This window comes from Lissotriton vulgaris, chromosome 3_1 (assembly GCF_964263255.1).
Source record: "Lissotriton vulgaris chromosome 3_1, aLisVul1.2, whole genome shotgun sequence".
Taxonomy (NCBI): Eukaryota; Metazoa; Chordata; class Amphibia; order Caudata; family Salamandridae; genus Lissotriton; species Lissotriton vulgaris.
Window position 1 is genome coordinate 1849339090 of NC_141689.1, and position 72089 is coordinate 1849411178.

A 72089-nucleotide genomic window follows, 5' to 3' on the forward strand; every position below is an offset into this window, starting at 1 on the left:
ATTTCCTGGAAGATTGCCCATAGTTTAGAACAGGGGACAAGATCAAATGCTGACTTTAAATCGACAAAGGCAGCACACAAGCTGCCTTTTGCCCAGGTCCACCGTCTTCCAATACAACAGAGTGAAGCTGAACACCTGGTAGATGGTGCTGGTGTATGCCCGAAAGCCTGCCTGCAGGGGGGTTAAAATGCTATTCTCAACAATCCACTCCTGGATCTCGTTAAGGATTAACCTGCCCATTATCTTTGGTATGGCGTCTATCAGGCTAATGGGCCTATAGTTACCTGGCTGAGTTTTTTCTCCCTTTCTATGAATGGGAATTATTTGTGCCCCTTTCCACGAATCTGATATAGGGGCACCTTTCGCAACAGAGTAGGCCAGCAACAGGATGTACCTGCTCCATCTTTTTTTTATCATATAGGAACATGTCTGCAGGAACTCCATCAGGACCAGGCGCCCTGCCTCCTACTACAGTTCCCAGTGCAGCATTGACATCGCTACTATTAAATGCCTCTTCCTGGTTTAGCACGTGGATGGGATCGTCCAGGTTTGGCTCGCTGTGGCAACGGGCATACTGTGGTTTGAAAAATTTGACCCAATCTTCATGTGCTACGTGGTTGTGTGGGTGTTCCGGCTGACCTCCTCTTCCCCACTTTACTACGTTCCAAAAAGTTTTACTATCGCTCCAGGAGCACGCCTCCTTAAGGTCTTCCCATCTTTTCTCGTACCAGGATTATTTGACCTTTCTCTGAATGTTCTTATAAGCCATTGATTTATTGTTCGTACTGTGTGCAGATTGAGTTTTGAATCTTATTCACTTATCTGTATCTACACTTCCCACTCGAGGAAGTCTTTGACTGCTCATCCACATCTAATATTGATAGTCAAGTGCAGAAGGTGTACTTGGCTTAATTGCTCGGGATCCATAGTAGGTCATCCCCAGGACATCAGGAGTAAAAGGTCACTAACGTTGGGCCCAGTAGCCCCTGCTTGCCCCGTGGCTCTCTGAAAGGGGTTCTGACAATTGGTGGTATGCAGTGGGGTGCCTAAAATTTAGGAGCCCAAGATACAGAGGTGGCATTGGCCATTTCCAATCTGCACCAGAATTGCAATAAGTCCACTATTTTTTCTTCTATGCACAAAGGTGATATGCATAGGCAATTGAGAACAGAAGTTTGGGAATTGACCTCAGCACCATGTCCATAAATCATAAGGAGTTATGTAGAGGCAGAGGATGGAGGATTCTCAGGAGTAGGGACAAAGAGGTCCCTGTTAATTTCATTAGGGACCCCTTTGAGATACTTGGTGAAAATGATGAGGCTGTAGTTCACTCCAGGGAGGGAGCCCTAGTAGGATCCCAGGAAGAGAGCGCTCTGGATTAAGGATCTAGGATCCCTTAGCACAGATATATTGCAGTGACACACTGAGTCTGTCCCTTAATGCATTTTTCCAGTATTTCACCAAAACACTCCACCTTTAGTTTCTAGAATATCTCAGGCGCGTACCCCCCCGAATATCTAGTTTAGCTGTTGATTTATTGTTCGTACTGACTCCAGATTGAGTTATGAGTCTTATTCACTTACTTGTATCCACACTTCCTACCCGAGGTAGTCTTTGACTGCTCATTCACAGCTTCCCCTGATAGTCAAGTGCAGAAGCGGCGATTTGCTAATTCCTCGGAATCCATAGTAGGTCAGGCCCCAGGACATCAGGAATAAAGGACCCCAATCACCACTGAAGGACTGGGTTCTTTAAGACCCAGCGGTGCCAGGGGACAACACCTGAAACCTTCGTGGGTAACCTGCTCCGGCGTACGAATGACAGAGACACGGGACACTTCCTTCGGCGTCAAAGATTCAAGGTTTATTTACTGCAGGGAAACACAGAAGTCACAGGAAGTACAACGAGTGTAGTTCGGGGAGACTGCTTCAAATTGGTTCTGTGGATCGCTCCTTTTATACACGATTCTCCCATAAGTTTACATGGTACACAAAGCTTTAGGACTTGGTTCCCACAATTATCCCCGAGAGGGGTCGCTTTGGTCACTTTGATACATTCAAGGTCCGGAATATAAGTGCGGAAACATTTGGCGGTTCCCAACTGTAAAAACCCGTCTTCCCACCATTAGTACATTCCAATCAGCAGTAAACCAGATCGAAGAAGGAACAAGAACAGGTGTGGAGGAAGATGGAAACAGTGGGGAGATTGGAAAGGGTGTAAAAGGGGAGGTATCGGGAAACACGAGCTACAGGCATCAAAGGGACGTGCCTAATGAGATGCACGGCTGAGACAATACACCGGCACGGCAAGATGAGCCTCGAGCGGGGCCATCTGCCTTACAGTATCATCCCCCTCATCATAAAGACACTTTCAAAGGACATGTGTCTTCCGCAGATATCTTGGGAATCCCAGGGTCGCGAAGCGGACAACGTCCGTTCGCTGGCTACTTGAGGGCAAGAGACAAAATGGATGCCGTATCTAAGATGGAACCCGTGGGTACAGATGAAAAACCCACGTAACAAACGAACGGTTTAAGTTAGCACAGCGAAACTGCACACACTTACTAAACTCGTCATTTGCGGTTCGTAGATACCAGACTCGACCATATTCGTGCGAGTCGAAAACACCACTTACAATTGCCACGGAACCTCAGACGCTCCTTTTGCCCTCATGTAGGCAAGCACTAGTCGGAATCATATTCGATATTCATCAGACCATCTAGATGTTGCTGTAACATAGCTCTGTCCAACCGAGTCCCCTTGGTAACAGGTGGCTGTCTCATACACGTTGTAGCACAGAGGCCACATAAGGCAGAACCACACTGCACACAAAGGCAGCACGTGAACAGGAACGCCACAACAACTCCGATGATCATCAGAATCTTCCAACCCCAAGTCGACATCAGGCCCCAAAACCACCCAAGTAGCGTCCAATCCCCTACATCCACGTGTATGGATTCAGAGATTTTATGCAACTTTGAGATGGCTTGATAGACAGTCGGAGCGTTATCCGGAATGAAAATACAGCAGCTCGAATGGATCACCTTACATACCCCACCTCGATCTGCTAAGATCACGTCTAAAACCATACGGTTTTGTAACGTCATAAGTCTATCCGCCTGAAGTTCTGTGGTGATATTACCAAGGGCACTGGCAGTAATATTAGCTGTCGATTCTACCACTCGAGTCAACTGTCTCAGGTTCCTACTATTAACCATAGGCCCCCAAAACGGGAGGAAACCCTTGAAAAAGTCTCCTGCCTCTTGACCGGCGGTATCCTCTTCGCTAATTACGCCTCTCACAACTCTTGTCTTGTGATAATCTGCATCTACAGTGAACGTCGGAGGCAACAAATTTGCGATAAAGCATGCGCCCGCAAAGTCGGAGGGCAACCATGCATACGCACGATCATGGCAGACAAAGTACGTACCCTTGGCAGCCAGAAAGACAGGGGACGAGACCATAGGCAGAATGTAATTCTCGGTGCAAGCACTCTCTCCAAGTCGGGCTTTCGATCTTCGGCCACGACCCATTAGACAAAAATTACCAATGTGGGGTACGACCCATATCGGAGGCGAGCTTTTAAGCTGTTTATCATTCGTGAGCGCACTGTACTCAACCTTACTCAAGACCCTATAGGTTTGTACCTCTTCCTCTGGGATGAGCGACGGCTCATAGATATCTCTAAATCTTCTATCGCTATGGACAAAGGCTTATAGTACGAGCCAGGGCCAAGGTAGGGAGAACGTGACTCTCGACTGGGGTGAGAATCTAGTGCGCTTCGAAACATTGTTTGGAATGCTCGAGCTGAACCCTGGGAACTATACGGTAAGACCAGATATGGAATTCCCTTATCCGTGGTATGCGGCATTAGTCCACACACCCAACAATTAGTAGTATTAACCACTAACTGGTGCTGGTGAAGGAGCTGAATAAAGGAATTATTACGGAATTCTGCACGTCTAGCCTGCTCGTGTTCGGGTAAGATATGAAAGGAATGAGAGGATGCAGTGGAGGTAAGTGTAGGATCAGAGGTAGGAGTAGGTATAGCAGAAGGTAAGAAGTAAGACATCGTGTAATACACCCCACCCGCCAATAGTGCAGAGACAATCAGGAGCAGTACGAATATTTGAAACATAAAACATTTGGTACGACTAAGTTGTTGTAACTTGAACCTTTGCGCCTGAGCTTCTTCCAAGTCCATCAGCTTCGAAAACGCCATCCCCTATGACCGTCCGCAACGTTTCTTGACGCACTTCGTTCTGTGTAGCAGTGGTCAATCCCTAGGAGTTCCCAGGAACCGACGGTCTTTAACCTAGCGTCAAGACCTGCTAACCAGAAGGAAGTACACGCGCGGCCGTACGGCCTTTATTCACAATGTATATGCAAAAAAATGTCTCTCAGCTGTGGAAGCAAAAACACATATGGAACGAAACTCAATATATATACAAAAATAATTACAATGATACGGGTGTTCGGACTGATCGTGGAAAACGGGATAATGTAATTGTCAAGGGGCAGAACGGGATTTTTTATTTGTCCTTAGTACTGGAACGCAAAAAGTATCGAGTTTTCCCAGGACGTGTATGTTCACCAAACAAAGAATCCGATGAGGGAACAGAGTCCTGTTGATCAGCCGAATGTTCTGGTCTCGAGTCTTTTGATAACAAATGTTCAACAGTGTCTTTCTGCTGCACTGAGGATTCTCCGACAGGTTGTGCGTCGCTGAAAGGTACAAACGCCGGCAATCCTTCGGATTCAGATGAAGCAATGCCCCTCCTCACCCACGAGTCTGCCGGCAAAGGAATAGGAACTTTCTTTGTATGGGTGGCATGCACCCAATTTTTCCGGCCCTCTAAACGAACGGCAGTTCTCGTGGCAAGGAGGACCTGGTAGGGTCCAGTAAACCGGGGTTCCAAGTTCTTCTTGCGTGAAAAATTCCTGGTGACCACCCAGTCTCCGGGCTGGAGCTGGTGGCCTGGACCCTCCGTCTGCGTCGGCAATGCTTCGTAAACCTGTTGGTGAATTAACCTCAGTTTAGCAGTCAGATCATGAAGATAGTCAATTAACATTGGGTATTCGAGACTGGAGAACACACCCGGTCTAGGGAACCCTCACACATTCGCAGGACGACCGAACACTATTTCATAGGGACTAAGCCCTACTCGGGAGTGTACGGTTGCCCTAGTTGATAACAAAGCTAAGGGTAAAGCATCAGGCCACGAAAGACCAGTCGTAGCCTGAATCTTCACTAGTTTCAATTTAAGGGTGCCATTGTACCCTTCAACCAAACCAGCTGACTGGGGGTGGTTGGCGCTATGGAATTTTTGATTAATTCCAAGGCCCTTACACACACTCTTCATCACACTCCCCACAAACTCACTTCCGTTATCCGACCATACAATCCGAGGCATTCCATACCGAGGAAAGTATTCCTTCAGTAGGATTTTCGCAGTAGACAAAGCAGTGTTGTCTTTGAGGGGATAGGCTTCAATCCATCGGGAGAACGCGCAAACCACAACTAAAACGTATTTCAGGTTATTGCATCGCTCCATATGGATGAAGTCTAATTGGATCACCTCAAAGGGACATGAAGGGGGAGCAAAACTACCAGGAGGAGTTGGGGTTCCCTTACCAGGATTGTACAACATACATACCATACAATTCTTAACCAATCGTTCAGCACATTTCGCGATACCATCATTCTTCCACACAGGGGACAGCAACTTACAAATACCTTTCACGCTAATATGTGCTAACCCATGCGCCATTGTCACAACAGCCAGCACATACGCATCCGGTAACATCCATCTCTTATGTTCCGACAAATCAACCCAACAACCATTCACATCCAACTTTCCCGTACTTTCTTTCCACTTCGTCTTTTCAGTCTCGGTGGCCTCATTCTGAATTGCTTTCACACTCTCGATAGTGTCCTCACACATACTCGATTCGGTAGGCCACCTAACCGAACTCATCACATACATTCTAGTGCTAAGATCCCGTGCAGTCTCCTTAGCAATCTCATCCGCAAAGGCATTACCACGACCAACATCATCCGTCACCTTACGATGCGCACTACATTTAACAATCGCTACTTGCTTAGGCAACGTAAGTGCATCCAAAAGATCATTCACAAGTTGTCCATGCTGAATCTTCATACCATGCAATGTCATAAAACCTCTCTCTCTCCACAACCGTCCAAAGCTATGGGCGACGCCAAAAGCATATTGGCTGTCGGTAAACACATTCACACGTTTCCCTTTCGCTAACACACACGCTCTAGTTAGAGCGATCAGCTCTGCAGCCTGGGCAGAGTTCTGATTCAATCTCGCAGTTTCCACAACAGTATTCAATGTTACAACAGCATATGCAGTAGTCACATCACCATTCGGCAATTTAAAACATGAACCATCCACATACAACGTTCCATCTGGATCTTCCAAAGGAGTGTTTTTAAGGTCCACTCGACCTTTTGTTTCCTCTTCCGTTCTCAAATAGCAGTCATGGGCTGCTATTTCATCTGACTCTGTGCTAATGGGTAACAAAGTCGCCGGGTTCAGGACATTACAACGTTTTATCTGAATGTGGCTTGCCAACAGCGTCAATTCGTACCCAGACAACCTCGCACTCGTCAAGTGCTGAGTTTTCGTACGATTCAAAAGAGTATCGACTGCATGCGGAACCATCACCGTAAGCATATTATCCATGACCAATCCTGCTGATTGTCGGATGGACACCGCAGCTGCCGCTGTTGCTCTCAAACAACTCGGCAATGCTCTAGCTACCGGGTCCAAGGTCGAGGAAAAATATGCACATGGACGTTGCTTACCACCAAAAGGTTGCGTTAAGACACTCAAAGCACAACCTTCCCTCTCGTGAACATATAGTGTAAATGGCTTGCTGTAGTCAGGAGTACCTAACACAGGAGCCGAGCACAATGAGTCACGTAATTCAGAAAAACGTTTCTGACATTCTTCCGTCCATGGTAAGGGAGTTGAAACATCCTTGCACGTGAGAGCTACCAATGGTTTCGCTAGCAATGAAAAATTTGGAATCCATTGCCTGCAATACGACGTGATACCTAGAAAGGCAAGCACATCTCTTTGGGTTGTTGGCACAGCCATTCGCGCAATTGCTGCAATTCTCTCTGGGGTCAACCGTCTTCCCTCCTTTGACAATAAGTGACCTAGATAGGTTACTTCTTGACAGCAATATTGGAGTTTAGAAGGTGACACCTTGTGATGTAAGTCACAGAGATGTTGCAGCAACGACACCGTAGCAATTTTGCAAATGTCCTGAGTATCTGCGGCTACCAATAAGTCATCGACATATTGGATTAAGGCCGCACCAGCCGGCAACGAAAACGCATCCAGTTGACCCTTCAAGGCTTGACTGTAAATCGATGGACTCTCACAGTAGCCCTGAGGAGCGCGTTTAAACCGGAAGCTGCGTCCACCAAGAGAGAAACCGAAAAGGTCTCTGCTCTCTTCTGCAATGGGAATGCTGAAGAACGCATTCTTCAAATCGATCACCGAAAACCACGATGCAGAAGCTGGAATCAGAGTCAGTAGCGCCGTGATGTCAGGCACAACAGGGAACTGAGGAATCACAATTTTATTTACCTCCCGTAAATCGATAACAAAACGATAAACAGGTGGTTTCGAAGGATCAGTACGTTTTAGAATGGGCAGTACAGGGCTGCTGCACACGTTTCCCCGTGTTTCTTCAATTACGTCTTTCTCGATCAAATCATAAATGATCGCTAACAATGCTCGTTCACCATCAAGAGAAATACGATACTGGGGAATACGTGGCAACCGCACATTAGATTTCAACTGAACAACATAAGGGGAGATGTCAAGCAGGCCCACATCATTGGGACCCGTTGCCCACAAAGATGCAGGAAGAGAACTCAATTCCGGTGGAAGCTTATCGAGAGACAAGTACATAGGAGAGACAACCCTCTCTCCTAAAGTAAGCTTTACACCCGCAGGAGAACAATACAGAGTTGCATACAAACGTTTTAGCAAATCCAGGCCCAAAAGATTTTCACCACAACCCGTAGTCAAAATCAACGGAGCTTCTAGCTCACGAGGCCCAATTGTAAGGGGCAAAGGGCGTGAAACTGGATTGCTAACGGGGGCGCCAGAGAATCCAACGGAAACATTTGTTAAGCCAGACAAAGGTGCGCCAGGGAGTTTTGAATGCATTATGGAACTTTTCGCTGCACCAGTGTCCAACAGAAAAGGCTCAACGACGCCCGATGTAGCAACTGCGACGTAAGGCCCTCTCTGATCAACCAGAACTGATACCACTCCCTCTCCTTGTCTATGGCTGTCCTAGTAATTGCTGTCGTCAGTTCCCTGATCGACATAATAATCATCTACATTGTACTGCGCAGATCGTCCTTGCGATGATCCACGTTGATCAAAACAATTATCGGAATTTGATGAGTTATCTGAACGATCATTTTGAACCCCACGACCTCTACCACGTGGTGCCTGCTGCGAACCACCACGACCTCCTCTACAGGAGTTACCACTGTTACGATCGTTTAAAACGGGACAGTTACATTTTAAATGACCCTCTTGTCTACAATAGGCACATTGATTGTACCCTAACGAAGATCTTTGGGAAGAGGAGTCATTTCGAGGTTGTGACCTATTTGATTGCGACTGCGGTCTATTTTGCTGCGAAGTATTCTGATTCGAGCGCGGAGGATACGCCTGCTGTAACAACACTTTAGTTTTGAGTTCTTTCGTCTTCTTATCGGCGCGGTCGTTCTCCTCTTTTTCTCTGTTCTCATAATACTGTGCCGTAGCCAATATTTGAGCCGAGGTAGAAACGGCCCACGCACTCTCAGAATTTTTCAATTTATTGCTCAAATCGGGCAATAAGTTAGAGACAAATTTGTCCACGAACAACCGTTGACCACCCTCAGTGCTCATATCCTGACCACTGTGATCGATGAATGCCTCCTCAAATCTCGTGAAGAAATCAGAGACACTCTCGTCCTTTTTCTGTTTGCAAGCTGACAATTTGTCCCAATTCACCCTCGTAGCTGGCATAAGAGTTTTCATTAGCGTAATTATTCTTTGAGGGAGAGCAGTGATGAGCTGTTCAGGCTTAGCCCCGCCAACTTGTCGCGTATTGGCCGCAGTAAGAGCAGCCCAATCGCCACCTAATTCATTCGCGTGATCTTCGTGCCGAATCTTAGCCCATACCGGTTGCGGTACGATATTACCGAACAACATATCGATATCGGCAAGATTCATTACCGTAGCGTCTACAAGCTGCGATAATTCTTTATAATACCCTGCAGGATTTTTGCGAGGGTCAGGTAAAGATTGCTTCACCTGTAATACTTCAGATCGTTTCCATGGGAGATGTATCCATACTCTCTGAAAGAACGGCAAGATCGGAGGTTGAGCTGCAGGATTACCTGGCATCCACACTGGTGGAACTTCCCGCATAGGAAACTGACCGGACGCATCTAACTGCCTCTCAACATCCTCAACAAACAAAGCTTGAGGTATAGGAGCGGGACGAAAAGATAACAACCGTTCAACAGCACGTCGAACGTTAGTATCCACTATCAGTCCATTCCAGAACTGAAGCTGTAGATCAGACAAAGCGGTCAACACCTCGTCAGGTGCATCGGCCGATATCTGATCACGCAGTACCTTGCACATTTCTTCAAACACGTATCTTTGTGTCGGTTCATTGAATTGGCAAAACGTATCAAGTACGACACGCGGAGGATTTCTAAGAGGGTGCGTCATCCAACCCATCGCCATATTATATAGCGAAGCACGCTCCCTGTTACCGGGAAGCTGACTACGTCTCTGAGGACCATCTGAACCAGCGGACCCAAAAACGGGCCCGAGAGAATGGAAAAAACTAGCCGCAACAGGAGAAGTACGACTACGGGTAGACGGAGAAGTATAGCACAAGGGACTAACAAGAGAAGAGGTAGAAACAGAAGAAGCAACAGGAGTAAGTAGAGCAGGAGCAGTAGCGGGAGCAGGAGTATGTGGAAGCGGAGGAGCAGTAGGAATAGCAATAGGCAAAGGAGCGGGAACAGTCGGAAGGACGGGTGCAGGTGGAGGAACAGGTACAGGGGGAGCCACAGGAACTGCGGTACCCTGTACATACGGAGGTGGTGACTTCATAAGATAAGACATTAAGGGATCCTCAACTGGCTCTTCCTTCTTATCCGACTCCGTAGGTAAAGCAGGATAGCACTTATCTATGGACATACGCTGTAGCCTGTCAAACACTTCCTTTTCCTTAACCTCCTTATCACGCTGAATCTGCTCTGCTTTCTTTACAATGGTAGCAACACCATCTCTCTGATTACGTTTAGTCTGTCTGATCTCTTTCTGTCGGGCTTCTTCACGCCACAACCGAAAGGCATCAAACATGGCCGGCCTTGACTTTCTCTCGAACAATTTAGCCTCAAGATTATCTAAAATCGTTGTCTCAAAACTACCATGAGGTGGCCAACTAAGGGCACCATCTTTCTTAGTGTAACGGATCCAGTAATCATTAAAAGTAATCGGGCCTAGCCCGTGTTTGGTGTACAGCTCATAAGTTGGAGTTCCAACCGGAGGTATCGGACACGAGTCCTCCAGTCGGGAATCCGTACCACAACGTCTGAAACAACTAAACAAATTACTGCGACCAGGCATCTTGCACACTAGCCGAGTTTCACAAACGTCAAGGGTTACGGGATTTACCAAGTCCCAGCAAAGAGCAAAAACCCTCGGTTTTTGGCGACTGCAGACGTCAAATATCACAACAAAGCACCAAGAACTACAAATGCAATGGAACCATGCAACAACTAAGCAACCACAACCAAGAACTCTGGGAGCGACCCACAAATACTTAACTCAAAGATCGATGGCGTCACCAGGAAGGCCCGTCAATCGTCTCGCTATACCAAGGTCTACGCCAGGCGCCAAAACAGGTCTACAGTCAGGGCAGCAGTCCGTCGCAGCCGTCAGGAGGCGGGAATCTTCGCGGGAAAAGTCTTCGGGCCACTTGTTTCGACAACAGGATCGATGAAGCGGAGTGCACCTTCCCTCGGAGATTTCACACGAAGTTCCTCACGATCGTCGGGCTTGGACCGGTACCACTGATGCAGCCCCACGTTGGGCGCCAACTGAAGGACTGGGTTCTTTAAGACCCAGCGGTGCCAGGGGACAACACCTGAAACCTTCGTGGGTAACCTGCTCCGGCGTACGAATGACAGAGACATGGGACACTTCCTTCGGCGTCAAAGATTCAAGGTTTATTTACTGCAGGGAAACACAGAAGTCACAGGAAGTACAACAAGTGTAGTTCGGGGAGACTGCTTCAAATTGGTTCTGTGGATCGCTCCTTTTATACACGATTCTCCCATAAGTTTACATGGTACACAAAGGTTTACGACTTGGTTCCCACAATTATCCCCGAGAGGGGTCGCTTTGGTCACTTTGATACATTCAAGGTCCGGAATATAAGTGCGGAAACATTTGGCGGTTCCCAACTGTAAAAACCCATCTTCCCACCATTAGTACATTCCAATCAGCAGTAAAACAGATCGAAGAAGGAACAAGAACAGGTGTGGAGGAAGATGGAAACAGTGGGGAGATTGGAAAGGGTGTAAAAGGGGAGGTATCGGGAAACACGAGCTACAGGCATCAAAGGGACGTGCCTAATGAGATGCACGGCTGAGACAATACACTGGCACGGCAAGATGAGCCTCGAGCGGGGCCATCTGCCTTACAGTATCATCCCCCTCGTCATAAAGACACTTTCAAAGGACATGTGTCTTCCGCAGATATCTTGGGAATCCCAGGGTCGCGAAGCGGACAACGTCCGTTCTCTGGCTACTTGAGGGCAAGAGACAAAATGGATGCCGTATCTAAGATGGAACCCGTGGGTACAGATGAAAAACCCACGTAACAAAAGAACGGTTTAAGTTAGCACAGCGAAACTGCACACACTTACTAAACTCGTCATTTGCGGTTCGTAGATACCAGACTCGACCATATTCGTGCGAGTCGAAAACACCACTTACAATTGCCACGGAACCTCACCACGGCTGGGCCCAAAAGCCTGTATAGCCTGTGGCACTCTGGAAGGGATTCTGACACACACATGCACACACAGTACATCCATTAAAAAGCCCTACGGTACTGTCTAGTTTTCAGTTTCACACTTCTCTGCCAATATAGTCAACCACTCAAACTCACCTCTTCACTTCTCCCTATTCTCTCCAACATCACTTCCAATTCGACTAACTGATACACTAGCTTTTTCTCTCAAGATTTTGATATCCAGGGTGAGAATAACTCTCAAAGAACAAGTCAATGCTTGTGTGTACTACCCATTTGTAAATATAATTTATATAATCTCAAAATATTTATATGACTATTGAAGAAAGAAATGTGTATTGTCTATGCAAATAAAATATGAAAGACCAGTAAAACATTGAAAACATTTCTGTAAAAAAAGCAACCTTCTAATAACACCAACAAGCATTGGGAAATGCAATAGGTCTAGTGTTGGCTGTCAGCCCTTAAGTTTTGTTCTTGGTTTTTTTTCATCATGGTTTTGGCAAAAAATGTATTGTTAGGGAAGCTGTCAGACCATAGTCAATCTAAAAAGAATTGGCTAAAAGGAAAAAAAGAATATTCTCAAAAAGAACATATTGCGATAGTAGTCCCTGGCATTGAAGCAACCTACTTTGTGTGTGGATGTGCTTCCCAAGAAAGGGCAGATGACATCACTCACAGTGAATTTAGCCAATGGCAGATGTGGGCTGATCCACTGCACCATGTTTAATGTTGTAGCGGGCAGAAGAAACCAAAAATGTAAATGCCACTAGAACAGTCCTATCGATCATAAGGTCATAAGGGCTGAAAGAAGCTCTCATTACTGAGCATGATATACATATATTTTTCTGGTAAAGTCAAAAGGACATGGCTTACGCCAGATCTACTAAAAGGGAGCAAGCACTGGCAAAGCCACAAGGTCCCGGCAATCCGAGCGCTATTGGTGTTGTCAATGTCTTTTAGCCATGTTGATTAGCAGCACGGCTGCTGTTCAGCATGGTAAAAGTCATGTAACATGTCGCACACTGACACACACAGTGATAGTTACCCTCAGTGGAACACACATGATAGAAGTGTAATGACAGGTACATGGGGACGCACACCTGTAGGCTTAAATACAAACACACACAGTGAACTGCACACAATAGGGACAGACAGTGACACTCAAGTTAATTTGTTGAGCACAATGTAAGATATGCACATGCAGACACTCACAGTGACAAGGGCCCCCTCCACAATCACAAAAACAACAGTTGATGGACAGAATGCAGAACAATGTCATACATTCACCCCAGTACAGAGATCTGAACTGAAATCCATTGTTTTTTTGCTCACCATGCCATTCTAGTTTGAACCCAGCCGTATGCAAATCAGTCTTGACCTTGTGCCCCATTAGAACAGTCCAGCCCGAACTGCCAAGTCTTGTCCTCCCTGGACTGAAAACAAGCATCCTCAGACCGGTTTCGGGCTTTCAGCCCTCATCAACCAGGATAGCTTGATTCCAGTGGCATGGAGAGCATGGGACTCACGTCTGAGCATACCCGTCCCACTCGGGTTGACAAATGCAAAAACAACAGTTGATGGACAGAATGCAGAACAATGTCAAGCATTCACCCCAGTACATAGATCCAGGCCTAAATCCATCGTTTTTTTGCTCACTATGCCATCCTAGTTTGAACCCAGCCATATGCAAATCAGTCTTGACCCTGTGCCCCATGGGAAAAGTCCAGTCCGAACTGCCAAGCCAGGTCCTCCCTGGACTGGAAACAAGCATCCTAGGACCGGTTTCGGGCTTTCTTGAATTTATCAACCCGAGTGGGACGGGTATGCTCAGACGTGAGTTCCGTGCTCTCCATGCCACTGGAATCAAGCTATCCTGCTGATGAGGGCTGAAAGCCCGAAACCAGTCCTACAATGCTTGTTTCCTGTCCAGGGCGGACCTGGCTTGGCAGTTTGGGCTGGACTGTTCCCATGGGGCTCAGGGTCAAGACTGATTTGCATATGGCTGGGTTCAAACTGGAATGGCATGGTGAGCAAAAAAACTATGGATTTAGACATTGTTCTGCATTCTGTCCATCAACTGTTGTTTTTGCACCCTCCAAAATCATGACAAAAGGTGTTTTCTTCAAACTCCCCGCCCGAGCCACATCGAGACTCGCACACTCAGACAGAAGCAGGCAGTGATAACACCCTCCAACAGATTAAGCATAGCACGGACACACACACACTGACACACAGAGACAATAGTCATAAACACACCCTAACAGTGATTGTGCCCACCACAAGCAATCACAGAGAAAGACGACCCTCCCCTTCCCCTTCTAAACGCACATTGAGAAAGAGGTAGGCACACTAATAGGCATCCAAACATACAAACTCGCAAAGCAGTCCTCACACACGCCCTAGGTCCACCTCGATGAGCTGCAGCGCTGCCCACACCAGAGCAATTGTGAGTCATGGGCCAGAGGAACTGAGTATGAGAAGAGCTCAGAAAAACAGAGGGAGGAGAGCAAGGAGACGAGCAGCCAGGCAGAGGAGCGCTGAAGTGCAGGAGGAGAGAGGTGGAAATAGAGTGTGGTGGCTTCCAAAAGCTAGGAAGGAATAGGAGCGAGTGGAGCCAGGTGGCATTGAGCAACGAGGTAGAAGAGCACTGGGAAGCCTGGGAGAGCCCTTCCAGGGGCCCTGTGAGACATGGAACGAGGGGGAAGAAGGCTGAAAAGCCTGGGAAAGCCCTTCTTAGAGAACTGAGTCATGAAGTCTGCAGTGAACTTGTAAGGAGTGCTCAAAGACAAAGAAAAAAGTAGCTCCTAAAATGGGAGCAATGGATGGAGACAAGTACTTAGTCCATACTCTGGGGGTGAGCCAAAAACATGAAGAGGCATAATGCTTTCATGCTCTGGACAAACAGGAATGAAGGATATGAGAGCAGCAACGGTGCCAACAAATGGTCAGCCTATGGGAGGGCTGAAGCCCACTAAATTATAAACAACATGTCTCTTCGAGACAGAGCATGTATTGTGTAGCGGAGACCTAGAAAGGCACTGCTTTTAACATTACCTTCTGCGTTTGAAAATACTAAAAATATTGTACCTGACTTGCAGATATATGCTGAAAAATGAATACCCGTTCAAACATTGATGTGCGTTTCTGTAATTTTTATGCCTCATCGTCAGTTTGGTCGCCCTCCTTTGTTATTTGAGTTGTTGCTGGGCTGACGCGTTTGAGACGGTGTCTTAGATGTGCAATAAATAAGACGAATTAGAGATTGGATATGAATAGACTAAGAAGATCCATAATGATTTTCTAACTGGTGGTGGATCTCTTGTAGTCCTTATACTGTGCTGGTTACAATATTCCCTTCATATGTGACATTTAAAGAAGTGTGGACATTGATGCACTTTAATCATTGCTGTAGCAATGGCTTTTTTAAAATAAGGTGACAAACCTCCATGCAGTACGTAGCTGGGACTCCAAGCAACATCTCTCTGTGTTGTGATGTCTCTGGTGACTCCTCTCAAATATCTGTCTGTTGATTTCAGTCATTGGTTCAATGGAAACCGAACCAAAGAGAGGTAAAGCACCAGTTTTATTAATCTACTACGGGGTATGTGCGATGGAGCAAAATCTTAGTTGCCCTTTCAAAATATTTATTAACTGAAAATATGTTAAAAAAAACTCCGGTGGGCACAATTTCATTAAATGTGTACCAACTGATGAAAATAAATCTCAAACAAAGGAGCAAGTATAACTTAATGATTAGACATAAAGATAACAGAAAGGCTGTTTCACCTATGCAATGGATGGTGAGCACATTAATGTTTGCACAAGTGCTTGGTTTGTAGTCCAAGGTACCAATAATAGCTTGTTATGCGGAATTTCGAGACTAAAAGCTTTTCAAGCAGAGAAAATACACCTTGTCTTTCCCTGTCTGGAATAAATACATTTAAATGAAGGAAACAAACCTAGAGGGCAGAAAAATAAAAATTACAAAGAGCAAATTTCTAAGTTGAAGCCACAATTAAACTATCAGTATGACTTATTCGATCCAGGCCTTCATAGAGTATATCCGGACTCCTCCAGAAGCTGTTTTTAAATCAACAACATGTGCACCATTCATAAGTAAATGAAATACAGCCTGTAAGAAAAAAAGACACCACGCGGGCACATGCACCAAGCGATTTTGGAATCGCAAACGGTGCGAATCGCAAAATTCGGCCGTTTGCGATTCCAAAATCACTTTTTGGGATGCATCATTCATTTTCCATTTATCGCAATTTAAGAAATCGCAATTTTTTGCGATTTCTCAAATTGCAATAGCATTTAAGAAATCGCAAAATTTGCGATTTCTTAAATGCTATGCATGCTTTTTTTTTTGCGAATTCGCAATTTTGAAGGGGAAAATTACCATGAAGTACACCTTCATGGTAATTTGCAAAAAGTTTCAAAAATGCAAATAAATGCATTTTTTAAACTTACATTTTACACACACACATGCCCTTGGGACATGTGTGTGAGTAAAATGAACTTACGTGACATTTCAGGGGTGCAGGGGGGGGGTCCTTGGGACCCCCCCTGCACCCTTGAAATTGCATTCTCATTTTACGATTCCTTAATTGCGAATTCGCAAAATGAGAATGCCTTCCCATTGATTCCTATGGGCCTCTAGGCCCATAGGAATCAATGTAATGCGATTCCTTATTTGCGATTCGCAATTAAGGAATCGCAAATAAGGAAAATTAAGAAATCGCAAAAACTTTTGCGATTTCTTGATGCATAGGAATTTGCGATTCCTAAATTGCGGTTCCTTAATTTTCGCAATTTAGGAATCGCAAATTCCAACAATGATGCATGTGGCTGCATATCTTTAACCAGCAAAGTAAAATAGTGAATAACTGTAGCTCTCCTGTCCAAATACACAACTGAAGGGAATGAATCAATAATATGCCAGTGTATTTTACCTAAAATCTAAACTTCTATTATTCAAAACAATGGCATTTATTTTTGTATGTTATACTTTTTGGTATTTGCAAAACAGGTTTAACAATTTCCGTTTCCCGTACGTCTGGTACTGTATGCAAATTTAAAATTACATATGCATTACCTTTTTGTCCATCTTCATTATCCCATTCCTAACTAACTGAGGGTTGTCCCGATATATAGGCAGAATTTACCTATTCTAGTTTAAAGCAAAAACTAAGACGTGCTAGTTTTACACCAGTCCCTCACCTTGGCTTCGTTTATCGTTTCTTGCCTCAAAGGCAGGGACTGACATACTGACTTTCATGTTTTTCTATCTCATGATCATGCAGTGGAGTGCCAATTCCTAGCGCTGAGTGTTCTCTTTATTGTATATATTTGTTTATATTTATATCCTGTTCGCCATGCTCAGCGGGAATGACAGTCTTGTCTCTTTTGCAGTGACATAGTTCTGCTCATATTTTCCTGAGACAGAAGTTGCCCATGACTGTGCTCAAGCCAGTGGGGTGGATTCCCTTGTTTTAGTTCGGTGGATTGAGCAGCCATGGTCCTGCTGTAGCGGTCTCGAGTGATATCCCTGCTTTCTTTGGCCTCCGGCCATTGCAGGGCTTTGTGTCCTAGGGTGATGGAGCTCCAACACAAAGGCAAGGCAGCTTCTTACATGCCCTAGTTGAAGAGTATTGCGAAGCCTGTGCAAGTCTCTGCTTTGCTATGTGGGCAGAACAGGGCATAACAGATCTAATTTTGGGCGACCAGTGCCAATACCTGACTTTCAGATGGCCCAGTCTTGCAAATTACCAAGTGAGCCAAATTATGTGGTTCCCATGTAGACTGTCTGCTGCAGGAAGTGTTTGCCTGGGGAGCTAAAGATGTATAAGGCTTGGAAAGAGCTTGCTGCTGCTGCTGTTCATCTGACTTCTCATTATGAAGACTGGCGAGCAATTGCAGACGTTCCACTTTTGTGAACTGAACTGCTCTTCTGATTCATATCTCTCTAGCGGGGAGGGAGCCAGTGAACAGATGTATATCCATCTAGACCTTGTTGAAGCAACACACCGATATTCTACTCAGAAAACATGAACCTGAGGCACTGTTCCTGACTGAAACATGGTTGAACAAAGATACAGACCCAGACGTGGTACAAGCTCTTCCCCCAGGGTATTATGTATTGAGGAAAGACAGAACATCAGGGAAAGGAGGGTGGATTGCTATCATTTTTAAAGATCACGTAAAAGGACGCATCGAACCTGATATTATACAGGACTGAGAGCATGGGTTTCGCACTTACCTTCTCCCCACATGCTCACTATCAGGAATCTTAATATATAGACCCCCCCTGGCCCATGCGGTATGTTCAATGAATCCCTTACCAATATAGCAGCAATGAGGTGAAATGTAGCTGCTAAGTTCACTATTTTAGGCGACTTAAACCTGCATCTGGAGGATCCCAAGAAAGGCGATGCTTGTAACTTCATTCAAAATCTGCAGGCCTTACAATCTCAATCAGAAAGTCACCAGCCTAATCCACATTAAACACCACCTATTAGACCCGGTATTTTCTAATATAGATAATATCTCTATAAATAGCTCCTCCCCACTTCCCTGGTCAGACCATTTCCTAATCCCAATCATTTGGAGGCTACCTAGCACTCCTACCAATGAACAGACAACAAAGGACTGGGATTGACCATGAGCAAAAATAGTCCCCGAAACCTGGGTGGACATCTTAACAACTACTAACCCCATAGGCAACGCTGACCCTAACACAGCCAATGATAAGTTTAACAAATGGATCTTTACATCCTTGGATGCAACCATCCCTTTCAAATGGAGTTCTAAAAGACCCGCCGAAAAAAGATTTCCATGGTACACTCCGAAAATTCGAGAAGTCAAGCAAAATTTTAAAAGGATAGAGAGGGCATGGAGGAGGGACTATTGCCCCAAAAAAAAACTAAAATACAGAGAGGCAATAAAAATATATCAACCTGAAATTAGGAAAGCTCGAGCACTATACTTCGAAGAAAAAATTAACTCAGCAGCCAACGCTCCAAGGGAAATTGCAAGAATAGCAAAAAAACGATCTACCTGCCCTCAGCCAGAAAGGCCCATAGACTCAGCCCCACAGCAATGTAGGGAATTGGCAAAAATTTTTAATAATAACATTCTTAACATATATAATGCTTTCCCACTAACCCGACAGACAGAAAAAGTCAAAACCAAAGAGGAAAGTATCTGGGAGAAAACAAACCACCTGACTGACATCCCAAACCTAGAGATGAATATCCTTGCCAAAATCTTCGCAAAAGTCAAATCCGGATCCCCATGCGATCCCGCACCAGCCCACATGCTGACTAAGGTAAAGGAGACTATATTCCCTGCGCTCCTTGAAATTCTCAATCTGTTTTTAACTAACGCGACAGTTCCATTAAGTTCGAAACACGCCATGGAGAAAGCACTAATAAAAAAACCTGACCTGAACCCTGAAGTATGGAGCAATTACCGCCCGGTATCTCTATTCCCCCTGGTCAGTAAAATTGTAGAAAAATATGTAAATACAGTTCTCTCCAACCATCTGGAATCCCATGAGATTTTACGTACGTCCCAGACAGGCTTCCGACGCAACCATGGGACGCAAACAGCACTCATAACTGTAATGGAAGAATCCAGGAAAGTGCTAGATCTAGGAGGCATAGTGGCAATTATTTTGCTTGACTTAAGTCCCGCATTTGATACGGTAAATCATGACATCTTATTGGATAGACTCAAAGAGGTAGGAGTGATAGGCAATGCTCTCTTGTCGCTTAAATCCATCATGACAGATAGAACTTTCCAAGTTTTCGAAGGCAGGCACACATCAAGAAAGTTCCCACTTACTTGTGGGGTCCCGCAGGGTTCATCATTGAGCCCTACCCTTTTTAATGTGTACCTCAGACCATTCGCCTGTTAGTTCTCCCTTATGGGGTACAGATAATTACATATGTCGATGACACCCAATTGGTGGTAGCCCTCAATTATCCGGAGAGGAGCACTTTTGACCTTGAAGCTTGCCTGGGAAAGGTGGCCTCCTGGATGGACCAATCATACCTCAGGCTTAATGGGACAAGACCGAATTAATGATCCTGGGAAAATATATAAAGGCACATCCAATTATAAACTGGTCGAACTGCCTTGACCCACCCCCAACACCTAAAGACAGGATCAAAAGCCTAGGAATCTGGCTCGACAGATCTCTCAAAGTTGACCACTAAGAGGTACAAGTAGCAGCCACCTGCTTAGGTATCCTAAGGCAACTAAGGAAGATACTACTGTTACTCCCTGAAAACGCCTGCAGAACCATGGTACAATCACTGATACTCCCCCGGCTGGATTACTGTAACTCATTATACTTAGGCACTCCAAATACCACAATAAGAAAGCTATAAGTAGTGCACAACCCCGCAGCTAGACTACCACATGACATCCCCAGAAGGCAGTCGGAGAAACCAGCACTGAAAGCACTACACTGGCTGCCCATCGCAGAACACATAGGGTTCAAATCCCTCTGTATTGTGCATAAAATTCTCTGGGGCTCAGGCCCCAAAATCAATCGATCCCTCCTAACTTTCTATCAACCTCTGCGTAACTTAGGATCTGCCAACCTTTTCCAAGCTAGGGTACAAAAAATCAGGAGAGTACGATCAGGCGCACGCATGTTTTCCTACAATGCATCCATTCTATGGAACTCTCTCCCTCTTCAGCTTAGGGCCATATCACACCACCTGGCATTCAAGAAAAAACTAAAAACGTGGCTTTTTCCAGAAAGTACAGTAAGATCCTAAAACTGTTTGTTGTTGCATTAGCGCTGGGATGCCTAAGGGTAGCCATGTGCTTAACAAGAATTAATTAATAATAATAATAGAGCAGTAATAGAAGCTCTGCAGGCCGACAAAAGGGCCTATCGGCCTTTTCTGTCATTCAAAATGGTAACTCTTCAGACCATCACCCTAATATTCTCTTCAGGAGATTTTCTGGTATCACTGGATCTTATGGATTTTTACATGCAAGTTCCAATCCATCCAGATGTACAGATGTTTCTTTGCTTTAGTGTCCTGTGAAGGAATTTCTAGATCCAGGTGATGCAAGTAGGTCTAGTTTCTACACCAAGGATCTTTACAAAGATCCTGGCTCCCTTGGTGGATATGCTTTACTCCACAAGGTACACAGGTGTTCATATATCTAGAAGACTAACTAATCTGTGCCTAGCCTTTTTCCAAAGGATTCAAAGATATTCTTCAAGTCTGCAAGACTTCAAGGGTCCGTGGGTTTCTAAACCATTGAATCATCTTGTGTCTTTCCAGCATCTGCAGTTAATTGGGGCAGTACAGACTTGGGTCAGCATTTACTTCATCTTCCAAAAATAACTAAGGCAGGTTCCAAGTCTATAATCCCTGTTGGACTAGTCCATTGCAACTGCTGAGACTACATGAGCCTTCAGGAGGGAGACAGCAGCCTGTTCAATAGTGGTTCCTTGGGCCAGTTCTCTCCTCTAGCCACTGGTTCAACAACTTCTGTCTCTAACAACACAGATCTGCCAGGCCTTTCAAGAGATGTTACACCCACAAAGCCTGGGCAGCACAGTATATTTGGTTCCACCACTTACTTTGATCCTAACTACAATTGCCAGCAGCGAAGGTTGTGAGGTGAGTTTGGAGGAGGATTGTCAAGAGTCTTTGGGTTCAAGAGAAGGGAAACAAATATTTGAGCTTGAGGGAGTTGGCTGCCTTATAGTAGTCTCTGTTACATTTTGTCCCCTCTTTGCGGTGATGGGCAGACAACTAGGCGGCACAGGCATATATTCTAAAGTTGGAAAACCTTGGCTGAGGATATTTGTCTGTGGCCAGGGCTTAATCTTAATTTCCTGACAGCAACATCTGTCAGAGTGAGAAAATGAGCCTGCAGATTATTTGAACGTCTTCCCAGTTGCCGGTTTTTATATTACAATTTATTTGTGGAGCTCACAGCCTAGTTCAAACAGTGTAGACTGGATCTATTCACTGCAGCAAAGAACACTCCTCTGCCCAATGTTTGAACCTTAAATACTTCCTTGATGCTCGTGGAGGTAATGCATTTTACCTTTAGTGGCTTCTGGGTTTTATTTATTAATTTCTTCCATTTCTTTTGATCCCCAAAGTCCTTTGAAAGATTCAGGATGATCATGCAGTGGCTCTCCTACTAGCTCTTTGTTGGCACAGGCGACCCTTGTGTCCTTTGCTCCTTCAACTCTCAAAATGCACTCACTAGATATTTCCCATGTCTCTGTACTACAAAGTCCTCTCTCTTATGCCTCAGACTAGGGGTTGGAGCTTGTATACTGGGCACCACAGGCCTAGTATTAGTTAGTTCATTCCTACATAATCACTTAAGGAGTTCAATTTTCTATAAAGTGATACTAGGGCGATCAGAATCTACATTATTAGGAGTTGCCTCAGTTTTCAGAATGCCCCAATGTTTTGTGAGGCATATTCTTATCTCTTGTGATTTGTGGCATTATCTTGGGTGCCCTCTTGAATTTAAGCGGCTAGAACTGCTACCTGACTCATGTTTTTTTTTAAAAAAAAGGTTAAAGTGATTTTATAGTTAGGTGAAAATGCTAGTTAAAAATGTAGCATTTAAATTTAAAAAACAACTCGAATTCGCCAGTCATAGTTTACTAAGCTAACTAGAACTTTTGCCCCACCATGCCCAATATTGTCATTAATGTTTCCATTTGTGTTGTTATAAGTCACTGACCATGTTTTGCACATTTGCACTTTTCAAATAATAATGCAATGAAAAAACTAACATACACATACTTGTGTGAAAATTATCAAAATGCTGATCAGGTAACAATCCAATTGTGCATCCTGAATAAATGATCAATTAATCATCCAAGCATAAACTACCAGGATTACCAAAGCTAAGTCCATCAAACATTTTACATGAATTATTGTTTGGCAAATACATTGGTGCAAGTTATCTGTTCTAACCGGGGTGTCCATCTGCCTATCTATGCTTCTCTTTTTCCCAAGGAAGAGACGATCAAAAGAAATGCAGGCTTAGCATCAGAGGCAGGTATCTTGTTTTTTCAGGAAATGGTCTGAGGGTGTCCATTGCTGATCTTAGATGCCATTGATTGTTCATTACTAAGCCTACATTTGACTTTACGTTTAAATTAGTTTTCTTTCTTTATTATTGATCACCATTTAGCAGCAATTCCCTGACATTGTTTAGCTGTACCACACACATTGGTCCATTTACGTGTATTACTATTTACATTAGCTGCACACCAAATCTAAACAAAAAGCAATTTGTCCTTTTTTTGTTTTTTTCAAAACAAATGTCTGTTGTGTTATTGATTTTTTTTAAAACAAATCTGTAAAGTAGATGTCTTTCTCCAATTCAGCTCTATAGATCTGCTATGGCCTAAAAGTTGCAGTTGTTTATTTTCTAGGTAATCCACATTCCTGATGATCCAGTTCTTGTAAATTGTTAAAAATTGATGAAAGTGTCCAGCACAGTTTTGAGAGATTTGAGATCTATCAAAAATTCGATGTTAAGACACAGGATAGGATGTCCAACCGACGTTAAAAAACATAAATGAAATATAAGAGTGATGATATGCTACAATGATGGAAAGATGAGTGCAACAATAAGCTTTGTGTATATATGTAGTCAATGAATGATATGTACCTCTAATATTTATTACAGAGGGATTAGGCATGATTAAGTCTTTTCACTTTAAATCTTTGAGGAATTTTGATGATGTCGAAAATTCCATTTTATCAAGTGTATTGGAGTGAGTGATGTATGAGTGAGAATGTTTGTTTGACCAGGGGGTTTTTGTTTTAGGACATCGGAGGAGGTAGTGGTCATGTACTGAATATACTTAAATGTGTAGAGATTTAATATGAATGAGATATAAATAATGTAAATCTTTATATATAGTAATTTTATATTACACTAGCAGCCCGTCCCGACGTTGTCCGGGTGTAAATTGCTGCCGGCCAGTAGTATATTGTTTTGTAGGATTTCGTTTTGACAGAATTTCTTATCTGTGACAGGCCTGTGAAACGCTCCGATTCACAGTGCACTGTTGATGCACTTAAGAGTGCGCGTTCAGTAGTGTGTGAACTCGAGTTTCCCTACTTTATTTTTCCTTGCAATATTATATAGCACGAACTCGACAACATGGCATGAGTACAATTTACATTACCGAAGAACACATTCATTTGTGGTAGGCACGGGGAGACAAAGCGATTTGCCTGGAATCACAGGATGTTGAGCTGATGCCGAGATTCGAACTTAGCTCCCCAGCTCTAAAGTTCGCAATTCTAGAACTTGTGGCGGGAGGTGTGTCTAAAAGTGTATGTCAGTGCTGGCCATCAATGAGAGAGACCTGTGCATTTTTCAAATGGGTGGTGAAAAAATATGAGTATGTTGCTGGAGATGTGGGCCGCCGTGCCACCAATGTACTTACCGGGGGAGGGTAAACACCCATTATTCCGCAACTTTCTTTCCGCATACCATCACTTCGCATACTTTCATTATGAAAGTACCATGACTCAGCAATGCCATTATAACGCATGGCATTACATTTTATATGCTTTTATGACGCATACATTAACAACGAAATTCGTTGTAAATGCATGAATGGTAAAAGCATGTTTTTTTAAAATATTTGGGTAAGGTAAGTATGGGTATAGGGGTACATGTTTTGGGGTACTGAGGTATATGTTTTGGGGTGTTTGGGTATTTTAAGGGTTCAGATATAGTTCCTGTCCTTTTCCCCTGCGCCAGCGCACAATGGACAGCCTGAGCCAATGCAGGCACCTTTGCACAATGGTGCAAGGGTACCTGCATTGTGGGGATGATTATTTTTGTACAGGAAGGGAAACCTTTTTGAACAAAAATAATCACAAGAGGCCTTTCCTCTTTCTATGTGTGTTGCAGAATGCAGCACACATAAAAAAGAAGAACGGCGAGAAATAAAGATATTTCTCCCTGTTGCGCCTCCCTTATGCCTCCCCTGGGGAGGCGTAAGCTTTTGGCAGTGCCTCAGATTTACGATTTCTCGTAAATCTGGGCAAGTGTCAAAAGGCCATGGATGTTGCTGGGAACGCCCCCAGCAACACCCATTGCACGTCCCTTTAACGCAGAACACTGCGTTAAAGGGACTGATATTTATCGGGCAGCATTAAGCCAAAAAAAGTGGCTTAGTGCTGCCTGATAAATATATCACAGGCTTCTGCACCACGGAACGTCACAAAAAATGAAGTTCCTATGGCACAAGGGGCCTCATAAATGAGGCCCGGAATATTTACCAATAAAGGGGAAGGGATAAGGTAGTGGTAAGGAGAGGTTTAGGGAGAGACATACACCCACCTACAAAAGAGCACGCCCTTTATTATTCACTAAATGCACATCTAGAGTTACTACAGCCAAGTTGGACCCAAAAAGCAAAAAAATGCACCCTAGAACAGTGCTGGAGTAAATCCAGCACAACACAGGGCTAATCACTGATACTGAAACACCCTCCTATAGAAATCAAAAGAGGCAGGGACTTAAAACCAGCAAAAATAATGTCAATTAAATAATGTAAACAATTTAAATATATAAATAATTTTAATTTAATGTTAAAAATAATCAAAAAAGAAAACACACTTTTTGAAAAAAGTATTTTATTAACTGTTGTTGCACAAAAATATAAAAATTAATTAAAAATATAAAACATTATTTTTAATTAATTCAATACATCACTTTTATTAATTATTACCACACCAAAAATATTTTTTAGAGGTAATCTTTTTAAGTTAGACTTCAGAAATGATTTCTTATTTAATTTAATATATTTGAATTAACTAAATATGTGTTGCAACATCAACCTAGTAGTGCTTCTGCATCTTTTTTAAATTGTGTTCTGTTTTAACATAAATATACAAAATTAAAAGCATAAACGTTTTAACTTTTCCCAGTAAATGAAGTGATCCTAATTTCATTTTAGCAAAATGAATGTGGCATTAATTTATAAATTCAAAAAAGTTGTTTAAATGTTTTCAAATTAAATATTATTTGTTTTATTTTTATAATTTATTAGCATTATGTTAATTGTATATATAAAAAGATCAAAATATATCATTTTATTTTACATTATTTCCTGTGGGGTACTATCTTAAATTCCTGTGTCCATGATTTCTATGAGACGGTGGTGCAGTATCAGTGGGCGGTGCTGAACTTACTAATGATACTCTGTAGCTGTAGTAACTTAGGGCCTAATTACGACTTTGGCCTAGTTGCACCAGCTCGCCGCCAACAAGGCCTGCGGGCCTTATTATGAGTTGAACTTGTGTAAGGCCCTTTGCCTTTCCCATGACAGTGCATGGAAAACAGCCACCGCAATGGGAACAACAAACACTTTCCAGCACTTTGGGGGATACAGACATGGGGTACATGTTGTGCCCCCCTGAATGTATCCCCATCGCGGGGTCATGGGGGCCCTATTTTGTTCCTCCACCGCCAACCTTTACATGGCGGGGCTTCCGCCATGAAATGGCTGGCGGTGGCGGAGCTCATAATATGCTCGGCCGGACTGCACCAGTCCTGCGGTGTATCATATATTTTGGTGCAGCTCTGCCACCACCAGGGAACAGCTGTTCCCTGGTGCAGCCAGTGGTCCTCCACGGCAACGACTTTTAAAGTCATAATGCGGCGGACGGTGGACTGCCACGCTCGTAATCAGGCCCTTACTCTTGTATTTGATCTACCCCTGTTTTAGGAGGTAGAGACATGCCAATCTGAACTGTTAGGGACCTCATTATACCCCAATATAGGACTAGGTAGTTGCACAACCTTTTACCTACATTTGTCCTACCATTGTTCTACATAACAGGTCTGGTGCTGACCTTTTACCTACTTAGGTGCTGCAAAAATGTTGTGTGGTTTTCTCCAAAAACTAGCCTCATTTATTATGCATGATGATTCTCAGGATCACAGCAGGATTACCATCTTCCACATAATAACTCTGTATAAGGGTAACCACTATCATCATCCTTGGCAGACATGCCCATCGTACACATCTAGGTAGAACTCACAACTTTCCCACACAGAAATGTGAGGAAATTATTTTTTTTTATCTGAATTTGAGGGTTGGATGAGGAGACTGGGTAAGAAAATGTTGGGGATCCACATAAGCCACACCTTTTTGGACTCTCCCGGGTGTCTAGTTTTTAGAAATGTCTGGGTTTGGTGGCTTTCCCAATATGGCCGCTGAGCCCAGGGTCAATAAAACAGGTGCCCCCCTTGCAAAACCAGTTTGTTTTGTGATAGATAATTTTGATGTCGCTACAATACGGTTTGGGCCCTTCTCTGCAGTGGGCACTTAGACCACCCACACAAGTGAGGCATTGTTTTTCTCAAGAGACTTGGAGGAATGCTGGATAGTAGGAAATGTATGTCCATCGGCAGATTCCACAACTATTCCTCACAGAAATGCAGTAAAATGTGTTCTTTTACGCAAAGTGTGAGCTTTACAGGGGATGCTGGGAAAAAAACCTGGAGAGAGCCATGCAAGTCATCCAAAAAATTTAGGGGCAGATTTACAAGCACCTTGTGACACTTTTGCGCCACCGTTTCAAGACGCAGCGGCGGCATAAACAACGCAGGCAGTTTACAACGTGGCGCATCTAGGGAGATGCGTCAACTTGTAAAGCCCTGCATCACATTATACCCGCTTCAGGTATAAAGTATGCAGGGTGGGCGTTCCCAAGTAGGAAAGCCTTGTAGAAATGACACAGCGAAATCTCCAAGATTTCACTGTGCCACTTTTAGGACGCCACTGCGTCAAAACCTTACATCTGCTTGAAGCAGGTGTATCGAGTTACACATTACAGTAAGTATAGGCCTTCCCATGCATTGCTGGAGTTGCATTGTGTTTATGACACAACTCCAGCAATGTGCTACTTTTGCGCCAACAGAAGCGTCAGAATTTCTGACACATCTGTCAATCCTTCCTCCATGGTAAACCGTATTGTAAATACAGTGCATCCATGGTGGCGCAAGGGTATGGCAGGCTGGCACAGGGAAACTGATGCATCTCTACAGGTGTGTCAGTTTCTTGTAAATCTGCTCCTTAGTGGTTTGGTAGATTTGCCTAGGTGCCGGCTAACCTGGAGCCCAAAATCCACAGCTACCCTCATTGCAAGAAACGCATTGTTTATCAGTGGAAAAAAGTGAAATGTCTACCTTGCCTTTGGCTCCCTCTCATGTTGCGTGAACTTGGCCTATCCACACAAGTGTGGCACCATTTTTCTCGGGAGACTAAGGGAAGTGCTGTGTGGTAGGAAATTCGTGCCTGCTTGCAGATTCCAGGACTTCTCCTCACAGAAATATAAGAATTAATTTTTATTTTATACAAAGTTTAAGCTTTGTAGGAGATTCTGGGTAAAAATTATCTGGCTAGAGCCATGCAAGTCACCCTGCCCTGGACTCCCCTAGGTGTCTAGTTTAAAAAAAACACTGGTTTGGTAGGTTTCCCTAGGTACAGGCTGTGCTGGGGCCCAAAATCCACAGCTACCCAAATTGCAAAAACACATCTTTTTTCAGTTGAATAATGTGATATGTCTACCTTACGTTTGGCGCTCTTTCGTATCGTGGGCACTTGGCCTACCCACACAAGTGAGGCACCATTGTTCTCGGGAGACTTGGGGGAACACTGGGTAGTAGGAAATATGCCTACAGATTTCAGGACTTTTCTTTACAGAAATGCAAGGAAAATGTGTTTTTCAGGCAAAGTTTGAGCTTTGCACAGGATTCTGGATAAAAAACCTAGTAAGACCCACACAACTAACCCCACTCTGGACTCCCCCAGGTGTCTAGTTTCCAAAAATGGTGCTGGGTGAAATATGATGTCTCCTAGGCCAGGTTTTGGGGTGTTTCGTATCGCAGGTGCAAGGCCCAGCCACACAATTGGGACACCATTGTTATTGGGAGATGTGAGAATACAGAACAGTAGAACATTTGTTATTAACAACATATTACAAAATGGTCTATGAAATAAATGCCAGTATGGGTACCCATAAAATCAGAGATGCACAAATGATCATTGCTCCTATACTCAGTATTTAGTGAACATTTCAGAACTAGAGTTTTTCCATTCTTTATATTTTACCATATGAATTGCTGTATAGTCAGTACCCAATGAAAAACCATTGTAGGCTGCTGCTCGGTTGTTGGTTTTCGGTACCTCGGGTTCTTGGAGAACCTACAAACCTTATATAGCCTCACAACAAGAAGGGTCCAGCCGACGTAACAGTATATTACTTTTGAAAATCTGCAATAGGAAAAAAGAAGTTACAGATTAAAACGTAGATACAAAAAGCTGTGTTTTTCAACATAATTTCAATATGTTTTTGTTTCAACTGCTACTTTTCATAGGAGAACTTCGAGGGAGCTACACAAATGACCACTTGTTGAAATCCAGAATTTGGTCTACTTTTCAGAAATGTATAGCTTTTTATGTTCCATCACAGGTTTCAAGCCCATTTCCACCACAAACTGGGCAGAGGTTGAAAGCACAAAATATAGGAAAAATGTCAAAACTGTCTTAAAAATGTAGGGGCGTATTTACAAGCCTCTATCACGACCATAACGTCACTTTTTTGGGCGATACAGGCGTTGCCTTATTTACAAGGCAGCATTAAGCTGCCTTGTAAATAAGGCCCCTTTCATGCTATACTTCGCATGAAAGGGGTGGGAAATGGGTGTTGCAGTGAGTGTTCCGGCACTACAGATATTTGGACGCTGCTCCATATTTACACGGGTGGGGTAAACATATGTTTGGCCCGAAATGACGACTAGGGAAAACCTGGTCTAACCATGTCGAAACAAGGAAAATTGTGCTATTTCTCCTCGTTTTGCTATTTCTATGTGTGCTCGTTTGTGCAAAACACATAGAAACAGCAAAACACATTGATTGTTTATGTACAGGAGGTGTCCATTCATGCACATAAACAATCTTTAAAAACATTACGAGTTGCAACTTCTATGTGTGATGCGTTCTGCCGCCCACATAGAAGATACAAAACACCATTACTGATTGCTTAGGTGCAGGAAGGGGCACCATTACAATCTTACCCTGCAACGCAGGCACCCTTGCACAATGGTGCAAGAGTGCCTGTGTTGGCGCTAGGCAGCTAAATTTAGCGCCAGCTCTGGGTGAACGCCAGGCTGCACCGTAGTGTTGTAAATACGGTGTAGCCCTGCATTTCAGAAGTGGCGGAGCGCGGCATTAAGCCAGAAAGGCTGACGCTGCGCTGCGTCACTTCTTGTACATATGTTCATTAGTTTTCCAATTCAGGTCTGCCTGTTCCTAAAAGCTGGAAAGATGGTGATTTTAGCAATGCAAACCCTTCGTTGAAGCCATTTGCGGTGAAAAAAACGCTTTCCTCTGCAGTTCTGTTTTCTCATTTTTCACAAAAAAGTCTAAATGTAGCTATATTTTGGCTAATTTCCCAGTCCCCTCCAGGGGAGTCCACAAACCCTGGCTACCTTTAGACTTCCCACGGTATTGGGGAAAAAGTATGCAAGTTTCACATGGATAGCTTATGTGGACAAAACATTATGGAGGCCCAAGCACAAACTGCCCCAAATAGGCAAAAAAGGCTTAGCACTTGGGTGGGACCTAGTTGCAAATAGGTTAAGCAAAAATAATGGGGAACATATTGGAAAAGGCTAATGTTTCTGTTGGGCCTGCAGAGGGTCAGAATTCACCTACTGAGGGAAACCTTGCCTACGAAAGGATGATCTACCCTGGGTTTTATACATGTGCTTGGATTATTTTGCGGCATGAATTTACTACATTTGATAAAAAGGTATAATTGCTTTTTACAGGGTACTTTTAAAATTAGAAAGTTGGATTTTTTATATATCTATATACCATATTGGAATGATATAATGCCAATGACAGGACCTACACAGTTTGAGGTACTAAATAAATCAGATCAAATGGCAACAGAAGAGGATGTCCAAGCAAGTGAAGGGTTCTTTAGACAATGGTTAGTAAGCAAGTGGGATCTACAAGTTAAATGTTGGCGGAGGATATGATGGAAGGTGTACAAGCCGATCCTGCATAGTTAAAGAAATAAATAATAAATACAAAACAACTGAGCAAGAGAAGCAAATCAATGACTAATAAGGAGGATAGTTTCTTTAAAAAATCTTTTGGATTGTAGTCCTCCTCCATACACAGCTAGAGCAACTCGGACAAATGGTTCTGGATCAAGTACTGACTTGGGTGTAGGAGGAGATATAAACTACAGTGCAACCTCCTACAGCAGTTGTATCGACAGCACTACCAGAGAAGGCAATGATAACATGCCTTTTACAAGCAGGGATATGAAACCTGGCGCCCAGTTTCAAGCCTCCTACCTGTAAGTACAGTGGTGGGTGAAGACCCTCCTTTAGAAATTAATATTGGTATCTTAAAAATCGAATTTGGTGAAATGTTACACGGAAACATTAATATGGCTACAATGTTGATGAAATGAGATAGTGATCAAAGAAGCAGCCACATGTGCAAACAAAGCTCATGACATATTAGAGGAGTTAGCGGATGAGTGTGAGGTGGACTTCAGTAAAATGAAAAAATGTGAAACAAAATTATAAAATGGATTTGCCTCAAGATGATATTAAGGAAATGGGCCTTAATTATCCTGAGTGCTCTTATTAAAGATTTATGGCCACATGCATCAACCAAAAAAACGGTCGCAGACGCTGCCTCTTTGCGACCGGTATTTTTGCATTTGGGATGCATTATCGCAATTGCAAAAATTGCAATTTAAGGAATCACAAAAATTGCAACTACTTATATTGGGATTGCATTTAAGGAATAGCAAATTGGGATTCCTTTAATGCAATGCCTTAAAGCAAAAAATGTGTGATTTCCCAAATATGAATCGCAAATTACTGTCAATCTAAAGTTGATGGTAATTTGCGATATCTTTGAAAAATGCACCAAAGTGCATTTTTCAAAGTCCTATGTTACACACACACACATGCCCTTGGACGCAACATGTGGATACATTTTAATTTCAGGGGTGCAACAGGTTGTCCTTTAGGCACCCATGCACCCTTTAAATTGCATGCGCAATTTGTGAGTACCTATTGGGTACTCCCAAATTGCACATGCCATTTCCTTTCATTCCTATAAGCCCCCAGGCCCATAGGAATGAACAGGAACCAATTCCTCAATTGCGACTCGCAATTTGCGACTCACAATTAAGAAATGTGTAGAAATCGCAATTTTATTTGCGATTCCTACATGCACAGCCAATTGCGATTCTTTATTTGCAATTCCTTAATAATCACAATTAAAGAATCGCAATTGGCTTTTTTGATGCATGTTCGCCCAAGTTAATTGGAAAAAATAACAAAATGGAGTGATTTGAAGAAGTGCAGAGAAAAGTTGAAGCGTGAGACAACAATCAAAAAGAAGTGAAGAGGCTGAGAGCAGGACGAGCTATTTGGAAGCTGAGACAGGAACGGTTTTAGAATTTTCTTTAAGGGATGTGTGTGGGGAAAATGTATTGTATGTACCAAAGACACAAAATTATCGTTATGCTTTTACCACTAATTTTCTGAAATTGTGGGAGGACCAGAGAAGTGGCACAAAGAGATACACAGGCTGACTACCATTTCACAGATGTGGACTGATATGAATTCATAATTTGAGACTTTGATTCCTAGTGATTTGTGAGCACAGTATACAGTGGTAGTTGCATGGCTAACTCAATAACTAGCTACAGTTGCTCCTATCATTGCTACTTCTGAGGAAGTAGCTAATAAGTACAGACAGGTAATTGAACAGTTGAAAAAAAGTGCCTGAAAAGGATATAAGCTGGTTAAAAAGTTTGAGAACTTCCCAGGAACTGAAAGAGTCACTGCAGGCTTTTTATGAGTATTAGTGAGAATGTGGTTACCCAAATAGTCTAGCGGACCTAGGTTACAATTGGTACGGGAAACAAGTGGTCCTAGACCATAGTCCTAGACCATAGTTTAGTAATCAAAAAATGAAAAACATTTATTATTTAGTCATCATATGTGGTTACTACCTGCAAGAGAAAAGAAAACACGCCAAATGCATTCATACACATAAAGCAATACCCATGGTAAAGTTTGTATGCCAAAAAACACAGAGAATTGCTTAATGGCAGTTTTTAATTTCCAAAATTATTTCAATAATGCAATTTTCAGTAATTCACCTGGTTACAGTCAAGTGGTGAATGAAGAAGTGCAAAGAAAAGTGCTTGTGTGAAGAAACAAGAGTGTAGGGGGAATAAATTCAATATAGATCAATTTCAATAATTCAATAAAACAAGTCTAATTAGACTTGTAGTTGGTAAGACCTGCCCCTGACGTTAGTTAGAACCTAATTGTTGTTCCATTCTTATCACATAACACAGTGAGCTCATCATATGTGAGGTTTCCAAAGTTGCTGGGGGGTGGAGGGCGAACAGAAACGGGGTGCAGGCCCAAGATGGGTGGTGGTCGTCGACGTTTCGATCCTGGCGCTATAGGGGTGAGTCTACTCCTCAGCTATGGGTCTTCCTCAGGACGGGGAATGGGGGACCTAAGTAAAATTATGGAGAGCCCCCAGCAGGACGGTGGGCCACTGTTTAATTATGTGCCATGGGCATTCAAGGTCCCCAAGGTTATATCTAATAAAAACAATCAGTTTGAAAGCAGTAATACATCCAAAATAGCCGCTATCATGTCTAGCGAGGAAGGAATTCGAAAGTGCGAAGGCACTTGATTCAAAGTGTCCTGTTCATTCTATGATTACATGGTCACTGGCGGGGCTCCGTCAAAAAGACCATGAGAGACTTATTCAAATTTTCAAGAAACACAGTGGAGTTGATGATTCTAGAAAGATGGTGTCAGTGTTTTTGTTTCTACTTTCATTATGTGTTTGAGACCAGAGCTTAGCAACCATATACAAGAAAGTGAATTGTGCTGGCAGACGAAGAGCATAAAAGAGATTTTGAAGCTGGCAATATACAGAAGTGACTATTTTGACCTGAAGCAGAAACAGATTAAAGAGAGGCTGATGTTTACCCATACAAAGCAGTTTGAGAAAGGTTTGCAAGACCCAATAGGTTCAAATATGAATTATCTTCAGCCTGGAATGAATGGGATGAATAAAATGCAAGGTGTACAAATGGAAAATAGAGCGATGCAAATGCACAGTGGTGGAAGAGGGGTGATGAATAGCGATGTCTTGAACGTGAATGTTGTAGTGGTGAAAAGAAACGCTGCTTGCTACTTCTGACGAAGGATCAGGTACTGGAAATGTGAATGTCAGCAGAATACATATTGAATTCAGGGAGAAGATCTACATAATCAGAAACCATTTTGAATGTCGATGCAATAAGCACCAGTGATACACCAAAATATGAGAAATAAGATGCCATATAGTGCAGGGTACCAACAGGATCTATTGACTCTGAATGATGATTCGGCAGGAAGACATTCACAATGAACATGCCTGAGGTATAGGATTTTTCTGGAAAAGAGATTGGATTGATTAAAAGAGCAAAATCTGTTAAAATGAAAGTAAGGCCAGACATTCCCTGGACCTAAACAGTACAGATTTACAAAAGAATCAGAAGAAGGAATGGAGCTTTTGAATGAAAAAATTCTTGAATAGGTAATCCTACTTGGTAGTCTTTGTAACGCTCATGCGACAGGTATAAATGAACCAAATGGAAAATAGGTTAAAGTTCAGGACCTAGGAAAGATTAATAAAATTGCCATCCCATGTTGTCCCATGGTACCGAATCTATTTGTGATGGTATTGCAAATTCCTTCAGATGCAGAATGGTATACAGTCATTGCCAAGCATTTTTCTCAACTCCTCTACATGAGGAGAGTCAATTACTTTTTGCATTCCATTTTTTGAAGAGTTATCATATGGTATAGTATTATACAAGGGTGCACAGAAATTTTGTGAATTCTTATTCAAATTCAGTCTTAGTGCAGTATATTTATGATACGTTAGCCACAGCTAAGACAAAAGAGGACTGTAAACTTGATATAAATGCCCTACCTTAGCTGGCATAAGGCCAACTAAAATGTGGACTGTAAAAAGGCAGTAATTTATCTTAGATACCATAGTGAGAAAGGTGTGAGGAAAGTCTCAAAAGAATGCGTTTCTGCAATTCTGAAAATGAGCCCACCAACCGAACAACCAGAGAGAGGTTTGGAAGTTTCTTGGAATTGTTGGCTACTGTCATCAGTGGATTAAAAACTTTTTCTTGATTGCAAAGTCTTTAGTAAGGCTAACGCACAGTGACATACAAGATCCAGTAGCATTTGACGAAGAATGATGTTCTGTAGCATTCAAAGGGTTGAGAGAGAATCTTGTCATGCGTTAGCAGTAGGAATGCCAGATTATAGTCTTTCTTTTACTCTTTTGTCATGAGAGAGGTAGATGTGCTCGTTCAGTCCTTAGCAAAACAAATGATGTGTTGATGTGAGCAGTTGCATACTTATCAGCAGTGTCAGATACAGTCTACCAGGTTGTTTGAACTCAGTTGCAGCTGTTGGTGTTGACACTGAACAAATTGAAGGAATAGAGATGGGCCATACCTTAATTGTCTATGTCCCGCACTCAGTGGAGATTCTGTTGATCTGAACCAGAACTTAGCACTTGACAAAGAGTAGGCTGACTCATTGTGAGCAAGTTATAACTGCAGCTAAAAACCATTAAGAGATGTATCTTTGAACCCAGCAATATTGCTTTCTATTTTCAGATAGGAGCTGTGAAGACTGGGAGATTAATGAAAATTATGATGAACCAGAGCATGACTGCATTGATGTGACTGAGTTATTTACCAAGCTGTAGGAAAGTATGATCTGCTTCTATCGTTACCCTCACTTTTTGCTTGATGTAATGCTGTTTCTGACTAGTCTGACTAGGATCCTGCTAATCAGGATGCCAGTCTCTCTTCTTTCTCCCCTAAATTGTTATGGTAAGCACTTAGGTACATCCCAGATTGGATACTGGGGTACCCTTATAAGTCCCTAGTATATGGTACTAAAGTACCCAGGGCATAGGTACCCTAGGGGTCCTCCATACGCTGAAGCATGTATTATGCCACCTATGGGAGACCATTCACTACAGGCCTGCCATTGCAGCCTGCGTAAGCGGGTGCTAGCACCACTTATGAAAGCTGTAGGTGTCCCTATGTCTAATGTCACTGCACTTAAAACTTATAAGCCACCCCTACAGCAGGCCTTCTCAATCCTGAAGCCAGGGTGCTCAGTTCTAAGTGTGAGGGTGCCCCTGCATGAGCAGGACATCCCTACAGCAACAAGTTACTTCACACTCCTCCTGAACTAAGCCTGAAGGCAGCAGTCCCAAGTCCTAATGTCATCACAGAGTGGGATGTGGTCAGTGAGACTGCTGATCCCACCCCACTCTGTGATGTGTGATGAAGAGTCACTTATTGACACTCAACCCTGGGTGCTTCAAGACTTAAAACTGAAGCGCCCAGGTGTGGAGCCATCAGTGACACTAGCCCTCATTGCTGAGGGGAGGGCCTCAGGGACCATTGCTAAGCTGAAGACGTCATGCCCGCAGGAGTTATGACTTCCTCAGCCCAGCAAAGTTCAGCTCAGGTAGCCAGGAGTCTGCGCTAAATGCGTATGTCTGACTCCTGGCTGACTGAACTGAAAGTGAAGAGTGATCTTTGTTCAGCCTGACAGACACTGTTCATGAGGGGCGAAAGGTGAAGGGGCGTGGCCCCTCAGCCCCAATGGACCGGCCGCTCCTGACCTTGGGTACTGAGATGGGTTTGGCTTAGTCAGATCCAGCTCAATGGAAAAGAAGCAATGGCTTATAGGGACACAGGGGCCAGTAACACTATGGTGACAGAGAAAGCTGTGTATCTTGAGCAGGTCATACCTGGACAAGTATACCAAGTAACCAACACATGCAATATCAGGACTGACCATTCCTTGGCAGTTGTGAACCTCAGCTGGGGAGGGGTAACTGGACCTAAGAGGGTTGTGGTCAGATCTACCTGTAGATTGTCTGTTGTGCAATGATCTAGACACTTCAGCCTGGTCTGAAGTGGAATTCAGGACTCACGCAGAGATGATGCCATCTCTGCCAGTGTGTTTGCTGTCACCTGGGCTCAGGCCAAACAGCTCACCACTGAAAAGCACTAGATCCTGGAAAAATGGACCTGGTGCTTCTCAAAAGAAGGAGCAGGAAGGGTAAGGAATTGCCCTCCTCACAAACTCTTAGCAAAGATCAGCCTTGTTAGGGAGATGATCTTAGCCCCTGTGAAGGAACAGTTACATGGGAACTTGGACCTGACCAGGCAGAGTTCTTGGGGGCAGGGGGCCCTTCCAGGGTAGATTTGAGTTTGGAGCAGCAGTCCTGCCTCTCTCCCAAACCCTCAGACAGCATGCTGTTGCTGAGGAAGGAGGGAATATTAGTGGGTTCCATAGGATCTATTGGGAAGATGAACTCCTGTATTCTGAGGCTAGAGACCCCAAGCCTGATGCCACCAGGAGGTTGGTAAAACCCCAAAAGTTCAGAGGTTTCCTACTCTCCCTAGCACATGATATTCTTCTTGCAGGACACTTAGGCAAAGCAAGATTTAGGACAGGCTTGCCCCTCACTTTCACTGGCCCATATGTCTGAAGACACAAAGGAGTTGTGTTGCTCCTGTGCCACTTGCCAAGCCAGTGGTAAGTCAGGTGACATAACAAAGACCCCATTGAGAGTGTAGGTATTGACATTGTTGGTCCCTTGAACCCTCTAATTGCATCTTGGCACAGTTATATCATATCCTAATGGTGGTGGACAAAGCCACTAGGTAGCCAGAAGAGATTCCCCCTAGGACCACCACAGCACGTGTGGTGACTAGGACCCTTCTGGGAATTCTTTCCGCAGTGGGCTTCCCTAAGGAGGTCTTAACAGACAGAGGAACAAATTCATGTCAAGTTATATCACTGCAATGTTGAAAGAGTGTGGAGTAAACTATAAGTTTACCACACCCTTCCATCCACAGTGCAATGGTCTTGTTGAAAGGTTGAACAAGACCCTGAAAGGTATGATCATGGGCAAAAATAGGATGTTTATTAACTTGACTTCTCTTTGCCTACAGAGAGGTTCCTCAAAAGGGGGTTGGCTACAGCCCATTTGAAATTCTGTTTGGACATTCAGTTAGGTGTCCATTGTGTCCGGTGCAGGAGGGCTGGGATAACATCTCAAACCTCCTAAACAGGACATTATGGAGTATGTCCTTGCCCTGCGTTCACACATGGCTGAGTACATGAAGGCCAGCAAAAACCACACATGGGGTTCTAGGCAATTGGAACATTTGGACTGCGGTCAATGACTTTCTGGATCGCAGTTACCTTGAAGTAAGCCCGAGTTGTCCTCTGATGATGCTAGAGGCTCCGGCAATCGGGGAACATGTATGTTATTTCCCTTTGCTTAATTGGATGGCTGAAATGTTCATGGATGAAAACGACGACTTCTTGTTGGAAGCAGTTGCAACGTTTGGTGCTTACATGTTGTTGGACTGAAGTATTACATTGGTTTTTTTGCTTCATAGACACGTGCTGGGATGGTGAATATTTTTTAATTTTTGTCTTGCTTTCTAAATTACATATCTGAGCTATTTTGAAACACAATTGCCACATGTGTTTATATTCACAGTTTGAATTTTTTTAATTTTCAACCCTAAATTTCAACTTTGCAAATTTTCTGAACTTGGTTCTGTCTCCCTCGAACTTTACCTCTGCGTTCTATTATGTTTGCCCTGAGTGCTGTGTGTTCCCCGAACATGGGGGGGGGGTGTAGTATGGTTTATGGGCCTCTTTCTGCGTGCATGTTAAGTTAGCATGGCTTATTAGAGGTTTAAAGCCATTTTTTCCTTTTTGCTGCTTTTTGCACACAATCCTTTCTTGGCTGTTGTTGCTAAGTTAGCTTTTACGAAGGTCTATACATGAGAAAAGGTATGTTTTTCGACATCTCTAGACATACATCGTGTCCCCAGTCTGTACAGTGAGTGCTGAGCCGACAAGGTTATCATAACGTGCAAGCCTGTTTATCGGCTTGTCCGTGTAACTCATTCTAGACACAACAATTTGGCAGCTGCAAGCCGAGTAGGATTCTGGTGCCTTTATCATAGCAAACTTGCCAGAATTGAACGCACTTGGAAGATTCCAGGCATGCAGAGAGACTACCTGGACCTGATGTAGTTTACACTTACAGAGCGGACAGGTAAATGGGGTCCCCCTAAGAAAGCTCAAGAGACCTTCTATAGTTTTATAATACATAGTTCCTGGACAGGGAGGGTGCTTTTAAATAGGTGCTTTTATCACCTGTTTGCACTATCATTTTAACATGATTCCTCCTTTTGTATTTTATGGAATTGTAACTATGCTGTCCAAATTATTATTTTCCATATGTATGCTGATTGCGCTTGAGATCACGTCGTTAAAATAAACATTTTAACCTTACTGTGTCTCTATTTTACTCCCGCTGTGGACTGGTATGAACGTATAACAAAAGAGTGTTCTCACTTCCCACCATTCCTGAGATGGTCCTAAGTCGCATGTTCTAGGTTGTCTAATCATTGGTTTCTTTGCTATAGGACGAAGAGCTAATGTGACACTGATTGCTAGTCTGGTAGGGGATTTTGGGTACTAAGGTGAGTTTTGGCACACCCTAATTCACTGAGGTCCTAAGTCTCTGTGCACAGTTCTGTGTTTGCACAGAATTCCTGTTACAGTGATTGTTGTTGGAGCCTGTGGCCCCATCAGCTCTCCGAGACAAATGGAGTGGCCACCTACCTGGTGGACCTCGGTACTGCAAGAAGTCCCCATAGGGTACTTCATGTCAATCACCAAAAACCTTTTGTTGACAGGGCTGACATGGGCTTGCTCATGGCAACTGATGAGAGACAGGAGGAACAGAGTGACCCTCTCCCTGACCTCTTCTCTCAGAACCCTGATGATGGATCAATAGATGGAGTAGCTTTGGCAGGCAACCTCATTGATCAACAGTAGACTGATTGCAGGCAATTCCTCAATCAGTACAGAAACATGTTCTCCCTGACACCCAGTCAAACGACCTGGAGTATAGACAATAACTGTGCAAACGTCAGATAAACAATTTTGTATACATGTGTTACAGGACAAAAGGAACTGAAGCTGTTGATTTGATGAAAACTTTATGTAATTCTCTTTAGAGAGTATATAGACGCCAGCCGGCACGTGTTTCATCAAGCAGGACGAAGCCTGTGACTCATCAGGGCTGTAAATGGCGTGGCGGGGTCATCAACTGATACGGTAGAGTGATAGAGTACGACGGGAGTCCAAACTTGAAAGATATATTTGATGACAATAGATCTTGTCATCTAGCACCATGTGACTCTGGGCAACAGCTCGCTTAATCTTCCCGACGGCCCCCAGCGCCTGGATGCCTCCGGATAGCTGTGGGCTTTACACATACAAATACTGGATTTAACATGCAGTAGATACAGATTGAGCCTTGAAGCAGGTCAATGCAGAAATTATTACTATTAGTCCATGGTGATGCAGAATCACTTAACATTAGATATTGTCCTGGTGAAGGAAGGCAGAGTTTGCAAGGTAATAAAGGGCAAGAGCTGTTGTACATTTATCCCAAATAATAGTGGGGTTATTAATTCCTATATATATAATGTAACTAACATTTTACATGTTCTTTAAACTTTCTAGGAACCTGGTTTATGGGAGGGTGTAGGTTCCTGGTTTAGTGAGTTAGGGAAGGGATTAGCAAGGTTGGTGAATTGATTATTGTTTGGATGGGGGTACACTAAAACTAGTGCTAAAGCCTGTTATAATGATATTAGTTTATGTAATTTTGCTATTTATCTTGCTGAACGTTTTTGAGTATGTGATCCAGAAATGTGAAAATAGGGTAATAATGGTTTGATGAAAAGGAAGAGATCTAAGGAGTATGAAATGGATTACATTAAGCATTGTGTCTACAAATGGCTGAAGATAGCAGAAAGGAATTCCAGAAAGTATACAATAATCAGAGAGGAGAATGATGAGAGTGCTTTTTACATGGGTTTATAATCTCGAGAAAAATAATAATGATGAGTAATGATTTGCATGTTGGATCCATTATCCAAATAATGGGCTAACATGATTACAATTGAAACAATTCAATATAATGTATAGAAGTGCATTTGTTAATATGATTTAGGTATTGCACATTTATATGAAAACACCATCTTGGATAACATGGATGCTTTTCTAATGTTGTTCTGTCATTCAATCATGTAGTCACTCCTCCCATCCTGTCCTCCTGCACATCTTCTCTCCTCACAAACTCTGCAGTGAAGACAAGCTGATGTAATGGATTTGTTCAGATGTGCTTTTAATAAACTTCCTAGTGTTCCTAACTGTTACATTTTTCAAGGTTTTCCACTGTGTTCCCGTTGCTGGGCCTAACATTATTAATTGGTGTGAAGAACCATAGTTGAAATGTTTCATGTTAGTTTAAACATCTGTACTTAGAATTGACATGTCTTATTCTGATTTGCCAAGAGAAATTGTCAATTGTGATCATGCAACTAGGATGCTGTTATTTCTTTGATATGTTAAGGAATTATTGTGTATAAGAACCCCACGTTTATGGGGATAAGCCAGATTTGAGAAGACTTTGCTTTAATTTCCTTTCTTGTTCCCATGGGCAGTTATACCTGTAAAATGTTACAAGTAGACTCCCCATTCTACCCTATGGGACAGATAGCATTTCAATAGTTAAAAACAAAATTGGCAGTATTTCAGTATAAGGACATGTTACACACATCAAAACAATTCCTACCTTTCACATACACTGTGCCCTGCCCACAGGGGTATTTTGGGCCTTCCTAAGGGGTGACTCACATTGTAAGAAATGGGAAAGTTAGGGCCTGCCAAGTGGGTGCACTTGCCAAGTCAACATGGCAGTACCAGACTGCCTACAGACACTACAATGGCAGATTTGATACCCACTTAGGAAGGATGCTTGTGTGGGTGGCACAATAGGTGCTGCAAGCCCACCAGCAGCATTTGGTATACAGGCCCTGGGCTTACTTAGTGCACTGCACAGTAAACCAAGTAAGCCAATTATGGAAACACCAATATATGACAACAATTTACAGAGGGAGCACTTGCACTTTGGCACTGAACGGCAGTGGCAAAGTGCCCAAAGCATCTAGACCATCAAAAAACGAAGTCCAACACACAGCAAAATCAGCGGCGGCCAAGGCAAAAATACAGGGGAAACGCATACCAATGATGCCAGGTCTAACAGAACCTCTTTCCGCTAGCCTACAAGAGGTGGGAGAAGGTGTGCCTCAGCAACATATATAAGGCTCCCCTAAAACAATAGACTTTCTGAACTTCAGGTTTTCCTATTTGACAGCCATCTGTCTAAAGCAGAGTCACATTTATCAAAGGCCTTCTCAGACAAAAGACTGACAGCTTTCATCGCTTCTGCCTTGTCAACCTCTTGACATGGGCAGCATATCAGCCTTCTAATGCATGCTATCCCTGGAACATAGATGCTTCTAGTTAGCATTTTGATGTGGAAAGGGAACAACCCTAAATTGATCCCTTTAAAGCTGTAAGGTCCTGCATACAGTCACCAACGTTATTCCCTGGAGAAGAGACAAAAGTGGTATCTAGGACGGGTGTGTTTCACAAAGGACCTTTGATGGGATGGGCTTTGGATGAGGTTTGGAGGCTAGGAGAGCGAATATTAGATAAGATTCCTTTCTGCCATCTCGCCAAGGGGAAGGCTAATGATGCCTTGAGGGGTAGATTTTTACTATAAGTCATAAAACCAGAGTGACATTCTTGAGAAAGAGAGACAGACTGGTGGTAATTTTACTATCTTTTATTTAGAAAAATCAGCCTATCGTCGCTGTTGGGACAGAAGTCTGCCTGGCTTGATCATTATTGTCGGTCTGGTAAAGGATCAAGGAGTGTTTTTCCTCTTTCTATTTCGCTAAAGGCTGTTCTCATGATCAAGAAAGATGGCCCCCTCAAGAACCACAAGGAGAAAAGGGTTCAGGGCATTATTTCAAGCCGAGGTTTTGTGCTTGGTCTGTAGGGTCTGTGGATCTGGTTTAAGTGCCAAAAGAATAGCTCCAATTAAGACTGTAGCCTCTTTCATCATAATCTAACAATCCAGTAGCTCCAGTGAGCACTTACTTGGAGAGAAACAATAGAAATTCTGGGTCAAAAGTTTGAGAAGTTTAGTAGTAGAGAAGGTGAAAAGTAAAATACCTACTTTAAAGAAAGGGATATTGCTCCACATTAAACCAGAAAAAGAGTTGCCAAATAAATGTTAAACTTTCCTCTTGATTAATATTCATGGAATATATATTCATTTTTCATGACCAGGCACACATATTAAAACAAGAAGATTCAAAAAGAAGACATACGTTTTGCGGAAAAAGAGTTAAGCAATCAGTGAGCCATCACTGAAATCAAAAAATGGTTGCCAGAGAGGTTTGAAAATAGGAGTAGAAAAGGCAATCTGAAAACATATATAGTTCATGTGGAGCTAGAAAGAGCAAAAAGCCTGTAAGAGTATTTGACCGCTTTATTTGAATTTTTTTTTACTCTATATGCACTCTTATAAACTAGGTGTCTGATGATGAAAAGGTTCAGAGAATTGTCCTACATTTTATGAGCTTCTAAATCAGAGACATACTTTTTTTCAATAGGCACATACCAAAATGCTTTGGGAAGGGTTTTACTTTCATAGGAGAGTCTGTCTCTTTAACTACAGACAAAAGACTGTGGCAGAAGTGCCAGCAGATCAATCCTTTTAAAGCCTTAGAAGTTACAGAGAAAATGTAATTTCCAGCTAGGCTGAAAGCAGTGTTCCGCAATACAATGCATCAGTTCAGAAGTACTAAAAACACCACTGAGTTTTAAATGGAATAACATACAAATGTCCTTCAAGCGTGAAAGAACAGATCAGATAGATGTATACAGATAGAAAACATCTGAAAAGAAGGAAGAGGAGTTATCTGTGGTTTAAAATGTGGTCAGATTAAAGTGATGCAAGAGAAAACGCACAAGAATATCATGGAGCATCAGGTCTAAACAGTTTTCTAAGGTATTTTTTTACAAGATCATCTGTTTTCCATTTGAAATTGCGCTTATAAATAAATACAATCTTGAAGCCATGAACAACTAATTGTGTAGGAGTCTGATCATTGTAGTGTTTACCTGTGACGCAACTGGTACACACTCAGGATTTACGGAGTAGGGCCGAATAGGGCGGGGGGAAGTTTACATGTTACCCACCATTGCGGGTGTAGCGGATAAGATATATGTCATGCTCATATCTGGCCTCAATGCCTACTTTGAATCAATGGCAAATCAGGACAATGAACGGTTCATATTCCGACATGCCAGACAAAGCCAAGAGGATTTGATTGATGGTTCTACACTATATTGAAGGAACTTGCCAGTTTGTGCCTATTTTCAAATGAAAATGAGGAGATCCAAGGGCAGATTATCCTGGTATGTGTGGTCACAAAACTGAGAGAACACATCTTACAGGAGTTGGAGGAGTCGCTGAACGACATCCTGACAATGGGCACTCCAAAGAACTATTGAGGGCCCACGCGTCTTACATGGATGCGGTGCTACAATGAATAGTGAAAACAGCACCAGTCAACTCTGTCATGCCCGACGAAGGCCAGAGAGGCTCAAGAAAGCCCCTGAGACACCCCATGCATATGGACACTGTGGAGGAACTGTCCATCGCCCAGCAGACTACCCCCCTCGAAAGGCAAGAAATAAGCAGGGTGTGGGAAGTAAAATGATTTTGTAAACGTTTGCTGGTCTGGGAGTAGTCGAAAAACACACACAATGGTTAACACTTAACCATAAGCTAGAGAAGAGGCCGATGACATGAACGATACTGAAGTCACAGAGTACACAGTCCACTCAGTCTTTACCATCAGCACGTCCACGGGAGAGGCGCGAATTACCAAAGTGTCAGTTTCAAGTAGGAACGCATCTACTGACATCTATATGAGACACAAGCACTTCTATTGATATCATGTCTGCTGAATTGTTTGAGACTATAAAACCAACACAGACCCTCCAAAGAGCCACAGTCCGAGTATTTGCACATGGACAGGACAAATCGCTGTCCATGCTGGGCATGTTTAAAGCACCAGTCCGCATGGGTCAGTAATGATGAATTCTTAAACATACATTGGACAAGGAGACCAGTGCATGCTGCAAAGCTGCACATGACGGAGGCCCTAGGCATCTTCAATTTTGCAGTTGGAGTCCACTATGAAGAACTCTTGCATATCCTTACTGAATTCAGTGAAGTGTTCAAAGGCCTAGGCTGCATGAAAGGAAAAGTCATCAAACTGCATACTGATCAGTCTGTTCAACAAGCGGCACTTCGGCATCGACACATTGAGTTACAAAAGGAACTGGAGAAGCTCGTAGTAGCTGGAACCATTGAGGCTTCTCTCTGGGTGTCACCTTCGTTGTCATGCGGAAGCTAAAGCGGCTGGTGGAAGTCCGACTATGAACAGACATGAGGCTATATAAATGTCACAATAACCAGCGAACGATATTTGATAACCCACCATCGACGAACTTGTTGGGGAACTGAGCAGAGCTAGCTGGTTCTCAAAGGTAGACTTGAGATCCAGCTACCATCAACTTACCTTTGCTGAAGAGTCCAGAAATATCATGACGTTTTCCACCCATGTCAGACTGCGACAATATAGGAGACTCAACTGTGGAACATCAAGTAACGGAGAAGTATTCCAAAACACTATACAGGAGATGATGATAGGGCTACCAGGCATTGTCAACGTAAGTGATTATATGTTGGTATACATAAAGTCTGTGCAGGAAAACCATGTATATCTAACAGGTGCCCCACAGTCAACACATGAGTCTGGACTTACGCTACACCAGGCAAAATATGAACTCCTGAAAAATCACATCAACTTTTTCAGACATCCCTTCTCGGCGAATTGGGTAGCCTCAGGCACAGAAAAGGTTTGTGACATAAAGGAAGCATCCCTGCCATTTAACATCTCAGAAGTAAGAAGTTTCCTAGTGATGGGGAACTATTGTGGCCGATTTATTAAAGACCTGACCACACTGACTCATCCAGTCTGTGATCTCACCAAATCCTCACCCACCTGGACTTGGGGTGAAGAACAGGAACGGTTACTCTAAGCAAACAAAGAAGCCCTTAACGCTGATATCACCCTAGTCTATTTTCATCCACAGTAGGAGACCATCATAACCATGGAAGCCAGCCCGAGAGAGCTAGGAGCCATCTTAAAGCAACAACATGAGTGTGAGAAATGGGCATCTGTAGCCTATGCAAACCGGTTCTTAGCCCAGACAGAGAAGCGATACTTGCAAATAGAAAAAGAGGCAATCACGATACAATGGAGGTGTCAGCATTTCCATCTATATATATATGGCCATCCCTTTGTGGTCATGATAGATCATAGACCCTTAAGCCCACTAGTTTGCGGAACAGCATCAAAGCTACCTCCCTACATTAAAAACACAGGTGCGACAACTACAAGACTATGGCTGCCAGGCGGAGTATTGCCCTGGAACCAAAAACCAAAAACTATCTGTTGCATCATCCAAGGGCGGCTACCCCGGAGGAGGAAGAATAAGCCAATGTAACAGAAGAGAATGTGCAATGTATCACAGACTGGTTTTGTTTCTTAGCCATGTCAGTAGATTCCATATGCCATGCCACCTACAAAGATGAGTGTCTACAGGAAGCCCTAGAAGGAAGGCTCACTGGCACCTGCTCAAAGCTGACAGTGCTCATTGTCTCCAAGAAAATTAACTCAAAGTTAGCAAGCCTAAATTTGAGTCATCCTTGCCTCCGAAAGAGTCATTTTATACTATCAATTATAAAAGGATTAAGTACTCAGCAGCGACCGATGCTACTATACTGGAAAAGGCAAAGCAGACCTTTGATGCTAGAACCGATCTAGCGAAGTCGAGAAATGGGAGCAATTTAGAACATCAATGGCAGCTTATGCTACAAGAAGCAAGCCACAAGTCCAATCGGGCCACAGCAGCATGAAACATATCTCACGAGAATATAAAGAGAAGATCAGGTGCACAAGAAAATCAATTTACGATACGATGAGACAGCTTCAGCATAATCCTATAGATACAGTGAAACTTGATCTGTTACGGAAAATAAAGGCAATGCTGAAAAAACATAAAATGGGAAGCCAACAGATCTGTGGAGGACAATATTTGGGCAAAACTACATGCTGACACCAAACGGAGCGATAGTGAAAGATTTTGGAAAACCATAAGCCAATTCATAAGACCTTCACATGACGGAGTTTTCTCTAATATGACAGAAGAAGTATGGGCAAGCCACCTCAGGAATCACTTCAATCACAATATGGATTCTAATCTGGAGACAAACACTGACAATGCGATAAAAAACATTAATACAAATAAAGCACAGTCATTCCACAGGAGCACCGGCAAACCTGAATGTCATACATTAACAATAAATGATGGTCTAACAAGCACACAAACATAATTAAGCGCCAAATTAAACAAGCATTTACAATGCAATGGTTTTGCCTTTGTTAAAGTTAGAGCTATTAGCATTGCTCTTGACATTATTTTTATTTATGTTTTTTTTTTAAACATAAATAAATGGCATTGTCATTTACAATAGCAGGGCAGGGCACAGGGAAGGGAGGGCGAGGAGAGGTCGAAGGAGAGCTGCGGGCTCAGGGAAGGGGGGGGCGAGGAGAGACGAAGGAGAGCTGCGGGCTCTTGTTGTAATGCTTGCATGGATGAGTTGGTGGATGCATGGATGGGTGCATGCATGGAGCCAATCCCTCAACAATTTATGCAATCCACCAACCCATCCAACCACCAACCCATCCAACCAACAACCCATCCATGCATCCACCCATACATCCATGCATCATGCATACATCTAACCATCATGCATCCATCCACCTACTGCGTCCCACTCTGACCCTTCTAAATATAACTCATTTTTTTCTGTATATAGAGATGACTGTATTCACTAGTATATACAGTAGACCTTTCTACTCTAACATTCCTATGTGACTCTTGCAGTACATCTATTCATATCCCTTCCATATGTATATAGAAATATAACGAGAATCAACAGTCTCTTCTTTGTGTGACTACATCTAGTACATTTCAATTGTTTTTCCTGTTTGTATCTTTTACTTAACGCATGCAAATCAAAGTCCTTAGGTTTGGCAACTTGTTCTTATGTAAAGCGCTCTGACACCTTCGGGTAAAGTTCGCGCTACATAAAATCACATTATATAAAACTTTACCCCACAAATCCAACCATCCATTTGTGCCTAGGCTTACATTTTACGGCCTCGAAGCACACAGAGAAGGGACAGTTTACTAAGTCGAGGCTTTGTAGGGTGCATGGCAGGGGATAGTTTTAGGCGCCAAGGGAGGGTAGGGAGCAGAGTCAGAGTACTTCACGGAGGTAGGGGGTAGTTTTTTATGGTTCAGGGCAGGGGGCTGCGGTACTTTTTGGAACATGTCCTTATTTTAAAGGGCTCAGTTCAGGTGGAGGAACGGCACAAAACACCAGGCAGACAGAGGGCAGAAGGACACAAAAACATGGGGAAACAATGGGATGGTGAGCATGGGGGTGGGAGCTAGGCAAAGCGGTGTGGTTGGAGGGAAGGGGAACAGCTGTACAACACAACTTTCCCCTCTTATCCCCTGCTACTTATCCACAAACAGCAACCCGCAAACCGTCTAACCCCGTAGCCCCCCAGCTATCTTACACCACCTGCACTTACCCTTACACCGGAGTAATCCTTCCTCTCCTTTGGTCGCTCGTACCCCTCCTAACGTCCTCGTGCACTACTACAAATGCTGCTCTAATGTTAATGCAGCTCTAATGCAGCTCACCATGACTTGCTGCTCTCCTTCAACCCTTCACTCTCCTTTTGGCTTTTTTGTTTTTTTAGCGCTCATCTCTGTTCCATTTCTCTAATAGCGGTGGTGGCTCAAGTGGCGGTGGCAGCTCCAGCAACTCCAGCATAGAAGGGCGGTGGCTCAAACTGTGGTGGCGGCGGCTGCTTTACTCGCTCACCGAACACACTGACACGTCCGGGGCTCAAGCAGTCCACCGCGTCTTGGAGGCTCAAACAGCGTTAACCAGTAACCATAAACCCTGCTCAGGTCCGGTCCACTTTGACCCCTTTGCTCACCTGCACTTGCACGCCTGCCACGCCACACGCTGCTCCTGCTCCTCTCCCGAAACTCTCCCGCAGCTCGCAACTCGCTCATTCCCATCCGGATGCAGCTTTAGGGACCGGCTGTCACTGCGATGCCCAGAAGCACGCACTCCTGCACACTCGTTGACCGGCAACCTCGAACGACAATTCCTGGTGCCGGAGCGGGCGATCCTCTGAGGCTCACAACGGTTCACAGCGGAGCAAAGCACGGAGTACAGCACAAGCTCCTGCTCCTCAGATCAGCTCAGGTGAGTTCAGTCGTCGCTAAAAGCATATGGACATACAGCTAAGCGCTGCTGCTGGCTTCCACTGAAGCAGGAGTCCGCAACAGGAAAGTGCCTGTAACGAGCCGCCCAACACAAGAGAGTGTCTCTGTCTTTAAAGGCCTGGCTAGAATCAGGTCCGTCCCTTGTGGTAGCGGACTAAAAAGGTATCCTGATCGAACTCCATAGTTCGAAGCCTGTATCCCGTGATCTCGCGAGAAACTACGAACTACAGAGTGACGTCATTACGTCCTCTCGTGTAGTTCTAATTACCGTACGTCCAAAATAATGCCCAAAAATAGTGACACTGTGGCGGAAAGATAATATATATTTTATAGTCTATGCCCACGCTTAGTAGAGCGACCAGGAATCAATGTTAGAATTTCCAAAATAGAGGCGCTTTACCCATTGAAATGCCTGCTCTCGTGAGATGACTCAGGACTACAGAGTGACGTCACAGCGTCTGCTCCTGTAGTTCTAATGTGCCGTTGTTCACAGGAATTTGCCGTCGATGCCTGACCAGATTCGGGGGCTTTCCCATGAACAGGCTTTCGGCTGACGTAGCCAAAAGCCAAAAATTCTCTGGAACGCCCCCGAATCTGGTCCGAGATTGACGGACAGAGCCTTCTCCCAATGGCTAGGCTCCATTTATGGAGCTAGCCAATGGGAGAGTGGGGATGGTCCAGTCCCCACACACAGAAATCATTAGGTTTTTCCTAGCACATGCGTACTTCGTACGCATTGGCTAGGCAAAACCTAAAAACAAGTGCAATCAGGGGGCAGAAGGCAAGAAAACGTGCACAATCAGGGGGGCAGAGGCAAGAAAATGGCACAATTAGGGGAGCAGAGAGAATGCAAGAAAAACGAGCACAAACAGGGTGGCAGAGGCAAGAAAAACGGCACAAACAGGGTGGCAGAGGTAAGAAAAACGGTGGCAGAGGCAAGAAAATGGCACAAACAGGGTGGCAGAGGCAAGAAAACGGCACAAACAGGGTGCAGAGGCAAGAAAAACGGCACAAACAGGGTGGCAGAGGCAAGAAAAACGGCACAAACAGGGTGACAGAGGCAAGAAAAACGAGTGCAATCAGGGAGCAGAAGGCAAGAAAAAAACAAATGCAATCAGGGCAACATGTCAGAGTAATTAGACCTTGGATCAGTGAGAGGCTGCATACTCCCTAAGAGGATCATTATAGCAGCGAGCAGTCCCTGCAGCATTCAGCCACTCATCCTCCTTAGTATCTCAGGGTTATTGCACCACACAGTAGTAAGAGCAATAATAAACTATTTATCCTACCTGACACGGTATCTTGTTTCACCACAGAGCTGCGACATCCGCCGTTCACTCTACCAAAAATCGCCTGGGGCTTTTCGAGATGCTGCTCGCGGCCCCTCCGTTTTGTGGTGGGAGTGCCCGGAAGGCCCTCTGGTTGGCATAGCAACTAGGCTTCCCACTCACAGATGGCTTGCGCTTAAGTCCCTACAGGTGTCACTGGCCCAGAGTGTAAAAAAATATCCCACAGAAACGACCCCGGTTAACTATGTGGCTTTCGAATAAATATGAACATGCTTCCTTTAAGCCCCCTTAACTGTGCTGTGACAAAAGAGCAGTGGGCCCCAATGCAAGCGAGAAAATTGGTCCTCAATCCACCAGTTTGGTAGTTTAAAAAACAGATACTGATTGGGGTGGATTGGGTCACCCGCTTCTCCAGGCCCCGGTGCACTGCACCTGCTTCACTATTACAGCTACGCTCCTTGGATTAACTGGACAGGACGCGAGTGTATGTCGACGGACAGAGGCGAGCTCGCTGTAGACAAAAAATTCACAGATAGTTGCACGTTTCCAGAATGTGGAGGTTCCTCATGGGCCTCCGTACAGGTGAGAAAGCTGGAGTTTTAACCAGGGCCTCTGGCCTTGCCATCGACGCGGGCCTTTTGGATGAAGGAAAAGGGGACGGTTGTTAAAAGCACCAAGTCAACACAAAAACGAAAGAGCTGAAGAGGGCAAACAAATATCCACCCTCAACAGCAGAAAGCTCCGTCAGTAAACAATAACATTTCCCAAGGGGGCCATCTTGCTGACCTTCAAGAAATGAGGCGGTCCCTCAGTATTTACACTGTACGCAAAAACACGCACGACCCCTATTCAACCACATTACACACGTTGGCAAGCTGGCTCCGTATAGACACACGCACTCAGACACGTCCCTCCACACAACACACACTGACAAGCGGCCTGCACATATTAACGCACAGACCTAAAAAATATAGAAACACGCACATATATAACGACACCCGCTGACGCCAGACATAAGTGACCCTGCACACAACACACATGCACGAGCACACAATTACTGCACAAGCACTTACTGACTCACAAGCACACACATGTACCCACACACATGTACACGGGCACGCCGCACACATACGTGAGGTCCATGTACACATAAACACACTCCATGCACACAAAGTAAAAATACTCGTAAAATACACAGGTAAACACTGGCTTTCATACCCACAGATCAAACACATTCACAGACCTGTCGCACACGCATGGATTCACACAAACACACGCGCACACGCGCGCCAGCCAGATAATACAACCCCGCACGGCGCATTATAAATCCGCCCGCAGCGCTCACCGTCCTGGGCCTCTTCTCCGCGGCTGCAGTTGCTGCAAATGTGCTTGATCTCCTTGCCGATGTGACAATGGATGACAAAGGACATGTTGTTGTTGTTGGTGCTCGGCTCCTTCAGCGGTTTCATCCTCACCAGATAGAAGGCTTTCTTCCGCGCCTTCCCTTGGCCGACCGTGCCTGGGGCACAGCCCTCCCTGCAGCCCGGCGGCAGCGAGGGGGATGCGGCGGCGGAGGAGGCGACCGAGATGGGAAACATCCTGGGCTGCCTGGCATGTGTGAAATCCGCCATCCGTGCACTCCTGCAGCCTCAGCGCCGATCTGACACACCGGAAACGCAAACGTCCTTGAATTTGAATTTGAATTTGAATTTAAAACATTTGTAAAGCGCGGCGTTCACCCTACGCTTTCTTGGCGCTATTGAGACAGGTCCAGCAAATCCGGGCCGGGGAAGCCTGGCGCAGAGAAGTAACAGGGACAAATTACAAGGAAAAGGCCTGTTTAAACAAAAAGGTTTTAAGGTCTTTGCGGAAGGTGGAATAATGTGAAGCAGATCGTAAGTGGTCGGGGAGGGAGTTCCAAAAGGTAGGAGCCAGAGTTGAAAAGTTGGCCCCTCCCCACTTTTTACGTTTGAAGCGTGGGATTTGCAGAAGGGATTTGGACGATGAACGAAGCTGTCTGGCAGGAACATATTCGTTAATCAGGGAAGAAATGAAAGCGGGGGCAGAGCCCTGGCGAGCCTGAAAAACCATGCAGCCGGTTTTGAAAAGGGAACGTTCCTTGATAGGAAGCCAATGAAGCTCCTTAAGGAGGGGTGTTGAATGATGAAAGCGCGGGAGACCATACACCAATTGTGCCGCTTGGTTCTGAACCATCTGGAGCTTCCGCAGGCTGTACGCTGGGATGCCGTTGTACAGGGCATTGGCGTAATCCAGCCGCGAAATCACCAGAGCGGACATGATCAGCTTGAGTGCCAGGGGGGAGAAAAAACGGGAAACAGTGCGAATGGTACGGAGAGTGAGGAGAGTGAGGAAGCAGGAAGAAACGACAGAACTGATTTGTGAGTGTAAGGTGAGTTGGTTGTTCATTTTGACGCCCAGGGTTTTAACTGTGGAGGAAGGAGTGGGGGAAGGACCAAAAGAAGAGGGCCAGAAAAGAGAGTTCCAGGGACTGGAAGGACCACCTGAGAGAACCAACTCGGTTTTGTCCGGGTTCAACTTGAGATGGTTGTGGTTCATCCAGTCCCTGATGAAAATCATAGTAGACTGAAAATTAGAGACAGAGAGGGGAGAGGAGGAGAGGCTGAAGATGAGCTGGAGGTCGTCCGCATAGACGTGTTTAGAGGCTGTCAAGGCGCTATGTGCAGTTCTGTTTGCAATGTGTACAGATGCCTGTGCAGCCCTGCATATAAATATCTTAAAGATGTCTAGACCCCCCTATACAGCACAACACTAGCCCGTTACGGCACTGGGTTGTGATTGTTGCAGCAGTAGTTTGTTTGTAGTCATCTATCAGCTATTGCACAGTTTGTCACAGGTTGCTTCCGCGCCTTCCCCTGGCCGCCCGTGTCTGGGGCACAGCCCTCCCTGCTGCCCAGCGGCGGCGAGGGGGAGAGCGACCAGGAATCAATGTTAGAATTTCCAAAATAGAGGCGCTTTACCCATTGAAATGCCTGCTCTCGTGAGATGACTCAGGACTACAGAATGACGTCACAGCGTCTGCTCCTGTAGTTCTAATGTGTCGTTCTTCACAGGAATTTGCCGTCGATGCTGGACCATATTCGGAGGCGTTGACGAGAAGAGGCTTTCGGCTGACGTAGGCAAAATGGAAAAATTCTCGGGAACGCCCCTGAATCTGGTCCGGCATTGACGGACAGAGCCCTCTCCCAATGGCTAGCCTCCATTTATGGAGCTAGCCAATGGGAGGAGGGGGCGGATACCCGACCCCACAGAGAAAAACATAAGGTTTCCCTAGCGCATGCGTACTTCGTACTTCGTACTTCGTACGCATTGGCTAGACAAAACCTAAAAAGGAAAGAGAGAGGGGGTGCCAGGCCCGAACGGAATTCCGCCCATCCTTTACAAACAAGACGAGAATGAATGGACAGCAGGGCTGGGAACACTGTTTCTGGAAATAAGACATTTTAACAGACTCCCCGGCTCCAGGAAGGGTTCAATCATTTCTCCAAAAGTCAGGGGACATGTCACATCCACAAGATTATTGATTAGAGGCACTAATGGACAACGAGGCAAAGTACTTTGCAGGTACACTCTTGGAGGAGCTGCAGGCCTGGGCCGGAGAGAATTCTTTAATTCCGGTTAATCAGACTTGCTTCGCTAAATCAGTTGGAACAACGACTAATATCCTAACCAAGGGCATGTTAATAGATAAGGCAGAATAAACTAAAATGCCCATTCATTTCTGCTTTATAGACTATAAGGCTCTTTTGAATATATAAACCGGAATGTCTTATGGTCTAAATTGAACAGCTGGGGGATATCAAGGTCTCTGTTAGACTTGCTGTCAGCCTGCAGACGGACACATGGGTCCAGATAAAGCTGGGTGATGTGTCAGTACTGTTGAGATGCATACTTACCAACAAAGGCCTCAAACAGGGTTGTGTTTTGGCTCCCACATTATTTAACTTGTTTTAGCGGACCTCATCCGGATCCTAAATAGTTGCAACTCTCATGCTCCCAAGTTAGGCGGGCTATTATTACCGTGTCTACTCTATGTGGACGACATAGTCCTAATCAGCCATACAAAAGTAGGGCTACAACGTCTTGTGAACACTACACAGGGCTATTCTGAAGCAAATGAACTGACCATAAACCTTGAGAAAACGCAGACAATGACGATCACCAAAAACAGGAAAAAATCATCTACCTGGTTTTGGAACAATACTCGTATTGAGGATACGTCAATAAATAAATATCTAGGAGTAAAAATCGATAAAGGTGGCCTGTTCACTGCACAGAAAACCAGCAATAGATGTAAAGGCCTCCCCTTTATAATCTCTTTAAAAACACTAACAGTAAACTCACTGGTCCGTCTCTCCTATCTCTGGTACAAGTAATAGGAGCTAAACTTCTGCCAACAATTACTTACGGTAGTGAAGTACAGAGAGGCAGAGATGCAAAATTCTGGATAATACAGTTACAGCTGCATACAGGATTATTCTTATCTTGCCCGTACATACTCCACCAGCTGAAATTAGGCTAGAGTTTGGTGTCCAGAAACAGCCCTTGGCAAGACAGGGAGCATATATAACTACCTGGGACAAATAGTGGAAATCCAAACAAGGAACTCTAAACGATTTTCTATGGAAGGAGTTAGAGCAACACTCAGCCTCACCATCTGCCAAGTACCTCAAAAGCAGCTTGGCGAACAGTGTCTTAGAATCAACTTTAGGATACTCCTACAAATCACTTAATGCTTAACAAACTGATAAGGAAAACAATTAAACATCTTTTGTGGGTTGAAGACAAGGCATCCCTCTTGAAAAGGTCACACGGCTGGATGACCCTAAACTTGTATTCCATACCAGCACCACAGAATTACCTTGATTTGGGCTATGCTAAAACTACAAAAATGAAGTTTTTAAAGAACAGGTTGAGCCTGTTACCCTGTATTCAGCATTTTCCGCACTGGCTAAAGGATAAGGCAGGCTCTTCCTGTCGTTTATGTGGCTCAGTGCCAGAGGAGCTGCTGCATTTGTTATGCTCCTGTGACAAACTTTTGGAAGAACTAAAGCATTTGTTAAAATGCCATTTCAAGCAGCGTGGGATACGCTCACGAAGACAAGCAGTTCTTGCCCGCTTTGCACCTCATGATCCACAGCTGAACTGTAGTCTTGTGAAGTTAATGAAGGTGGTGGAGAGGAAAATGCCAAGACTAGTTTCATAATCGTCTGTAAGACAGTATTGTAACACAAAACTGTACTTCCACTTATGGTCGTGCAAAAGTATACATTTTGGAAATGATTTTAATAAGATAAAAAATTATATTATGAAATACAGTTTTGTTAGCAAAGTACGCAGATTTGCTTTTAACTCTTGATTTTTTGTATCACAATGGTTTTAATTAACCATGCAAATAAAAAATTACTTACCCTGACTGATTGAGCACATCTGAGTGCATAGACTTGTTCTGAGACACAGCATCAATCAATACGTAGAGATAAAAATCTTTTTTTGATTGATAGGTTTCAGCTCTAGATGAAACGTGTAATGCTTGCAAAGCACAGCCATATCTGGGGCAAAAAAAAAGATTTTATTTTTTTAAATTTTACCATATCGATCTTATGTGCGCATTTCTTAAAGAAAGGCCGGTACATGTTAAGTGAGTCACACATTTTTACTGAATGTGATGTAACTGGAGTGCAAATTTAGGGGCAGATTTATGAGGCCCTTGCGCCACGTTTATGCCGCTGTTGCGTCACGCAAGGCGGCGTAAACGTGGCGCATCCCTACGAACGATTTACAACGTGATGCATCTAGGCAGATGCGTCACGTTGTAAATCCCTGCGCCGCTTGTGGGCGTTCCGGCGCAGGGTGGGGGTTTCCGGGGCAGGTGCGCCTCGCAAAAGTGGCTGAGTGAAATCTATGAGATTTCACTCAGTTACTTTTAAGCCAATGCTGCGTCAAAAGTCTGCGCCTGCTTGAAGCAGGCGTAGGTCTTGACGCAGCAGTGTTGAAATGGGGCACCCCCGAGCCTTGCTGGAGCTGCGTCGCGCTTGCGACGCAACTCCAGCAATGCGCCACATTTCCGGCACAGATGCGTCACGCATCTGTGCCGTTTTTGCACCATGGTGCGCCTCATTATAAATGCGGCGCACCATGGCTGGCGGAGCTGTGGCGCACTGTGGCGCATGTTAACTGGCGCATCCCTGGGGATGCGCTAGTTAACATAAATCTGCCCCTTAGTTCTTTAGATCAGTCTTTACCAGCCAGCAGTAGACACAGCAGTTCCACCCCCGGCCAGCAAGTGTAGTTGTTCCATGACTGGCCAACAGGTGCCACTGTACAAGCAACACTGCCTGCCAGTAGATGACACAGTGAGAGCCAAAATTTCAGCCCCAGCCAACTGGGGTCACCAAAATACCAGTATTCGTAGTCCCGAGCTGTGGGTATAGCAGAAAAGCACCCCATAGCTGTTGGGTGCACTTCCAGACTTGCTCCAATGATATTAGTATAAGAGAGACACACCCCTCTCTGGTCAACAGGTACTACTGCAAAGCAGCACTACTAGCCACGGTCAGCAGATGCTATGGGAAAGGCAGCACTTCCTGCTCAAGCCAGCAGGGGTCACTGTGTAAAGGCCATACTTCCAGTCTTTGGCAGTTGGTGCCTCAGAGTGCTCCAGCCAACATTGGTAGAGCTCCAAATGCCCTACCACAGGTGAGTCACCCTAAAAGTAGAGCTGACATTGATTGCTAGTAAGTGTCGCTGTTAAAATATCCAGCAGATGCCACTGTAGAGCAGCACTACAAGCCATGGCCAGCAGGTGCCACTGAATAGCAGCACTGCAAGCCATGACCAGCAAGAGTAATCGCAATTGCATCACTCCCAGCCTTAGCCAGTAGGTCTTAATGCCTCACTTCGCAACCCCCTATCAGTGAAGATAATATAATTAGCACTGTATAGCTGCCACAAGGACACGCTTCACGTGAGACAGCATCAAACAGCACTGGGAGTCAGACAGTAGCACACTCTATTCTGGGACATGCAGATTTTCTTTTCACAGCTTGTGTAATTACAGACTTAAAAGAAATAATTGCCACAGCTGTACATTAGGCCCACAACAAAGAACTCTACTTGCAGGATTGATTTATTTATAATTATTTATTTGCAGTCTTATATGGAGGGCACTAGACTTGTGGGTGCCAGAGCACTTTACAATAATAACACTAGGAATGCTGCAACAATAAGTACATAATGTAAGGGTATTAGCGCTAAAATACTATACATTTACAACAACTTGTCAAGCAAAACAGGTACAAGAATATAAAGTAGCAGCTAGTAGTAGTGGCTAGTTACTCAAGTATTTTTAAATGAGTAGCTGTTTGACTATTTCCTTGAAGGCAGCTGTTTTATTTATTTTAGTTTATAAAATGTGTACCGTAGCTCTTTGTTCATGGATGTGGTCTTTTTAAACCATACTGTTTATGTTTTGTAAGGATATAACCAGTGGACATAAAAAAGGGTCCCTTCTGGGCCCTGTAGTCATTTTCTTAATTTTTCAGGCAAAAATAGTCATTGATTTCTCAATCATAACTGCAACAGTGTTCAGGTAACCATGTTGTTCCTGCTTACATTATACATGCTTTACTTAATCTTGCATTCCCAATGAGTGTTCGCTTCCTTCAGGATGTTGCTTCGGTTTCTTTTCAGGCAGCATATTACTATTGTCTCCCTCCCTCATTACCTATTTCCTATGTTCTAATTCTCCAGCGTCATGAGATCATACGAATGGCAATAGCGCTATGCAAGTATAATTCCTCCACTGCAATTAAAAAAAGAAAAGTAAAAAATGTTATCATTTTAAACGCTAAAATGTCTAACTTTCACAAATGCAAGAGCAATTTTTTTTTTTTAAATATCAACCCAGTGGATGTCGCACAACCTTCCAGCTTGCGTTAGGACCCCCAGGCTCTTGCTACGCCACTGAACGTAACGTCATTGTTTTACAAATGGTTGCAAATATTGTGATTCAGTCTTTATTGTAATTTCCAAAGTTCCCTGTCAGTAGTGGGTGGATATGTGTGGAGGCAGGAGCTATTATCCACATAGTGTGCATTATGAATAAACGCATTCACTCAAACCTCGCTCCATGCAAATTCCACTTTGCTAGAAGGAGTTTTGGCCCATGGGCTGACTGTACTCGACGCTGTAGCTACTCACCCTGCAGCAACGTAACACAGCAGAGAAGCCTCTTACAATGGAAATGACGTGCCGCCTACTTCATTTCTAGTGTTTGCTTTAATTCCCAGCTGCCATTTCAGAGATATTGCATTTCCATGGTAGCTAGTTTCTTCATATGTACACGAGGCTTCACTGGAGAGCACCGAGGCACAGTGCGTAGGAGAATGCAAAACAGCAAAGCAAGCCAGGGTGTCCAATCCCAAGGGTAAGCATTAACATCATGCCTGAGTGTCAGTTTTACAGATCTACAGTTTATCCATTTGCATATTCCTGGTGCAGGTGCCTCCAGGCAGACTGAGCCCCAGGGCAAGTTGAAGAGCATGTGCAACAAAGAAATTCTATACAACCATTTTTAGACTGACGGTACTATCAGGCTGTATTGGTCCCTGCATAATGCGATTAGTTATATGCTTGAGGAATTTTTTTGCAAAGCACTACAAACCGCCTTGAAATGGACTTATGGTTCTTTCTAATATTGTATCGTTTTTATTCTTCAAGAATGTAGATTTAGTGAGAATTGCTTTACATTTATAATTCTAACGTGCTAATGTTCATATAGACAGGGCACAATTCTGCAGCCTCCAGTGCTGCATGGGAGTGTCATGCTACATTAACAAGGAGGAGTGCATGCCTGTTAACTGCTTAACCACTTAGAAGTAAATCATGAGGCAATACGTAATAGACATCTAATAGATATGCATTTAGATAGAATAGCAGAGTTCATGTGACATTGCTGGGTAGTATTATTCATGTGCATCTAAAAAGGGTAATGAGCAAGTTCTTAATGTAAAGGGAGGATGCTTTTGATCCATAAGTGAGGGTGTTTTAAAGTTTGGTTGTAGGGTATCGGAGCATCTGAAAGAGATTATTAGTTATAGATTCCTTATCTTAGAATTACCCACAGGTGTCAGACTGGACCCGGAGAAATGTTTTCTTAGCAGTACCCTGTCATCGTAGTCGCCGGGATGGCGTCGCGGTGTCTACTTAGATGCCGCTCTTGCGCTCTGAGGTCAGTTCTTTCTTTTTCCGCACCAGCCAGCACAGATCCGTAGAGAGTTTGCCCCTTAGTCACTTTTTGACTAACTTTTTTCGACTTTTTGTCAACGTCTTAAGAGTATTCGACTCTTGGTGCACGAGGAATGCCCAGCTGTTGGCCCGGTTTCAAGCCTTATGACTCCTGTCACAAGTAGATGTTGGTTACCAATCCGCACCTGGTGTGCCTTTGGTGCCGGGGGCACGTCTACGACCCAGAGTCGTGCTCAGACTCCTAAGCCCTGAACCCAAAGTATTTGAGGGAGCTGTCCCGAAAGCTTTTGGATGCCCGGAGTGTGCTCCGTGCCACTCGAGGTCCCAGTCGAGGGGAAGGTCACGGGACCGGTCGTGGAGCCATCAACACTCATCATCAAAGTCTTCCCACTCCTCGGGAAAGTTGAAGCACAAGAAGAAGGTAAAGAAGCATTGTCGCTCTTCACCTTCTCCCCATCCGTCGGCCGACGCAACACGGGATACGGTGCATCATTGCTCTCCGGCTCCTTCCTCGGAGCCCGTTGAGACGGCTGTCTGCTTCCCTCCCTTTCCCGGAGCCGGAGCATCCCCTGCCGAGCTTTGTCAATTTTACGAAGCGCTGCACAGCATATTTAGGCAGCATGACTCCACAGGCGTGCCTTCGGGCCCCATGGACTCAACTGGTGTGCCTTCGATGCCAGTGGCTCCGGCGCCGCAGGGTCCCCAAGGATCCAGGCCTGGATCAGGATCGGTGCCGGTCAACCTCACAGTACCTGCCCGGCACCGATTCCAGTGGTGACGCGCCCGATGCCGGTTGTGCCCCAAACCGACGTCGACCCCAGCCTCGCCCCTGACATGGACACAGTGTTGGACCGACGTCGGTACCTGCGCTGGGGGGTACTTTTATACCACTGTTCATCCCTGACGTTCCCTACCGCCCTGAATGGCAGCCAGAGGAGGGTGAGGAGGAGTGGGAGGGGTCTATTGACCCTCTAGCAGACCAACTTGAGGAGCCAGACTGACGAGAGGAATTGGGCGATGCCAGTGGTCTTGATACCTCCCCAGACCTTGGTATGCGTTCTCCACTACCGTAGCTATGGGGGAAGGAGCCTCCTACGCTGGTCTTGGGCTTCGAGCTTCCTACGGTGGCTGTCAAGACTAACCTCCTAACTGAGGTGCTTCAGGCTGCAGCAGCCTCTTTGGAGCCCCTGCCGTCTTTTAATGCGGCCCTCACTGGCATCCGTCTGGGCACTCCGTCCAAACCTAGCACAGGGGCTCCTGTGGACAGGATAAGTACCCGACGCAACGCCTGGCCCCGGGCGACCCCCTTTTCCTCTCCCAAAACCCTGCCCCTGAGAGCTTGGTGGTCTCAAAGGGTGCATTCCCTACTGCTCCCCCAGATAGGGAATCCAAGAAGCTGGGCCAACTTGGGAAGAAGATGTTTTCTTCCCCCAGCTTAGGACTGTGGTGGGTGAGCACTGCATGTCTCTTGGGCTGTTACACACACTGTGGGATACGGTTTGTACAAGTGCTGCCACAGTGCCCAGAGGAGGCTGGGGCCATTCTCACCTGCGCTGTTGTTGAGGGTCTAGAAGCAGAAAAGTTCACCATCCGATGTGGGCTGGATACCGCTGACTCGCTGGGTAGAACGGTTTCCACGTTGGTAGCCCTGAGGCGCTACACCTGGCTGAGAACGTCGTGCTTCTCTGGGATTGTCCAATCTACCCTTTTGGACATACCCTTTGATGGCCGTCGCCTGTTTGGTGACAAGGCAGACAACATGCTCATGCGTTTCAAGGACTCTAGGTCTACGGCCAGATCACTGTACTCGCGGCAACATCTAGCCCCATGCAGTCTGCCTTTTGCCCTTTCCGTGGCTATGGAAGGGGAGCTCCACCACGTTCCACCAAGAGCCACTGGGCTGCGCTGCCTACCCAGCCTCTGCATGGCCAGGGATCTGGGACCCAGCGTTGTAAAATGTAAATGTAAATACATAAGATCTTGGACATCGTGAAGACCTTTCCTCCGGTATCCTCCATTCCAGGGAATCCAGAACAGACAGAGGGGGAGAAGTTACTAACTAGGTCCCCTCGTCTGGACTCATTCGATCCTGTCTCCCTTGATGATACCTTCAAGGCCATTTTGGTCAGTAAATCTGGATCTCCTTTTGATCCCTGCCCACCTTCAGTCTTGCAGACGTTAGTAGAGGTGATTAACCCTACTATTAACAGCATCATAAATTCATCATTAGCCACGGCAGAAATCCCCAATGAATGGAAGCTTGCTGCAGTCAAGCCTCTCCAGAAAAAGGCCCTATCGGATGTGACCACCCTCTCCAACCTGCGTCCCATTTCCTTGCTCCCACTGGTATTCAAACTGGCGGAAAAATTTGTGAATAGCCAACTCACAAATTTTCTGGAGGAGAATAACATACTGCACCCAAACCAGTCAGGGTTTCGGTCGAAACATTCCACCGAGTCTGCCCTGCTGTTTACAGCAGAGACCCTACGAATCGCCATGGACCAGGGAAAGAAGGCTGTCCTGATTTTACTCGACCTGTCGGCAGCCTTCGACACGGTCTCACACACCATCTTAGTGGACCGGATGGTTACTGCAGGAATAGGAGGGGTGGCTCTGGCTTGGCTCAGAAATTTTCTTAACAACAGACGCCAAGTCACAGTCTTGGGCCCATTTCAATCGGAAGCTAAAGTCATCAGCTCTGGGGTCCCTCAGGGCTCTAGCTTAAGCCCTATACTCTTCAACCTGTACATGGTACCCCTGATTGAGCTAATTGCGTCATTCCAGATTAGCACAATATCGTATGCTGATGACACGCAGCTCATTCTGGTGTTGGATAAGGAACTGCCTGGTGCCGAGGAAAACTTGAAAAACTGCCTGGCGGCTACGTTTGAGTGGATGACCAACAATCATCTCAAATGTAACTCCGGTAAGACGGAAATCTTGCCGTTTGGAAATCAAAATCTGTTTTCCCTGAAACACTGGTGGCCTGATGATGCTGAAGCCCCCCCCCCAGTACCATCTCGTCTGCTCGAAACTTGGGCATCAAATTTGACGACCAATTGTCCTTTAAACAAAAAGCGGTGGCCGTAGCTGGTATGTGTTTCCACATAATTAAATCTTTGAGGAAGTTTTTTGATCTTCTTCCTCTGCCAGCCAGGAAAACGGGCGCAGTTGCTTTAATAACTTCGAGGCTGGACTACTGTAACAGCCTATATGCTGGAGTCAATAAGTCCATACTCCATAGGCTACAGATGGTCCAGCACGCAACTGCCCGGTTGGTGCTACGGTGGCCACGTAAGTCATCTGCCTCGGCCGCACTTAATGCGCTTCATTGGCTACCAATTGGCAAAAGGATCTTATTTAAGATCCTCTTGATCACATTTAGAGCCTTTCAACAGCAAGGGCCCAAATACCTGTCCAGTGGCTTTAAACGGTATCACCCTACCCACTGTTTGAGGTCTGATGGCCAGAATCTGCTAATAGTCCCCAGATTTAGGTTGTCAACTAAAGGAGGGAAATCTCTGTTTGTCCTGGGAGCTAAGGCCTGGAACAAGCTTCCGTTGCATCTTCGGTCACTGTCCCATGAAAATCATTTTAGGAAATCCTTAAAAACTTGGGTGTTTTCCCTCACAGATGCTGAGTGTAGGGCACTAGTGTAAGGTATGTGTTCACCGAATGGTTTTTTTTCCCTCCAACCTATTTTCATCTGGGTTGGTTGAGCGCCAAGATACTCCTTGGAGTGGTAGGAGCGCTATATAAGTGTCCATTACATTACATTACAACTGTGGGTGTACTTGTAAAGCGCACTGTGACTCCAAGGAGTATCCTGGCGCTGAAGACCGCTGGGGAACCCATCCTGGTTTTCCCTGTGAGATGGTCCCTTTCTGGGTATCTCCAAGGTGAAACCAGGCAGCCCCGGCGTCTGTGGGGGGCCGTTGTAGAGATGAGGCAAGCTTAATGCCTAGAGTTGCCGAGTGTGTTCCCTGGTTAGAGTAGGCACCGAGGCGAGAATTATCGAGTGCATTTGACCCTGGTCCACGACCCTGCCGCGTCGGGGATTGAACCCTGGTCCCGGGCCGTTCTCTGCTTACGGGTCTGCCTCCTCTAACCAGTGAGCCACACCTCTCCACGTTGTGGGTCTGGGGGCCAGCAGACAGGCCAGTTCACCTAAGCCACCCCTGCAGCAGCCTCCAAGCTTTCCTAGTCTGACCTTTCAGGGCCACCAGTTGCCAGTAGGCGGCAGGAAGTGCCATCACCTCCCCACTGGTACAACATCATGTTAGATAGGTGGTTTTTTTCAGATAGTCCGAAGGGGCTACTCCCTCCCCTTTGAGACTACACCTCCCTCCATGCCATCAACTCTACATTGCATGTCGTAGGATCATTTGGTCCTTCTACACCAGGAAGTTATGGCTCTCTTGGCCAAGGGAGCTATCAAATGCGTCACTGTGCCAGAAGTAGGTTGTGGTTGTTACTCCCACTACTTCTTGGTACCCAAGAAGGACAGAGGCCAGCGTCCTATCTTAGACCTCAGGGATGTCAACCGCTTCCTCCGAAAGGAGGAGTTCAAGATGTTAACCTTGGCTCAGGTCTTGTCTGCCCTCGACCCTAGAGACTGGATGGTAATATTGGACTTGCAGGACGCTTACCTTCACATCCCCGTCTTGCCTGCCCACTGGCGTTACCTACGGTTCACAGTAGGCCACGATCATTTTCAGTTTACCGTGCTCCCCTTTGGCCTTACCAGCGCCTCTCGGTGTTCACAAAAATGATGGCGTTGGACGCAGCTCATCTGCACAGATCAGGAGTTTGGTGATTGTGTCTCGTCCCAGCCCGTAGCTCCACCCCGCTCCCGTCTCCCAGCTGACCCTCCCTCCCACGGACACAACAGTAAGGAGCCGCCTGACCCAGCGCTTTGACCGCCCTGACTCTGGCAGTATCGGTCGCTCCCTGCGCTCCCTCTACAGCTGGTATCGTAGCGCCTTGCTTCTTTGCCTGTCTGCTGCTGGAATCGTAGCGCCTTGCTTCTCTGTTTATTTGCAGCGTAGCGCTTTACATGCCTGTAGTTTAATTTAATTTTGTGCCTGATTTGTATCTGCTGCTTACTCGTGCACATCCACTTCTGTAGCGCTTATCAGCTGCTGCGCAGTGAGTGGCAAGAGGAGCTTTTGCCCCATTGTGACGGTGCTTCTGCCCAAATTTAGCCTGTTTACTTAAAGAAACTCACCCTGGTTTCACTTTTGCTCTGCTGCCGCCATTTGGTGATTGTGCCTCGTCCCAGCCCGTAGCTCCACCCCGCTTCCGCCTCTCAGCTGACCCTCCCACGCCCCGCCCCCTCCACTATCCACTTATGTCAGAAAAGCTGACGCGCAGCGTTCACGCGCAGCGGTCACGCCCTATGTGCGCCGAAGGTGCGCCAAAGGTAAGCCCGTCTATGCCCATCCGCGCCTGGACCGCGCCCAGCGCCAGACCCCCTGGTCCCCGCATCACCCACCCCTCCCGCATTACATACGATGCCTCCACCCTCTTAGCACTTAACCCCGGCCGACTCCCTAACTGCGCCCAAGCAGCACCAGGACACACCCATGGACCCTTCACCTGCCACTCCTGAAAATTCACCTGCATCAAGACCCACACCAAAGCCACAAACACCAAACAGAGATCCAACACCAACCACCTTAAATGCATCCTTCTCAACACCCGCTCGGTTCACAAACACGCCATCGACCTTTGGAATCTACTCGACACCATTTCTCCGCACATCGCCTTCCTAACAGAAACCTGGATGAATGCCTCTTCAGCTCCAGACATCACCATAGCCATCCCGGACGGCTACAAGATCATCCGTAAGGACCGCACCATTCAAACAGGAGGAGGCATCGCCATCGTCCACAAGAACACCATCCACGTCTCAACCAGCTCAGAAGTCAACCTCGCTATCGCCGAACACCTTCACTTCCAGATCCACACCGACCCCAAGACCACACTCAGAGGCACCCTCCTCTACAGGCCACCAGGACCCCGTACAAAATTCAGCGAAGACATCACTGACTTCATCACCCCACACGCCCTCCCCTCGGAAGAATACATTCTACTGGGAGACCTCAATTTTGATCTGGAAAAGAGCAACAACAGTAACACTACCACCCTTCTGGACAATCTCGCCAATCTCGGACTCAAACAACTTGTTAACACCCCCACACACTATGCAGGACACACACTCGACCCTATCTTCACTTCCAGCAAGCATATCTCCTTCACTCACACCACACCCCTCCACTGGACGGACCACAGTTGCATCCACTTCATTTACAATAAGACCACGATCCACAACCACCCTCAACCAACTCTGCAAAGAAATTGGAACAAAATCACCATCGACCAGATCTCCACATTGCTTCTTCAAAAACCCCCTGCCTATTCAACGAACCCTAACCAAGCCGCCATCAACCTCACACAATGGTTAACCCAAACCGCCGACAAACTAGCACCCTTGAAAAAACATCAAATCAAGCAAGGAAGCAAGAACGCCCCATGGTTCAACGATGACCTTAAGAAATCCAAGAAGTTCTGTCGTTCCCTTGAGAAAACTTGGAAAAAAGACCCAAACACTATCACCCAAGCCGCCTTCAAAAACGCCACCCGCAAACACCACCAACTAATCCGGACAGACAAGAAATCAGCACTCAAAGACCGACTAGACCACAACGCCCACAACAGCAAGGAACTTTTCAACATCATCAAAGAATTCACCAACCCCACGGCCAGCTCAAACGACATCACCCCCTCTCAAGTCCTCTGCGACTCCCTCGCCTCATTTTTCCATGACAAAATCGCCGACATTCATAACAGCTTTGAACACCAACCCGCAAACCAGTCCACCCCACTCACCTCCGAACCTGTACCTCCTCCGAATAACCTTTTCGACTGGAACCCAATCACCACAGAAGACACAATTCGCCTGATTAACTCCATCCACTCAGGATCCCCTACAGACCCATGCCCCCATCACATCTTCAACAAAGCAGACTCCATCATCACACCCCATCTCCGAGACGTCATCAACTGCTCCCTCAACTCCGCCACATTCCCAGAAAGCTGGAAACACGCCAAACTCAGCACCCTTCTGAAGAAACCCACAGCTGACCCCACCGAACTCAAAAACTACCGCCCCATCTCGGTCCTCTCATTCCCTGCCAAAGTCATTGAGAAAGCCGTCAACAACCAGCTCGCCGCCTTCCTCAAAACCAACAAATCACTCGACTCCTCACAGTCTGGCTTCCGAGCCAAACACAGCACCGTGACAGCCCTCATCGCAGCAACAGACGACATTCGAACACTACTGGACAACGGAGACACAGTCGCTCTCATCCTCCTTGACCTCTCTGCAGCCTTCGACACAGTCTGCCATAGCACCCTGATACAATGCCTCAGAAACATCGGAATTCAAGGAAAAGCATTGGACTGGATCATCTCGTTCCTCGCTGGAAAACTCAGAGTGTCCGCCTCCCCCCTTTTAAGTCAGAGGCCACCGAAGTCATCTGCGGCGTCCCGCAAGGATCATCACTCAGCCCCACTCTCTTCAACGTCTACATGAGCCCCCTCACACGTCAACACAACCTCAACAACATCTCCTACGCTGATGGCACTCAGCTGATCCTCTCACTCACCAAAGACCCAATCACCGCCAAAACCAACCTACATGAAGGGATGAAAGAAGTAGCCGAGTGGATGAAGCCGTCTGAAACTGAACTCGGACAAAACGGAAGTCCTCATCTTAGGTGCATCCCCTTCCGCCTGGGACGAATCTTAGTGGCCAACGGCCCTAGGAAAAGCCCCCATACCGACGGACCACGCACGGAACCTGGGCATCATCCTGGACTCCTCACTCTCGATGACCAGACAAGTCAACGCTGTCTCATCATCATGCTTCAACATCCTACGCATGCTCAAAAAAACATTTTGCTGGATCCCCACCGAAACAAGAAAAACGGTCACCCACGCACTGGTTACAAGCCGTCTGGACTACGGAAACACCCTTTACGCCGGTACCACCGCAAAACTGCAGAAAAAACTCCAACGCATCCAAAATGCTTCAGCTAGACTCATACTAGACATCCCCCGCACAGACCACATTTCCGTTCACCTGAAAGACCTTCACTGGCTCCCCGTCAACAAGAGGATAACGTTCCGTCTCCTCACCCACGCACACAAAGCCCTATACGAATTTGGACCTGATTGTCTCAACACGCACCTTTCCTTTTACACCCCCACCCGCCAGCTGCGTTCGTCCAACCAAGCCCTCGCCGCTGTTCCGAGCATCCACAAAGCCACCATGGGGGGGGAAGATCCTTCTCCTACTTAGCGGCCAAAACCTGGAATTCCCTTCCCATCCACCTCCGCCTTACTCAAAACCACCTAGCCTTCAGAAAACAGCTTAAAACCTGGATATTCGATAAGTAAACCTCCCCCCCTTCCTCAAGAGCCTTGAGACCCTCTGGGTATGTAGTGCGCTATATAAATTCTGACTTGACTTGACTTGAGGAGTTCCAGTCTTCCCCTATCTCGATGACTGGCTGTTGAAGGTGGGATCGCCCAAGGCTGTTGTATCCCACCTCCAGACTACAGCGGACCTCTTGCATTCGCTGGGGTTTACAGTCAAAGTGCCAAAGTCACATATGATTCCCTCCCAGAAGCTCCTTTTCATAGGAGCAGTTCTGGAGACAGCGCAGTTTCTGGTCTAGCCTCCAGAGTAGTGAGTCCGGGATATTCGGGCTATGATACCGATGTTTCAGCCTCCCCAATTTTCGTGAGAATGACCTTGAGGCTGCTGGGCCTCATGGCCTCCTGCATTCTGCTGGTGGATCATGCCAGAAGGCATATGCGGGCTCTGCCGAGGGACCTGACGTTCCAATGGGTGCAGCACCAGGGAAATCTTTCCGATGTCATCCAGATCTCAGAGGGGACTGCAAGTCAGTTGCAGTGGTGGCTCACGAACCAGGATTGGGTCAACAGCAGATCCCTCTCCCTTCCCCAACCAGAGTTCACAGTACTGACGGATGCATCACTTCTGAGATGGGGCGGCCATATGGGTGAGGCCGACATCAGAGGCCTCTGGTCTCCGGCGGAGTCCGGGCTCCACATCAACCTTCTGGAGCTCTGGGCTATTAGTCTTGCACTGAAGGCATTCCTTCATTTTGTCAAAGGAAGAGTAGTGCAGGTGTTCACGTACAACACCACTGCCATGTGGTACTGCAACAAACACGGTGTGGTGGGTTCATGGACTCTATGTTAAGAGGCTCTTCGCTTTTGGACATGGCCGGAACATCAGGGCATATCTCCGGTGGTTCAACACCTGGATGGTTCCCTGAACACCAGGGCAGACTAACTCAGCCACCGGTCCATGATGGATCACAAATGGTGTCTTCACTCGGAGGCACTGCAAGGTCTCTTTCAGCAGTGGGGAGAGCCTTGGTTAGTTCTATTTGCCACCGAAGAATACGCACAATGTCAGCAGTTCTGTGTGGCTCTTGCTCAGCAACACTTTTCGTTAAGAGTGGAGTTGTAGCCTCCTGTATGCCTTTGCATCTGTACCACTCTGCCGAGAGTGCTGAAGAAGATCAAGAGCGACCGGGCCCAAGTCATTCTTGTGGCTCCAGACTGGGCACAAAGAGTCTGGTACCCCAAGGTCTTGAGCATGGCCATCGATCCTCCTATCAGACTGCCTCTTCAGGAGGGTTTTCTGTTGCAGCAGCATGGGATAGTCCTCCACCCGAACCTGTCCAGTCTCCACCTCCTTACGTACAGATTCAGATGTGACAGTTGACAGCTTCCGACCGTCCTCCCGAAGTCTGTAATGTCATCATGGCAGCCAGGCGTCCCTCCACTAAAACAGTATATGACTGTAGATGGAACAAATTCATGGCATGGGGCACAGCAAAGGCTGTGGATCCTCTTTCCGCCCCTCTTTCAGAGGTTCTTCTCTTCATTCTTTCTTTGGCCCAGCAAGGTTCTGCTTTGGCCACTCTTAAAGGCTATCTTTCGGTCATTTCGGCCTTTCTTCGCCAGCTTTCTCTTTTCAAGTCCCCTATAGTTAACAGATTTCTGAAGTGCATTACTCATCTCGTTTCCTCCTTCTCCTTTTGTAATGCCCCAGTGTGACTTGAATCTTTTCCTCACTTATTGTTGTGTGCTCCCTTTGAGCCACTGCATTATTGTCCTATTCGCCTCCTTACTTTGAAGACTGCTCTCTTACTTGCCATCACCTCTGCTCGCAGGGTGAGTGAGCTTCAAGCCTTATCTTCCAGACCTTCCTTTTTGGTTGTTCGGTTCTCCAGGACTTCCTGGTGTGAACTCATTTTGCAGACCCACCTCTGGGGTTGGTATTGCTGGGGTATCTATTCTAAGGTAAGGAATCTATAACTAAGTCTCTTTCAGATGAACAAGTTACTTACCTTCGGTAACGATGTATCTGCACGAGACATAAAATATTTATAGATTTCTTTCCCGCCCCTCTCATCCTCCCCGTTCTGCGAACTGACTTCTAGGGATGGGGACTCCCTTGCAGGGCCCTAGTTTTGTGCACCAGGTGCCAGTGTCTTGCATGGCTCTCTGCTTCTGGCATGGAAAGTGTGTCAGTACTGGTGTCAGCATGTAGCATGCAGGGGCGGCGTCTAAGTAGACACTGTGACATCATCCCGGCGACCACGATGCCGACAACAGACGGGAAGTCGACCGACGCCACCTACTGACGCGCAGGGGTACTGTTAAGAAAAAGTTTCTCTGGATCCAGTCTAACGCCGGGGGTAATTCTAAGGTAAGGTATCTCTAATTAATATATGTCTCTTACAGATACATTGTTACCAAAGGTAAGTAACTTGTTCATTAGGCCTTTGTGATCAATGAGCTCACACAAAACTCAAAGAAACTCACCTACAAAGGAAAAGAAATGGTTATTTACTTGTAGTCCTGGTTCTGCGTCGTAGGAATCTTCATTGAAGTTAGAAACGACTCACCCACTTCCACAGCTGGGTTATCTTGGGCATGAGTAATCCAGTCATTATGCGCATATAGCTACATTCCTATAAATTTTCACTGTAAAAAACCGAGTGATTGAGGGATGTAACTGCCAGTACATTGCATCATGGGAAGTGGAAGTTCCTCTTCTCTTAAAGGAACAGCAGTCTATTTTCAAACCTTTATAATAAAAGTCTATCTGGCAACGTTTTCCTCAATGAAAGACAAATTTTTCTTACTGTTGCATTTCAAATGCAGCAATCTAGTATCGAGAAATTATTTTAAACACACAGACGTTTGCATTTCAGAGAAAATCTTGTCTTGGAAATGCTTTTCTGAAGGGTGCTGCATCTCAAGCGGACATAGGGACAATAGCACTTTGTGTATTGATATAGATAGACAAATATTCTATTTTCGGTGTTCCAGGGTTCACACATGGGGGGAAATATTATAAAGTCTATGACTGTCACTATCGAATTTACACTGCAGAATTGTTTATACAAGGAATCCCTTGTTGGCTTTACAGTCCCGCAGCACTTTCCCCAGAAAATACATGGACTATAAGTGCAACAGACAATAAGACAAACAGTACATTTATGTCAAAAAATTAAGAAAATTGCATAACAGGATGAATTGTTTTGAAGGGAAGAAATACCATTCCTGCAGGGGGATGCCTAGGGAGTCCCTGGTATGAGCTGACACCTCCTTCATGGGGCGCCCTTGGGGGGCACATTATCTGTGCATCACATCTTTATGGTGCTCTTTCTGAAAGCTTA